Here is a 72,089-nt window from a genome sequence, read left to right on the forward strand (position 1 = left end):
AAAGCTTACTTGTTTCCCTTGATACAATAAAGGCTGGAAAAGATTATATTGCTCTCTGTGTTTTCATTGTCCTTGTTTATTCATCAGGACAGAAATAAATCAGGGACAGAAGAGAGCTTTTTAAGCTAAACAATGAACACTTAGCTCATGAATAAATTGCCCTAAGAAAATGCAGGTTGAAATTGTAAGAAAGACCATCAAGACTAAGAGATTCTAGGTCAGTCTTTCTAATCATACAAGAAAATGACCCCCAACCCCACCTTGGAATCTTCTTAACCTGACATTTGAAAGTTGATATAAATGCTTAACATGAATCTCTCATCTTATATTAAAGACTGTTTCTCACCTGAAGATCCATTCCAATCCTGTATTCCCAGAAGTAAGTTCCACAAGTGCTGCCTTGCAAACAGGAAGTATCAGAAGATTACTTACAATTAATGCAATGTTTTAAATGTACAGTAGGGGTTTCTGCCTTCCTAATTTTTGTTGCAGAGCTATTTAGTGTCTCCTTGTAAAGGACATGATGCTTGGTTGAATGGTATTGTATGCAAAAGATATTTCATTGTCCATTATCAACTTATTTTTTTCTTAATATGCTTTTTTTTTAATTTAACAGCAATCTGAAGCCTTTAGGTGATTAACAGGGCAGTTAACGACCAGATGGACAGACTGAGTCCTTGAAGTAAAAGTAGTAGCCCTTAATTTTTCAGACAGTCAAAGATGTTAAACTGTACATATTAATGAACCATTTGTTAAACAAAGGTCCCTCATGCACAGTAACATTCCCAATTATTTTTTATTTGCAATATTATTTAGAAATTTCATAATACAGTCAAAGACCAAGTATATCAACCAACTGTGGGAGTGGTATCTGCCATATCAGTCCATCTTCTGAGCATATGAAATGTTCTGTTGCAGGTAGTTCGTATAGACTTTCATTTTTGTCATCTTCTTATATTTTTTTATTTTTGGCATCTTCTTATATTTTGAGTCTGTTATTATGACTGCTATAATTTCTAACGGCTAGGTTCTACATGGCTTGGCTTGGAATTGGATGACAGCAATGACTAAAATGCAGTCCACATTCACCTCCATGATTTTGAATGATAAAGTTTCAGTACAAGAAACAAAATCTCAGATTCACTTCACCAGTCAGTCAGTCTGTCTTCAGATGTGAAAACTATGAATTATTCTATACTATTGTGAAAAAGAAAGTATAAAAGTGGGAAAATTATAGGGAAAATATTCATTGAACAGTTTATTAAAATAATGAACATTTTTGTAGAGTAATATGTTGGATGGATAGTATTATACCCATAATAAACCTAGTAAAATACTCAGAATAAAAGTAATTGAATAATTTATTCAATGAAAAATGACAAAATTAACTGAATAATATATTCACTGAACAATACATAGCTCTAAGATTTTTTTAAAAAATATGTAGAGAAATATTTCAATATGTTAAGGCTTTTTTTTTTAATCCCACTTTACCCTGAAAGTCAACACAATTCTGAGTTTAATCAAACTCAAGTGTTAATGATAAGAAATCTTTTAAAGCAAGTGTTTCAAAATTTGGTTTTTCTTTTTCATAAATTGTCCAGAATTTTTAACAAAGTTTAGTCACCAAAAAAATCTGTAATCCCCCAGAATCCATCCTAAACTTTATGAAATGTTACATAATAATTTACCTATTAAAAACATAGTCCTGATATGTATTTTTAAAAAAAAAAAAACAACAAAACAATGTCTTTTCAGATGCTTATTTAACACAAATCTTGACATCCTGTTCATGCTGACAGTGCAAAAACAATCCTTGTTTTCCAAACGCAAAGGCAAATTTGAGTACAAAATTCAGGATGTACAAAGAATCCCATTGAGTACTAAATGTTAACCTCCCCCACTACGTCCAACTATTCTTGTTTCCAGCAAGAGAAAATGCAATGTCAGACAAACATTTACAGCTTAAGAAAGGAGAGATAGACAGGACATGCCATGGGTCAATAACAGATGGTGTTATCAGACAAATAGGTCACAAACATTCGCTTGAAGATATTAAAGTAATTCTGTATAAGAAGTGACTAGTTCACTGATAATTAGCCACATTTTTATGATGCATATAATTTCTGTGATGCCACAACATCTGTGCTAACACTATCAAAAAGATGATAAAGATGAAAGTAGCTAACCTTCAGGTTAACTCTAATTGGAATACCCTTAAATTAGGGGAAGTGACATCTAACTTTAATGTGCAATAACACCCTTATAATTTCGGTCAGCTCCTGCTAATTTGTTTGTGTACTCTGAGTATCAGCCATTTTTTTAATTCTGCTATGTGTTGCATGCTGTACCCTTTAACATTTGAATGAAATTCCATATCCAAACTTTATATTCTTAATGAGAAAATTGTAGTTTCATTGTTCATTGTTTTATCTATGTCTGACTTTTTTTCATTGGCATCTCCAGCAAGTAACCCCATGTTTCACCATGCATATTTTATCTATTTTAATAGTTGCAGCTATACAGGTTTTACTGAACTTCAGTTCAACAAAGAAACGTGAAATAAGTTGACCAGTTTCTAGAGGAAAAGATAGATTCTGAAATAAGCTTCATTATCCAGTGCTGAAGCTACCAGCAATGTTGTCTGCTCCCACTTCACAGATGAAATCACTGGTGAGTCATATTAGGACCAATTCATACAACAAACAAATACACTCAGGAGTGGGATCCATCTCAGCTAACTTTAATTGTCCATAGATTAGAAGTCTATTTTGTGTAGTTTGGTCTAAATTTTCATTATCACCAATTAAAAGACATAGAAAAGGTGCCCAGACAACTAGGGTAGACTTAGTGTTCAACTCTGTGTTCCTTGTTCTAAAATTATAGGAACTTGGTCTAAAAGTTCTGATTGTTGAACATCCATTTATTGCATAAGACTCTACTATACTCCACAGCTGGCACTGCTCAGTAACTTTCCTGTTACAACAGGGATCTGAGGAAGATAAGCCAAATTAGTTATCCTTTAAGCCATAAAGCTGGGTGTTCTACCACACAAACTAAATAAATTTTAAGCAAGGATGAAGAAAGGGACAAGGTACTTAATGCCATCTTTGCCTCAATCTTAACAGAAAGACCAGTTATCCTCAGGGAAACCAGCTCCCTCAGCTGGTGTACAGAGAGCAGAATAGATGCCCTGCAATTCAGTTCTGGGCCCCTCACATCATAAAGACATTGAGGTGCTGGAGTGTGTCCAGAGAAGGGCAACAAAGCTGGTGCAGAGTGCAGAGAGTAAGTCATAAGAGAAGCACCTGAGTGAGCCGGGGTTGTTTAGTCTAGACAAGAGAAGGCTCAGAGGAGACCTTATTGCGCTCTACAACCACCTGAAAGGAGGTTGTAGTAAGGTGGTATTCAGTCTTTTCTCCCAGGCAACTAATGATAGGACAAGAGGAAATGGCCTCTATGCTGGGGGAGGTTCAGGTTGGACATCAGGAAGAATTTTTTCACTGAAAGCTTGGTTAAATGTTGGAACAGGCTGACCAGGAAAGTGGTGGAGTTATCATCTCAGGAAGTGATCAAGAAACAACTGAATATGGCTCTAAGTGCTATGGTTTAGTGGGTATGGTGGTGTTTAGTCAAAGGTTGAAAATCTTGGTGGCCTTTTCCAAGCTTAATATTTCTGTGATTCTATGAAATAGGGAATAATGTGTTCTATGCTGTCTCCTATGACAAAATATTTATTTTACAATCATGATCTACCACCTTTTACTAGAGTGACTTAGCTTCCCGAAATGTTGAAATTTCTCATATTACTCTACTGCAAAGCGATTTACATTTTCACTTCATGATATGTTGCTGAAGATAAATATTTTCCATGTAAATATATAAAAATCTCTCCCATTTCCTTTATGAAAGTCCCAGAAAAATTAGCAAGTAGCTAGTTTAGGTCATCAGGAAGACTCAGTTGGAATGGGAGTCTACATTATTCAGGTGAAGTCTGACAGGCAAGTGATGCTGTCTGTTAGGAAAAATAGTCATGCCATGACACAACACCACTGAGATATCAGAGTTGTCATTTCAATTCGCACTTCTTGAATATGTAAAGTGTGACTGTTAAGTAATGTAATATTATTCTGTTGTTTTGTCCTCCTGGGACAAAAGAAAGAAATCATTAACTTAGAGCTTTTTATGTGTGGCTTTCCCTGTAAGGAGCATTATTGTTTTGTGAAGATTTATGTGAATACACTCATATCTATATCTCTCCATATCTATATCTATGATTACATAAAATTGGTTTTGAATATATATACACATATATGTACTTATAAATGTATGTGTGTGTATACATACATAAATCTGAATTAAAAATATACAGAAAACTGCTCTTTAGAAAGTTAAAAACAATGGTTTCACATGTTGAGTCATTGAATGTTATTTCTGTAAGTACAGGCACAAATTGTATTTTGTTAGGGCAAAATCCCCATACAAATACTTAAGTTGAACCTTGTATTGCTAAGCCCAGATTTGGGGAAAAATGGGGTTTATATTTTTAATTCTAACTATAGCTAAGACTATGTAACATTTTTTGCTGTGGTTTCGGAAATTCTATCATAGTATCTGCCAATCACTTGTCAAATTCCATGTTGTCATTCTTGGAAATAAACATTCGAATAGCAGTCCTGCTGAAATGATAAGTGCTTATGAATGTGTTTGAACATGTGGTGTAAACTGTGATCCTCTGTGTTCAAAGCTCCACAATATTTGTCTAATCTGATGCTATTCTTCCCAAAAGGAGTGTATTGTAACATCTCACAGATACAGAAGAGATAAGATTCAAAAGACACAAGAGATTATAGTTGCACCTATACCATAGTTTACTGACTCCTTGGATTACAAACAAGTAATATGGGAACAAACCCATATTATGTCATATTACAAGAAAAGGTCATCAGAACTTGGCATGCATTATAATGTTGGGAAACATTGCTGACTTTATTTAACATCTAAAAATGTGTTGCAAAAAGAACCACTTAATATTGAGCAATGAAAGAAAAATCACTGCTAGTATATATGTTCAATTTATATAAGCTGATAAATGCATATTGGGATCTGTTTTCAACTTCAGAAATGAATATATTAAAAAGGCAAAGATGTATTAGATGTGTGCATTTCGTTGAGTTTATCAGTGTATATCATCATATAAATGTTCAAACTTTTCTATGCAATAGAAACAATTTTCCAGCACATCTACCTGCAACATTACTTTTGAAATAAAGTACACTGGAAACTAAGTATTATGAATAAATGTTATCACTTGCTGAATTGTCAATGCTTGCTCTTCATAAATCAGGATGTTACTAAATCTGTCATAAAGTATTGAATACAAAAGGCTGTACTGTATCACTAGCTAAATTACAACGTACTTATTAACGATAGACTACTGTTTTCCTAGCATGAGATTTTGCAACTTCAACAGGATTTGGTTGTTTAACCATTAACTAAGTACATTTGAAAATAAACTGTTGAAATCATTGGGGACCTTTGCTATGTAGCATGACTGGTTTATGATCTGCATTAGACCTGCCTTCTTTTGTTCTGATGAAAGTATTTCATTTATAGAAATGATTGTTACGTAAGTTCTGAGATGATTTACTGTAGTGAATGCAAATGAAATGCATTGAAATTTTACCAGAGATTTTTGACTGTCATTGATAAGTACATAAAGTTGATAAATGTTGAACTGCATCTACCAAAATAGTAACTGTTATGAGCTATAGGTCTTGCTAATTTTTTCTGAAAATTAAACATTCTTGTAATACTATCAAGTTTTTTAAGTAAAACACAGCCACAATATGCATTTTTTATGTGAACCATAACTCTAGTCAATAATTTAAAGGCTATTTGCAAAGAGTAGTACTTATATTCAAAGAATCATTCATACTGTATATATACCTTTATACCACATTTTAACAGCAGTTTTTGCTTTTGTAGCATCCTGATGTGCCTTGTATCTTCCATGCATGTATTTGCAAAGGTTCTGCTGAAAAACAAAGAATTCAATTGTAAAACAGAGTATATTACATATTTTAGGCTTCTTTTGAACCTTCTTAATCATCAGATAACATGAACATAAATGATGTCAGTACAAATCATGCCTACCTTGCTATCAATCTACACCTAAATCAGTTTCATCGTCTTTAATAAAATCATAACTGATTAACTTTATTCATCAAAGATTTTTTTCCTTCCTTAATTGTACCTCTGTTTGATCATACAATCCCTTTAAAGTTTGTATAGTTCCTTAAAAAATGTAGCTTTACTAAAGAATTAAGCTTCTTTAAAGTGCAAAAAGTTTGTTGTATTTAATCTTATAACTGGAGGTTCAGTGAAAAGACTAGAATTGTAGATATTCTCACTCTGTATGAAAAAATTGTCTTAAGACAGACATGCTTTTTGATTCTGAGCTTTCCTCACTGTCCCTTAGTGTCTCTTGCAAAGCCAGAAGCTTGATTAGCTTGAGGTGACACTGGGAATACTGATGATATATTGTGCTTGCCTAGGGTATCACTTTTTGTATTCCCTAACATATCTGGAGTTGTCTTGTTTGTCAGATGAGTTCTTAAAACATTCTTTGCTGATTCTTCAGCGTGTGCGTCTGAGTTAAGTTGATGATAGTAATGTTAAAGGTCCAGAAAAAAACCTCAATTTCTTCTGAACCAAGATGCAATCAGAATTGAAAAATATGTCTGATAGGAAAAAGAAAACCTCGCTATCACATCTAATTAATAAACCAACAATATTGCCTTGTTGGTTCAATTATTCTTCTGCTTTGTTTTTTTATTTTCTTTGTAGGATTGGCTTTGGGGAGTCATACGATAAACTAATAGAAGAATAAAGAAGTATAAGAAAAATATTCAATACTTTATTTACATGTTGTGTAAAAGTTAAGAGATGGAAATATTCAAAGTCTTATATCTATCAGTACTAAAAAAGCATAATATATTAACAATTGTCACATCAGTGAAGAAACTGAAAGGTTATCGGTTTTGCCTACAGTTAATACATCTGGTATTTATGACATACATTGCAACTGCTTGAGTCTGAATCTCCAAAGTACTTTCGTGTAGATATTAGTAATTTTATGTACATTCACCACCATATAAAAGAGTACTTTCTTGGTGTTTTGGAATAGGATCAAAACTTCATGTGCAAACCATTATTATTACTCTTTTTTTACGTTGTCTTATACTACTCCAGGTCACAACTTTAAGAGTATAATTTTCCTTCAGACATTTCATGTTTTAGATATGTGGCTATTCTGAAAAAAGTTTAGAACCTTAACTGGCAATTCAAGACATTTCAGGGTGTACATTGAATTATTCATGTTTAACTTTTGATTAAATCTCTGTGATAGATTTTAGCCAGTGTGTTGAATGACATTCAGTTGAATTTTATCATTGTCTCTTGCTTTATACAGTATATTTCATAGCTATAAATGCCATCACATTTATTTTGGCTTCCAAGGATTACCTAAAATATTTTTAGTCTATAGTTTGGGCAGACTGGGCTATATCAGATGGCAATAAATGTATTCAGAATTTCAGGAATCAACACAAACAAGTATTATCATACATGAAATATAATAATAGCAATAATAATAATAAAAAATGAATCCAAATGTAATTTCCTTCAGACCTCCTTTTCATGATTAAATGACCATTAAATGTAGGGTCAGTCATACAAATCATAATTCTAGTAGTCCAATAAATAAGTTAGTATCCTTCACTTCCTACTTTGTGATCATCCTAAAAAGCCGCTAGCAGAAAAATGTCATAATTTCTTCTCATTTTGTCATACATATCCTAATTTCTTACTTATTCTAATGATGCCATACTTTTAGAAGATGATCCCTAGCATTTAGTTACTCTTTTTGGACCTGGTCTATTTTTTATTTAGCTCATAAAACCAAAAAAATATTATGAAGTCCAGCTATCAACCATTTAGGAAGGAATATGATTTCATGCTGGGATTCATTCAACATAATAACAGGCCTTTTATTAAAGGAACATCCTGGAACACTAAGTAAACAGCAATGTACAAAAATGCCAGAAGGTAAAGAATTCTCTGAAGGTTCCTCTGCAAGCAATTGAGTTGTGGAACTGGCTATCTTTATCCTTGAGACAACATTTATTGCTTTCTGAAACCCTCCAGGAATTGTCACTGGATGTTCACTAGGTATTCCTAACTTGTAAACATGGTCACTGTCCTCTGAAAGATTTTGCTTCCATGCAAAAGCAAAAATTGGTTGAATATACCCAGGCTTGATCAAGTGTCTGTGTGAAAATATAGTTGCTGTTGTTCTGTGTAGAAAGTAATATATGAAGGTATCCTAATTAGCATAGTGGGGGAAAAAAACCTGAAAAGTAAAAGTCAAAAGAATTCTTAATTTACATACAGCTAGCTGTGTTAGTCCCTAAAATAGAACTTTTCTGAGTAAAAGATTACAAATTTTTTTTAAAGTTAGTCTTAACTTGCATAAAGCACTACAGCCATTCAATTTCAGCATCCATTTGTACCTATTCTCTTGGTAAGGATTTACAAGATGATTTTTTTTACTTTTCTCTGTTTGTGAGGTGGTTTTTTTATAACCATGTAATCTGCATGTAAACCTCAATTGTTAAAGGAATGTAAGACTATCGAATGAATAAGAATCTTAATCACAGAATCATAGAAGGCTTCGGTTGGAAGAGACCTTAAAGATCATTTAGTTCTAACACCTCTGCTATAGGCAAGGACACCTTTCACTAGACCAGGTTGCTCAAAGCCCCAACCAACCTGGCCTTGAACACTTCCAGGGATGGGACGTCTGCAACTTCTCTGGGCAACCTGTTCCTGTGCCTCACCATCCTCACAAAAAGGATTTCTTCCTAATATCTAATCTAAACCTACTCTGTTTAAGTTTGAAGCTATTGCCCCGTGTTCTGTCACCACATACCTTTGTCAAAAGTCTCTCTCCATCTTTCTTATTGGCTCCCTTCAGATACTGGAAGGCTACAATTAGGTCACTCCAAAGACTTATCTTTTCCAGCCTGAAAAATCCCAATTCTCTCAGCCTTGCCTCTTAGGAGATGTGCTCCATCCCTCTAATCATCTTGGTGGCCCTCGTCTGGACTCAATTCAACAGGCTGATGTCCTTCCAGTGCTGGGGACCCCAGAGTTGGACCCAGTATTCCAAGTGTGGTCTCACCAGAGCAGAGTAGAGAGGCAGAATTGCCTCCCTCAACCTGCTGGCCACGCTTTTTATGTAGCCCAGGACACAACTGGCTTTCTGGGCTGCAAGTGCACATTGCTGGGTCATGTCCAGCCTCCCATCCACCAGCACCTCTCTGGATCCCTTTCCCCACCCACGACGTAGGGCGGCCCAGTTCTAGTTCCGTTTCCATCTGAAGAACCATTGCGACGCTTTGAGGGATGGGGAAAGGGAACTCCAGGGGTTTCTCAGGGGTTTTTTCAGGCCCTGAGCCTGGAGGGGAGAGGTGCTCCCCCCTCCCCCCCCCGCACGTGGCCCCATGGCCGGCAGGGAGACAGGACACGGGACACCGGGCGTGGAGAGGAGGCAAGAGAGTGTTTATTGTGGGGGATGTTACATTTATAGGGATTAGGAGGATTCACAGAGTAACCAATTAGAAGTCTCAAGGGGTTTACAGGAACACCCAATCACAGGAAGGGCTCAGGACACCTTCCCAGGACATTCCTGCATGGATAACATGGGGGGTGCTGGGAGGAAGAAGCATGTGTTTGCAAAGAGGACCACCAAAAGCCATTTTAAAACCTGTTTAAACCACAGTTTTCCCATATAATGCAGGTTTAATGCTACACACCTCCTTCTTGGCAGGGCTGCTCTCAACCTCTTCATCCCCCAGCCCATATTGATGCTGGTGGTTACCCCAACAGAGGTGCAGCACCTTGCACTTGGTCTTGTCAAACCTCATGAGATTCTCATGTGGCCACCCCTTGAACTTGTTCAGGTCCCACTGGATGCCATCCTATCCTTCAGATGTGTCGACCCTACCACTGAGCTTGGTGTCATCTGCAAATTTGCTGAGCTTGCACTGGATCCCTTCATATATGTCATTAATGAAGATATTAAATAACAACTGCCCCAATATGGACCCCTGAGGGACATCACTTCTCGTCAATGTCCATAATTAACCACTACCCTCTGGATGTGATCGCTCAACCAACTCCTTATCCATCTAACAGTCCACCCACGGAATCCATCTCTCTCCAGTTTAGAGAGAAGGATGCTGTGGGGGACCATGTCAAAGGCTTTACAGAAGTCCAGATAAATGACATCTGTAGCCCTTCCCTTGTCCACTGATGTAGTCACTCCATTATAGAAGGCCATTAGGTTTGTCAGATAGGACTTGCCCTTGGTGAAGCCATTCCGGTTGTCTCGAATCACCTCCCTGTCCACTATGTGCCTTAGCATAGCTTCTAGGAGGATCTGTTCCATAATCTTCCCAGGCACAGAGGTGAGGCTGACAGGTTGGTAGTTCTCAGGGTCCTGCTTTCTACCCTTTTTAAAGATGGGTACCATCTTTCCTTTTTTCCAGTCGCCTGGGTCTTTGCCTGACTGAGATGACTTTTCAAGTTGCAACTTATTACATATGAAGGATATCAGATCCTATTTCAGAATGGAAGTCATCACTAAACAATTTCATGAAAGGTAAGGATTTAGTTAAACCATGTTTGATCATCACCGTAACTGCTCTTTTCGTGCCTTATCTAAGATGACATGCAAACAATAAAACTGCAGCATTGTCTTTGTTTTGTTTATGAGTGTTCTTAATTTGTTTAAAAGAACCAAAGTTGCTGGTGAAGCTATTGTCTATGATCAATGCTCTAGGTCTTACCTTGCTTCACTAAAATCCACAAAGAGGTCCCTAAAACAAAACATACACTTGCCTTTGTTGAAGGGTTGTGGCATTGAAAGATGATGAGACAAGAATAAAGGAAAGAAAGAATTAAAGAACTTTTAGACTCATAAATTTCAGTCTTCTCTGCTGGAAATAATAAACTCAGGTATTAAACTCCAAACATTTTGAATTCCACTTTGGAAAGCTATTAATTTTTTAATTCATCATCCTCTATTGGAAGATTGTTTCAGAAACTGATTTCTTTTACGACTATAAATCTAATTTCAGACAAAAATTTATGAGTCTTCATCTAAGGTCCAGTTTATCTCAACACTGTCTTATAATTTAAGTCATTTTCTTCCCTTTTGGTTCTTTGTATGTTCCTAGGTAACACTCGTGCCAGCTAAGACTTTCAGTAGCTTAAAAAACTTAGGAGAGTAAGTTTTACTTTCCTCCAAAAGATTTCCAATCATCCTACTAGACTTCTGCAGCAATTGCTGTTTAAGCTTCTATATGATGGGCAGGACTATTAACCTTGTTAGACTTCAAAAAATTGTGTGTAAACTCTTCCCAAATACAGTCTTATCGGCTTTATTACAGTACTTTTAGATTCAGTTAGTCAATGTGTTTCTTGCACTGGTAGTTTAGGATTTTCTGTTTTTCTGACTCATCTACAGGCGATTTGATCACAATTTTCCAGTGAAAAGAATAATCTTTTCACCGATTTTGTGAAATTTATGTGTTCTTATGGATATTGTCGCTTTATTTTTTTCTTTTTCTCTATCCCTTGTTCCCCACATTTATGTTACTTCTCTTAGGTAGCATCGTCTAAGCCCAGGAGAGGCTGTTTGATTAGCTCCCATTTCTCATTCTATTTCTTTTTTCAATTATTCTTATGAGTCACAACAAGCCTGTCACCAGGAAAAACGCGTATGTATCCATGGATGTTCTGAGTTAACCTTTCCGTGTCTTCCTCACACCAATAGTCCTTGATTAATCTCTTGTTTGTCATCACCTCCAACCTTCTTGTTTAGAAACTAGAAGCATGTCCTAGTTTCAGGTAGGATAGGGTTAATTTTTGCAGTAGCTGGGGAGGGGGGATGTAGCTGAGGGGGTTTGTGGTACCTTTTCCCCTAGGCTGCACCATTATCTGAGAAATGGTCATTAGGCCTCGACCTTGACAAACAGCACCCGGGTGGAGCTCCTCTTGAGTTTGCTGGAAACAGTCTGCTCCCAGGAACTAGTGCTGTCTAACAAGCTCTTGGTTTTTAACAAATGACCTTGAAAATTTTTTTTTTCCTGAATAACAGCTCCAGTGGAATAATATTTTTGTTATCAAACTTTCAGACAAAGTTGCCAACACAAATTGCAGTGAGCATGGAAAATTACTATGACTAAAGCCCACTCTCTTGCAACTCTATAAACAGCAGCCCAAAGTGAGATCCTTTGAGCTCTCCTGGGCTGCAGAGGGTTGTGACCAGCAATCTCCCTCTGAGAGGGATGCCTGTCAGAGCCAGCAAACTCTCAAGTTTGCTATACTTGGAGGATCACCGAACAATGATGACAGGTTATGGGTTGACATCCCCACTCCTCAAGGATCAACTCTTTGCCCATTGAGAATATGCAAAAGCAACCCAAAGGAGCATTTCACTGAATTTGAGCAGAATTATTCACAGGTACCTTGTGAATTATTCACAGGTACCTGTGTGTGAGTGTGAATATGCTATATCAAAGGTACTAGGAATGCTCTTCTCCTAGATACTTAAGTACTTTAGATGTGAAAGGAAGTTACTGTTGTGGTATAGTAAATTCTATATGAATCTTTTGCTAAATTGTTTGCCTTCAGTTATTGGTTAAGATAAGCTCAAATGCTGTTAAGCTTAAGTGCTGTTAAGTTTAAATGCTGTTAAGTTTAAGTTAAGTTAAACTAAGTCCTACTGGGCCTTTAGACTGTATTCCTTTTTATCCTTACCCGTTCCTATCCTTTTGTCTCCCCATGCACCCCATAGCTTCCACATAGATAGTTTTGAGTTAATTTCAGTTTGGATTGAGTGACTCCAGACTTTCTTTGTTTGCTTTTTCTTGGTGTGCTTTAACCATCTGGTAAGTGGTAGAGTGAACCTTGCCAATGAACTTTGTCATGCTGTTCTTTTATATTAAGCCTACTTTTTTACTGAAACCTTTGCTGATGATTCTTTAAGTGAGTTTAAAACATTCATTTGTGACAGAACGTATGGCCAGGACCCAGATATTTTTCCATATCACCTCATATCATTGCCAGGAGTGGGGGAAAGGGTCTCTCTCTGATTTCTGATGGTTCCTTCTTTCCACCAGTTCCTTCTGCTGGGAGAAAACATGGTGGACGGAATGGTCTGATATTGTTTAATTTTATGTGTAAATTGTTTCTTTGTCTTATACTTTTTGGCACCACTAAAACACTTTCTCTATCTTGCTGTAGTATTCTTGCTGCACTGCACGGGAAGTTTTACAGTGACACAACCAAAGCATGATCAGCAGCTTCTTTCCCACTGACTGTCGAATGCTTTTCAGCTTCAAGTGCAGAGCCTTTGCAATTTTTTGGTGTGAGGGTGTTTTTGTTACATATCTGTCAGTTCTTTTAAATGAGAAGTTCCATATTTATGTGGTCCTCCCTATTCTTCATGTTGGTCCACAACCTCAATTCTCTCCCTCATGTACTGCTACCCATCTGTAGTTCAATTTTGCTTCCCTTGTCCCTGTGACTACTCTGTGTACAAACCCTTTTCCAGTACCGGCCCTGGCTAATTCTAGCTTTTCTCTTCAGTGCTTAAGAAGAGAGCAACTCTTTTTCAGTGCTGTTTTATCTTTCACCTTCAGTCTCTTTTTCTCCTCTTAATGCAGCATACTTCCTCTTTTACTCTATATTTGCTTTTCTACCATGCTTCTTCATAAAATCATAGAAGCACTGGTTAGAAGGGAGCTGTGGAGATCATTTAGTCCCAGTCAAGGGCTTACTACTGCCAACACTAGATCAAGTCACCGAGTTTCCGGCCAAGTTTTGAGGACTTTCAAGGATGGAGATTCTACTATACCTTTGGGTACCATTCTGATGATCATTCTGTTTTAGCGTTACTCTACTGTTTTAGTGGAGAATTTTTTTTCTAATATCCAGTCTGAATATCCCACAAACCGTGACAGGTGGTCATTTCTCCCTGAGATATCATTTGCCACTGATGAGAAGCACCTGGCTCCATTATCCTCCTAACTGTCCTTCAACCAGTTGTAGGTTGCTCACAGATTCCCACTCTCAGATTCCTTTATTCGAGATTAAGCTTTACTCAGTATCTCCTTGCAGGCTGTATCATAGGCTTACAAATACTCCAGGCTCCTAACTGTCTTGATACCCTGCCGCTGGGCTGTCGTCAGTTTTTCAACACCTCTTTTGCACTAGGCTAGGCAAAACTAAACACCTATGTGGCACGTATAATTTGTGAAGAGGGTGTGCAGTTAACTCCAATTTTAGTTTGATATCCATTGTAATATTTTGGCTTTTCAGCTGAACTGAGTATCAGTTTGTTGGTTCTGAAATGGTATTGATGCCTACTTGATACAGGTGCATAATTTTGCTTACCTTCTTGTTGAATTTCAGGAGGTTTCTGTTGACCTAAACTTTGAGTATCTCGGAATCACTTTGAACTAAAACTCTACAGCTCTACAGTTAATTCTTGTTATTGTCTCCATTTTAGTATCATCTGCAAGTTTATCTTTGGTTTTATCATGCTGAGTTTTAGTCAAGCAACTGAAAAAGGTTAGCTCAGTATTGCTTATATGCTTACTGCTTACTAGTTATGTATTCAGACACTGATTACTGTCCTTTGAGCCCTGAAGTGTGGCCATTTTTTGATTAGTCTCTTTTCAGACTTCTTTTACCTTGGTATTGTGATCATATGCTCCCAAAAAGCATGATCTTTAAAAGTAAAGATCAGAACCCATATGAAGTTTCTTATGAGTTCATATAACAATGTTTTGTTGAGTAATGCACAGCAAAATGAAATCTCATGTCAGCACTTTGAGGTAGCCCTCTTTCCCAGGAAAAAAAACAAACAGAGAGAAAGAAAAGACTATGCCAGTGATCATGCAGCTCTTACTTTCTCTGCCAAGAAGATCACAACCATACAAAAGCAAATGTTTTGCTCTAACAAAAAGTGATGGGAGGCTGCTGAATATTTGCATGTTCCATTGGGTATCAATGTGACCTGGAAGATGGAAAATAAAAACCTCCCCTCAAACTATTGCTTCTGATGAATTCCTACAGTTAGAAAAGCCCAACATGTTCGTATGTCAAAACCAAATTACATACCAGACAAGTGAAATAATTTCTAAACATTTGTCTTTTCAATATTGTTTTCTCCCTCCCTCTCTGGCTTAACCACACACTCCAGTGCACAGACACTCACAGATGTCTGAGCCAACCTGCCAGCTGTAGCTTGGGAAAGAGTTCTGCATCAGGACGCTTTCATCTACCCCACCCTACCCACAAGGACAGCTGCATTAAAATAATTAAAATATCTGGCAAGCAAGTTGGGATTTCAGCAAACTAACTTCTGAAGTTAGACGCATCATGAGGAGAGTTTGTGCCTTCTGCTTACAGATGCAAATCCTCACATTTTCATCAGCCAAGCAATCAAAAACTCAGAAGACAAAGCACCAGTAAGCAGTAAAGTTGGAACTAACAATAATGCTTTTAATTCCATTTCAGAATGTCTTTTAGCTCTTGGCAGCTATCTTGCTGTAGTTGTCAAAGTACAACCCCTACTGGACTGCTCTCTCCACAGAGAGCTTTTCTCAGAACTGGGTTTAGAGGTACAACATAACCCTTATAGATTTTAAATATTTATGCATGTGTTTATTTAAAACACATTTAAGTTTCCATTGAAATGACAATTATAACTTCACAAAGGTTAATTTAAAAACTCTGGGTGTTAGGTAATTAACTGACTTTAAAATAGAACTGCTGTGTTTTGAAATTACTGTGATGACATGAAGTCTCTCTGAATCACAATAAGACACTACTGAGCACTGTTGTCCACCCTAATTGCTCTGCTATTGGAATTCAAAAAAAAATAAAAGCAAGATGTTTCCATACACTCAGAACATATTCATGATGGTTTAAGAGCAGCTATTTGACATTTAAATCTCATTTCGATCTGGCTTGATTTTGCATTTACTATATCTTGGTCCAATTGCCTTCTGTATAAATGTGATGGAAGCCAGACTGTTTGGTGAGGGCATTTTCTGAAAGTCTAGATTGTGCTGAGAGCATGGGATTCTCCTCCTTTCAGCTTTTCATGGTCTGCATTCAGCGAATTCACATTTTTTTGTTGCCTGTGTTTTGATTTAATTTTGAAAGATGTCTTTCTCCTCTTGCACCCCTACCTTCCACACTCTTATTTATGTGCTATACACCCATTTGTTTGCATGTATTGCAATAAATTTCTTTCAGCTTGCCAAATTGATATTGTTATTAAAAGAGTTTTGGTTTTTTTTAGTTGCTCATACATTTCTTATCTCTTGTGTCTGAATTTTTTTTTTGTACATTGTTTGTCAATCTTGAGAAAGTGTTAGAAAAGTCTGTTCAAGTATTTATAAGTGAGGGCAGGTGAAAGCACATTTTTTTATTACAAAATATTTTTTACATTCTTTCATAAACCCTCAACTAATATATAATTTTTAATGTTTTAATTTGCTTGTCCGTATTTTAGATAGTGCCTTTGTGCACAAGAGAAAGATGAGCTATAATAAAATTTTAAATGTTTACAGCTTAAATCCACAAAGTAGCACTTTTATTGGAATTTTTGATGTTGTATAAATGTAATAAGTTAGCATTGAAACTTAAGTATTTCTAATATATAATGATCATATCTATCTGGATTTTATGGTTGGAATAATATTTTTTTCTTTCTGAAGTCTTTATGATCATAAGGAGAGGATTCGGTTCTCCTATGAGATTGCTGCACTTTGTAATAGTGAGATCACAGTGAGAAAATGGAGAAGTTGTCAGCTACCCAAGCCCATAAGCTCTGAATTTTCTGTTTTATTTCATATAGAAAATCAGGACACAAAGACTTACATTATTGTAATGTAAAGCCTATACATTTAAAGTCTTGAAAGATAAGAAGCATGAAAGTTAAAATTGAAAATGAATCTTGATTCCTTCCCTGAAGTAAATGCTTAATTGTGTTTATTACTGCATAATTCTGTTGTAACAATTAGCCCACAAATTTTTTCACTCTTCAACAAAGGCCTCAATTCTGTAACTACTTATCAGCTACTGGATGTTTCCTGGGACCACACACAGAATGTAAACTGAACTACATACATAAATCTTTACATGGTTAGATAAGAACTAACTTCAAATAGAAAAATTTGGAAACCTAAAAAAAAAGAAAAAAAATTGTCATCAGTTATGATTATATGATTACAAAATCAGTTTGTGTTAATACTAGTGCATAATTCCAGAAGTAATTTGATAAATCTTTCCATGATGATGAATTTCTGTGATCTAACTTTTACTTCAGTGGATTAGTTCTAGTGGCACATCCCTCAGAATGAGGCAACACCAGAATTGAAGGAAAATGGTACAGTGTGTGTAGTAAACACAGTGATTGTTTAATTCTAGGGTAGTGATGTTTTTTCAAGTGACACTTTGCAGCAGTGAACCAAGTCAAAATAGTTAGGTGACTGATTTATGTAAGCAGATATATGGAACAATACATTCATATTAAGATATATTTTTAAACAGGGAAAACATCTGTAATTCCCAAAACTCTAGTCTTTGAACTTTATATATGTAACTTTATTCCATTTAGTTTTTTTATTTTTACCATACACTGCAATCATGTTTACTTTGAATATATTAGAAGTCCTTCAAATTCCTGGTAGAATAGCAGGCATCTACAATACCTCAGCCCTGCTATTAGTTGCTAACAAAGAAATTAAGGCATTTAACATTTGCCCTGGGAAGTGGGCTGGAGTTAACATATCCTGATTTATTCATTTCAGCCATTAGTGGCAGAAACAAAATAATGTGGAAATGCTTTTGGTATCCTGTGGTTCCTCAATTTGTCTAGTTTCTGTCTTATAATTTATTTTTCCTAGATTCCATTGTCACCAGTCTCAGCGGCACCCTCCCAAATTCTGCAGTGACACTGGAGATAGGGAGGGCAGGCATAGCTTCCTCTTGGAGGCAGGAGGTCAGGCAGAGTGCTAGAAGGGCAGCTTGGGGTCACAATAATACAGTAAGAGTACACAGAGTACAGTTAGGTTAGCATATTGTTCCGGGGCTGAGAGCCTTTTTCAAACTCTGATCCATCTTCATCCTTGTAATTAGGTGATCCGCACTTTCAAAGAAAGTGTTGCTATGAAACACGTTGGCAAATGAAGGCAAATTTGAGGCCTGCTCATTTGAGTGTTGGGCTCATTGTTCCTGGTGGTGTAATTGGTGATCAAGAAGGCAGTAAAACGGCATGACCATTAAACAGCCCGAGCTGAAATTGAAAGGAGAGCATTTATATGATGCAAGCTGCCGTGCAGAGGCTGTAACTTTCACCCTTACATGAACCAGAGTTTACGGAAAGGCCTGATGACATGGCTCTTGTTTCACCTCCGGGAGGTGGGGAGAAAAAAGGGAGGAAAAAAAATTAAAACTAAATAGAATTAATGAGCCTTCACACATTGTCCTGTTTCTTTTGTTGTGAAAAAACTGGGCGAAAATTAAGTTGGATAAGAGAGGGTGGCAAGGAAACACCATTAATATCAGGTTGTAAATTCTACAAAACATTAACTTCATTACATGGCAATTACTGTCTGTAATTGGCAGAACGAAAGATTCTACTTTCTCATCAGTTACTAGTTGTATAGGACTCAGCATTTTTTTTTCTTGGCAAAGGTCACACCACTGATATAAAGAATACCTTAACATGAACTAAAAGTATAACAGGTTCTTTTGCAAATAAGCAAGGATGTAACTACTACTTGCTGCTAAAAATCTCTCTCTGTTATTTTGTACACAAAATATGACTCACAACTTAGAAAGATAGCAACATCAATGATGTAAACAGGAAAACTTTTATTATTTCATGACTACTTCGTCTTACTTCTTGAACAGAAGAAAAACATGATTTAGAAAGAGATAAGGTTACGGAGAAACAGTAGTTGCTTTTGAAAATAGTTATCTCAAGAATTTCTTCAAAGTAATTGTTGAGGGTGTGGGTGGCAAGAAATTATATGCTATATGAAGAATTCTATTTTCTTTCAGTTTCTGTTAATATTACACCTTTGCATTGACCTTGTTTTTCATTTATCACTTACCTAGTGCATTTATGAAAATATTCCACATATGCTGTGAATTGAACTGTATCCTGCTTCAGATTTATGTATATAACTTCAGCTGAAGTTCACAGCCTTAAGAAACATGTTCAATGTCTAGTCGATTTTGTTAGTCAGCTGTAGAGAAAGACATTTAATCTAAATCAGTCTTGAAGTTTTCCAGACGAATTTTTTATTTCAAGAATTACATAACAAAGGAATATTATGAGGGAAGAGATTCCTATTTCACATAGGCATAAAAAAATAAAGTTGCTTTTTTTTTCAAAAATTGAAGCAAACAAGAGTCAAAAATCAGAATTTCTGTCACTGAGTTTCAACATTCATCATAAAACACCAAGAAACATAGAGCGAGCAACTCTGTCTAATTTTTTTAAAGAAATATTGAACTATATAATGTTTATTTTTTATTAACAGAAAGCATTGAAATACTATAGAGTCAAAACATTTTCATTTCAGTTTTTTGGATAAAAAATGTTCCATCCCTCCTGCATTTCATGGTGAGGTAAAGCACTCTCTGGGCTGTAGTTTAGAGCTTCCAGGTTCCCACTGCTTTCTGCTCATCAGGCTTTCTCTTTACACACCACATGCCATTTCCATCATGGCAGAAGGATCCCACCAAGAAGCTTTGCCTCTGAGGGAAAGGAGTTTAAGGAAGTTGAGTGGTCAACATAACTTCTGTGAGATGCAGATATTCTATCACAGGCAGATACAATGCTAATATGAGAACAAAACCAATTTGGTTTGCTCAATACATTGAAATGATAAAAAATTCATATTATACTAATTCATAATAAATTCTTTTGTATCAGCAGAATTATATTCCCTGATTAAATATTCAATATTTGTAAGCAAAAGTTTTATTTTGAAAGTCAATTTACTTTCCAAGTAAATTCTTATTTTGATTGTTCTTACTTAGTTTTGCTCATTATTTTTAATTTGATGAAAGATTTTTCTAATATTCTTCATCACATTGTTGTTGGACCATGTCGAAACTGGTTCAAGGAAAGAAAGGCATAAGATCTTCCTGAGGCTAACAGTTTGCAGTTTGGAATAGGTGTAAAAAGCACAGATCTTTTTTTTTCCCCTGAGAAATATAAACCCCAGTGGTGAAGTGGAAAAGTGGATGAGAAATGTCTCAGAAAACTGTCAAGCAAAAAACTGAGGAAAGTAAAATTATTCACTGCTTCAAACTAATACTGCCAACGAGCCTTTGGTTGTCATGTATACATAGGCCAGAATCTTGCCTGTGTTGAATTGCTTTTTAAATTGTGATTGATCAATCAAAAAAGGAGAATAGATTGATTCAGATATATTGAGACATCATAAGACTTTGTTGACTGATAAATGTAAGAATAAGCTAAATTGTAATTGGATCACAATGTTTGTTGCTACTACAGCTACACAATGCTTATAGAATTGTACAAGTAACTTTTCTTCACAGAAAACTTGCAAGAACAATATATCAGCCTGGTTTTGTCAATGGTAGTTTCCACATTGTATGCGAAGAAATCTCTCTGACAGTAGGTCATCAGCTAATTTGATTTTACATCCAGTATCTGCCAAGTCCAGCTCAAGTCCTCAAGTCTTATGCCGCCATTTGAAAGAAACATGATTCAGTGCAATGTGATGCTTTGACTGAGTTGTTGCACTGTTGCACTCCTCGTGGACTAATTAGGACTGCCTAAGAAAGACACAAATGGATATTCTTCCATAGTGCTGCACTGTTCAGCAAAAATGTAACAGCTCTGCCCAGTGGAGTGATGACATTGCCAGGCTCTCTTAAGTCTGCCCCATCAGACAGCGCTACACCATAGGACCTTCGTGACAGAAGCCAGATTCACTCTCCTTAAAAGAGAATTACTGGAGCAAACAGACAAGTACAAACAAGACTGAGAGTGCTTTCCTCAATATCAAAATAGGAACAAATTGATGTACTATAACTGAGAAATAAGTCCTTTCCTAGTTACTTTTGGTGGCCATTTAGATGCAAGGGTTATATTTGAAAGACGGAGTTAGAATACTTCTTGTAGTTGGGCTATATTTTGTGCAGAGGAGAGGAAGTAAGATAAGGATAGAGATAATACATTTATAAGTATTTTCCTCTCTTCTTTACAGTATTATTTCAGTGTAGAAATACATTTAATATGATCTTTTTATCTTGAATATACTCCATAAATGGTATTTCTGTTTTCAAGAAGAGGTAGGGAACAAAATTCAGGTTTTAGCAACTTTTAAAATTACAGTAATGGAACAGGAAAAATTCTACACAACACTAATAGTCTCTTTTGTTACTGTTTGAAAAGTAGAACTGAAAGCAAATCCACTAGAAATTCTTTAAATAATTTCTGTCATAACAGGAGGTAAAGAGTTTTAAAAGAAGAGGAAGTTCTAAAATTATCTAAAATCTAGATGTTCACAACCTAAAAGATGTAAAGAAAGACAGGTTTATTAATATCTTGGTCTTCTGTGTCACAGACTTTTCTTCCCAGCTGAATCAAGAGATCCATCCAGAAGTGCATGCCTGTATTTGGCGCAATTGCTCTTCACAACACATATAGTTCCAGTGGAACTGTCAAAGGTGTTTGGCATACCTCAAGAATTAAGTGACTCTTTCATTTTTTGAGCATGATGATGCTGATTATCATCAGCAGTCTTAAACTACTTCAGTAGCCTGCACCCTGTCTACTTACAGGGAAGAAAGAATCTGTCTGTTTTCAATCTTGTTCAGTCTTTGGCTTCTTTTCACCAGCCAGGTTCTGACAATCCCTAAGTGCCAAAGAGTAAACTCAAGTTACAACCTCAGTGTTATCCTGTGAATTTCATCTCTATGCATTTTGAGTGATGGTGATTTTAATTTGAATTCTGTGGCTGTACAGAAGCATACTTGAAACTAGTATAGCTTTTCAGCTGTGAAGTGCAAAGGTTTTCTGTCTCTTAAGCATGTGAGATATTGTTTTTCGCAAGGAACCCATACTTTGAATCAGAATTTCTTCAGTAACTATGCAATGCATCTTTGTCATAATGACAAAGCTTTGTTGATAATTTGTCAAATACTATTTGTGAAGTATGGTGTAAATACAGAAAATCCAGACTTAAAAAATGCAGCACTACCTCACATTGAGAAAAAAAATCACAGAATTATAAGCATGTTTAAGGCTATCCAGTCAATTTAAGGGACACCACAGAGATGTGGGACATGTAGTTTCAGGGGAGAGCTCAACTCAAAAGTAATATCTCAGCTACATTTTTTTTTAATGTGGGTACCAATAGTATTTACTGATGAGGCTAGAATTGAGTGACACTTAAAAGAAATCAGTGATTGAAAAGGTTTGGGTCTCTCTTTAGAGTTCTGAAGAGTAATAAGATTCACGCCAGTCCTGCAAGTCGCATTTTTCTTTCTCTAGCTGGATGTGGGATTTATTCCAGGCAGAGGCCCAGGGAGTGATATGGCAATCCATCTTAGTATAATTATGTGAGCACTGCCACATGAGATCTGATGCCCTCAGGACAGAGCATGCCTTCCAACTGCTTTGTAAAATTATCTTAAATACTTCATCAGGGCAGTTCACATACCAGTTCCATAAGTGCTCCTTTCTAAAGCTTCATGGGGATGTAGGTGGGGGAATTAGTCCCCACTAAGCTCATTTTTGGCACATTGAAATAGTTGTGTTCGTATGATACATCTCATACGATATATTACATGATGAGACACGAGTGTAAAGTATAGAGTTTTTGGAAGTGTCATAACTTTGCATCAGGTTAACCATTTCCTACTGTTCACATGGAAACATGTTTCCTTACTGAGTCCTACTGTATCCAGCATAGGCCTCCAATTTCCATCCCTTTCTGCTTTTCATCTCTTAAGCCTATTTACATTTTTCCTCTGAAGTCATATTAGCTGTATGTCACATTCATTCTTAAATAGCTGAATTGATTCTGCATTTGCACTCATGTTTTAAGCTCAGTCTGAGTTTGAGTACTGCTGTACCTGGAGTGTGCCTTTTTTCAAGGATTTTTTTCTTTCAAGACACCCAAATAGAATATGTACTTATCATAAACACCAAAGAACTCTAGAGGAATTGACTTGTTTGAGACCACTTCAGACTTTTTTACAAATTTCATTTCAGTCAGTTGAGTGGGCACCAACGAAAAACTCATGGCTACTCAGTGAATGAGTGAAACTTGCATGGTTTGTACCAATAAATATTATACATGTTAGACTTTCAGGGTCTTCATAATACATTTTTATAGATTTTTTTGCTAAAATTCATTACAACTTTGAATGAAAATGTAATATTAAGTATGTTTCCATGAAAATTTTAAAAAATCATTCTGAAACATGGAATATTTTTCTGTTACATGATGTAGTGATTCCTGGAAGGAAAGATAATGGCAAGTCTGCCAATTAAAGGAGTGATATACCAGACTGATGATGCTCAGAGTGCTTCATCTGCACTGACATAAGTTTCGTCCCTCTCTGCGCTTATTATGATCAGAGTGTATATTCCTATTGATTATTTTTTCATTCACAAACCATCTTGACCATTATCTAGACCTTTGCAATTACATCAACAGTGGTTCCAAAGCAAACACTTGCTAATTTCTTCACTAGGTGGGAACCTAAAATCTGCTCAGTATTTCATAGCTTTCCTACTGGACTTGCACAGGATTTATGAGAGCATGGGATAATTCTCAGCTGGAATATGGAACTGGAGACAGAGAGAACCATAATTGTCAGAGCCACTGTAATTAATTCACCTGCCGAGAGAACAAGGAACAAAACCATTCATGAGAGCTTTGAGAAAGACCAGGTTGCACCTCATCCACCAGGTCAAACCTTTATTTAACAGAACATTCGTGACATGTAGCCAAATGTTACCACAATTACCTGAACAATTACTTTCTGATAACCTGCCTGTCCCTGCATGTCTCAGTGTTGCAAATTCTCTTCTATTCATTGCAGGGTCCTCACTGAAGTTTGGTAGATCTTGTACTGAGCTTCTTTCATTATAGTCCTTATCATTCAGCTGTTTCCATGCAGTCATCTCCTTTAACCACCTCCTTGCTTGACTACCAAGCTCGTTTGGTAGGATTCCAAACTTTGGTCACACATAAGCTGTGCCATTCTCACTGCAAAACCCAAAATATAACAAAGAAAATGTTATTATTTATTAACTTGTCTCCAGTCATAAGCAACACCTTTGCTGGTGCCCTGTTTTACAGTTGTGCAACCGTTTTGCAACCTCTTCCAGCAGAAGAGATCCAGCAACTGAGACAGCTTTCCCTGCCGTTAAGGCTGAGGTTTAGGACTACGAGAGGGCCGGATGTGCTGAGCTATTGTTTTATGCAAAATATATAACTGTTGAAAGCTGTTGGATTACTTCATTGACTTGAAAGCAACAAAGCTTCATTGTATATTTCTCAGTCTTTGCCTGCAAGTTTTCCCTTCTGCCTCGACACTAATGCTTCTTCTAGTCCCTCCAGCCTCTTCCTTAGTTCACAAGCCACAAACGTTCGTAACCCTGCACTCCTTTCCCTCTTTTTCTCAAGGGCCTTTGTTCAAAAGTGAAACGTGATGAAAAAACAATACTAGCAAAGAGTTCCTCTCTTTGCATTTTAAAACATTTTTTCTTCTGTCTTATATTTATTTTTTTAAATAAGAATTTAAGGAAGAGAGAGGACGCATTTGTTTTGAGTCTTCTGAAATGGTAATACTTCTGAATTTTGTGTTGTTTGGTAAATCTATGCTTCAATTCCTTGACTGGCTACAAAAGTAAGAAAAAGGTGAGAATTTAAGATATAAAGACACTCAAATACTGTCAAGAAGGTCACCATTATCCTGAAATAGGATTTTACAGTAAATAAGAAAACAAAATAGCCCCCCCACTTTATTTCTCCCTCTTTCCTTATAAGTCAGTTTTCTAAATATTACTGTTACTTTTGTTAAAGCCAGAATTTTCATACTAATCTCAAATACGTGTTTTAGAATATAATACTTTATGGTAACTGTTTATGATTTCCCTTGCAAAAATGAAAGCAGATACTGATAAAAGGTTTGATTTTGATGAGTAAATAACAATGAAAATGAGGTATTTGCCTTGATAATAAAAAAATTGTTTGAGAAATCATTTACTTTAATCATAAATTTATGAGAATGATCACTTTATTGTTTCTTCTATTTGAAATCAATAAACCCCTTATCACTTGTTTTGTACCATCATTGGATAAACCTTCTAATTATGCCATAGACGGGGAAAAATAAATCTCTGACTCTCTTACGGTTAAGCAAACAAGCATGAAGTAGTGTAGTCTATTTAACAAACTTGTTTTGAACCAGAGGGTCGTCTATGTGTCTTTGTAATACATATCCAACCTAGCATAATTTCTTTTCTAGACTAAGTGGCCTAGATAGTAATGCATGTGATTAAAGTTCTTGTCATTTTAATAAGGAAAACATACTTTGTTTACTGTATAAGTCATAGGCCAGAAAGTTGCATGTTCATATTCCCACACTGTGAGTTCATATTACACAATATACTGACTGTCAGGAATGAAGACATGATAATTATGGTTTTAAGGAAGCATAAATCCACCCTTTCTGCAGCACAAACAAATAATTAAAAAACTTGTAATTGGTTGTAGTATGAACAGATTTTACTATTATGACATTTACCAACCATTTCATGTGCCTCTTTCAAAATCCAGATGTACTTTTTTGAGTTCACTCAGTCACTTGAAACCACATCAGTGAAATTTTCTGCTTTTGCCACTCCACATCCTTACATATCTCCAAAGTTTTCAATTTTTTTTTAAGAAAAAATGGGTTTTTTTCCGTTCTTATAAAGCATTACACATGCTAAAGCTGACATCCCCAGAAAGTGAGGTTTGAAAAACATATTTAAAATTAGTTTACCTCAAAAGGAAAAATATTAAAATACTTAATATAGGCATTTTTATAAAACACAGAGCTGAAGTATGGTACTGCTATATTAAAAATTAAAGTGAGGAAACCCTATGAAATTTAAAAATACTCCATTGTCAGTGGGTGGGGAGGAAAAATTGGTATAGGGTCTATCTCCCATGCACACAAAGTCTATCAAATGAGTATGCTCAGGCTTTTTGATAACAAGACTCTGCATGTAAAAAGAGGAAAAATTTCATCACATATCAAACATCAAATAACATTTCCTACTGAAACATCAAGTCAAGAAGAGAGTAGTAGTATCAAGTATTTTCTTCCTGTCAATAATATATTTTGATTAAAATAACAGCAAATATTTGGAGATACTTTGGTACATTTGATATACCATAGTTTAATCTAATCTGATCAAAATATCACATAAAAAAATTATATTTTACAATTTCTTTTGAAATATCTAGAAATATGATAGAAACTAGTAAATCTAAGAAGAACAAAACCATACATACCTGTATAAACTATGTATACCTATAGAAGTACACCATTTAAAACTATATAATAGAATGGTTGTCTTAGCTTTACCTGTGTCACTATTTTTTTTGCGTATACACATTTCCTGCAGAATATAGATTATCATCCTGTATTACTAAACAGTTTTAATAATTTTCATAAAACAAAGCAAGGTGGACAACGAAAAAACAAGCAAACAACCCTCCTGCCCCCAAACAAAAGTAACCAGAATTTTTATTCCTGCCACAAAGTGGAGTTTACTCCCCAAAATTATCATGTCACACAAATAATCAAAGAGCCTTGTCCACAGACAAAAACTTCCTTCCTTAGCTCATTGCTCCCTGCCTGTGTTTCTTCGTAGTGTATTAGCAGGGACGAGATGGCCTTTGCTTTGACTACAGTACCACGTTAGTAGAGGAGCTGGTGTTTATCATCATATACTTTGAAGAAATTTATTCTGTTTCCATAAAAGATTTCCTTTACTGTATGAAAGCAGCATATCTGCTTGGCGACTGCTTAGACAGTAGTCCCATGGTACTTAAAGATGTCCAATGAACTGCAAAGTCTGCTGGATCTGCTGTGTTTTTAGGATAAAATCTATCTGATTGGCTGCAATTTCATATTTTTTTCAGTAAAAAAAAGACATTAAGATTAAATATAGGAAATTTTAAAATGCTGCAGTCCAACAGACTATGTAGTCCATTCTTGCTTTATAGCACAATTGAGATTATGAAAAGATTATGAGTTGCCTAGGAAATGAAAACCTAATGAAGTACTCCAGGAGACCCAGGAGGTGTCTGGATGCAATATTTGTAAAAATTCATTGTACTTAAAATTTACTGGGAGGTATTTATGTTTTCTAAGGAAACTGTCCCAACAGGTTTAGGGATCCAGTGTTGTACATAGATTTTCGAACAATAAAAGCTGTGAGAAGAAATGAAGGTGTTCTTTCATTTGCCAAATTACTTCAAGGTCAGAATGTAAAACAGAAATTAAAAGAACCCTCTACAACTAAGGCATGTGTACAGAGGAAACAGGACATTGGTAACACTAAGTATTGCTAATGGAAGAAGGGAATGGAATCTGTGAATACATTACTCTATTCATACTAAGATGCTTTTATATGTTATTAACAGAAAAGTGATGAACCCACAAGTTCTTCAACAATACTTTGACACCCTGAGCTTGCACGCCAAAATCTTCTTACTGTCTGCAAGACAAAATTGCAAGACATATCTAGAAGACATTAGAAATAAGAATCTCACAGTCAGGACATGGTAGTGTTTCTTCACACAGTCTTTCCCCCTGAGCTTGGGTCCAGGCCAGGCATTTTTCTGGGTTGCAAGATGACCAAGATAGTGCAGCACTTACTGACCACTTTTGGCTTGAACACCTTATAATTGGTAGTTGAGTCCCTGAACCAGTGTGTGATATATTTCCAGCACAACAGCTGCATTGGAATTGCTCAGATGATGCAAGTTGGCCAGTGCTGGCGTGCAGTAAGTGGGGTAACCCAGAAAACACACTGTGAAGACTAGCTCAAATACTATGTCTGTGTTGCTGCATTCCCTGCAGACAGTCACTTGTCTGGCAAAGAAACAAGGTTACAGATATAGAGAAGCCTCTCTAAGTGCTTAAGCTCCAGTTTATGTTATGAACAGCAGCGCCACGTAATTCAGAACTGTCCCTGACTGTGTCAAAATGTCACCAGTTTCCTAGCATATGAGGCCACAGTGCTGGCATTAGAAATAACATGTTTTTCTTTTGGCCTGAGGGGGAATTGAAATGCCTCTCTAAATAGACCTCACTTCTTGCCATAAACGCTATAGGACATGAGGATTAAAGGTTTTGACTGAAGGCAGCATTCTTTGTAGAATTAAAAAAGAGGAATAAAAAAAAAGGAAAAAGAACAGCATTGATTTATAAGACCAGAGTTGTGTTCTGTGTTATCCATTGCAGAATGTTTAGCAGTTATGCAGGTTCAGCAGCACAGCAAATACCAATGAAGAAAAGAAAATTGTATATGTATTTAAAAATGTATATATAAAATGTATATATATATCTATAATATGTATATACACATACGTGCATATATATATGCGCGTATATACTTCCATGTCATTGACAAAAATACAGTGTGTATATATATATACGTGTACACACGCATTTAGCCATCATTCTGCACCTTTTCTCTTGCTCATGAGTAACTTTATTATATAATTTAGATATAGAAACAAAAGATTAATTAGAAAGTATCTCTTTTTTAAAATATTTTTATGAATTCCCTGATTTTATCCAAAGACAGGATGAAATTGAGAACAAAAACACTTTTAAAAAAATCAAGAGTTTTTTTGTTATTACATACAGGGTGCCACAAAATGCTGTTGTTCAGAGAATTAGTGAGCCAAGATTGAAATACTTATCCAGTTTGCATAAGCCAACAAGCCAACTTAATTTTTGAAGTATATTGTGCTTTTGCAGTTGTAAGTACAAAACATTGAGCTACATGATACATTTATGAAACGTTTATTCAGACATAATAGAGATATACCTTCCATGTAATGATCTGTTAACCTCCTTGGAGAACCACTCTCCCCAGTTCCACATTAACAGCCTAGCGATTTGCTTAGAGATGTCCTTACTCTGGTGAAGTACAAAAGCTTGACCAGTTACCTTTTCTGTTCTCAGCCTATGAAAAGACTAATAGTTTCAAGCAGAAGCAATATTTCATATCCCTGCTTCCCTGTTGCTCTTATTTAAGAAAAAGTCTGTGAACATTTGAAGTGATCCATCCTAGTACAGTGAACAGCATGTCCTAAATACTTAGTGTTCCTTTAGAAACACCAGTAAGGATGATTGGTGGGCTGCAGGTTCCCTGCAGGCCAGGAGCCAGGACTTCTGGGGGCTTTCCCAGGTCCATCAGGCCAGAGCTCATCTCTCCTGCTCAGATAGGAGCAGGGCAGCAGTGGGAGCATTGAAGCAGCCCCTGCCCCAGCCTTCAGCCACTTCCCTGTGAAAAATGGTTCCATTACTGCCTAGAGTTGCAGAGTTTGAAACATGCAACAAAACCTTGCAGTTTTCTGATATTCTTTTTTTCTAGCCAGGCTGAAGCCACAAATACATTAACATACTTATAAAATTAATGATACTTTTTTGACTTAGTTTGACTGAGGGTTAAACCATAGTTTAGATTGACTCCAGTAATTTCTGATTTGATGTCTTTATTTTTCATTAATGAAAGCAATATCAAACCTGTTCCTTTTAATTTACATCTACTAATTTGTTAGGCAACATGACAACAGGAGTTTTGTAAACATGGACTTTATGTCAGTATCTCATTTAAAGGTGGTTTCACCTTTAAAATAGAAAGAGAAATTCTTCAGCTGTAGATAAATACTGTTCATTGGCCCCCAAAACCCATGACAACAATTCAAATGAATACAGTAAAAAAAAAAATGCCATGGCACTTGGACATGAGCATCAAGCATTTGTGAAGCTGATACTGGAAGTAAGGAGCATGAAGAAAGTAAGTCATGGGCTTTAAATCACTGATTTATCTCTTCCTGAGGCAAGACATTCAGAAAGAAAAAAAAAAGTAAAAACAACTGCTGAAAGTTAGACATCCAAATCTATCACTTACCTGTATGAATGTTGTGATTTCCAAAGTTCTGGTAATTCTCAGGTCCCGCTGACTTCACTGTCAATATGGACAAGTCAGAACCTTCGTAAAAAGGCAGATCTCATATTTAAGAACTAAAGAGTGATTGAAACATATAATTGCAGACATTCAAGATTAAAAACACTTTCTTTAAGCATTGTTCTTCAGATTCGATATTTCTATAATAGAGATGATAACACAAAGAGACAGTTGTGAGGGCTTGTTAAACTATGCAAAAGTAAAGCATTAGGCATAAGAATGCTACTCTTATTATCAGGGGAAAAGAAATTTAGAAAAAGAGAAGGGTTTGGGATTTGGAGTTTGGAAACTCTAATAACAGTCAATCTGCTATGCCTAATACTACTTAACCACAAACTTGATAAAAATAGAAATATACAGTTGCTTTTAGAAAGCTAACAAATATTTCCTGATGTGCACACACTATGAGTCTTGTTAATCACATCCTGATCCATTGCATGCTGTTACATACAATAACTGGATTATGCAAGAAAAAAAAGACAAAGTAAAAAATCCCATCCCACCCAGTCTATCTTTCTACCTTTTTTTTTCTTTTTTTCTTTTTCCTTTTTTTTTTTTCCTCCCTGAGTGTTGCATTGAAACAAACAATAAACAGCAGTGGGACATCTAACTGACACAAACTTTTATAACATTATTCTGGTTTATATGTTTATGTTTACTGTTATTAAAATCGAAGCAGCTTCTTTATAATTGTTTGTTTTGCTTGTGCAATCAGTAAAAGGGGCCAGAAACGTAACTTCTTTCACATGTACTTTCCTGATGCTTTTTCTGAAATCACGTGTGGTATGATCAGGCTAAATCAAAGTGAATAGAAAACCTGCTTTAATTACTGTCTCTGAAATATAATCAATACCCTTATCAATGCCAAAGAAAGTCTCTTCTGTTTGTGGTCTTTCAGTTCCCCACTCTAGTTAGAGAACAGCTAAACAGCATAGCTTCTTTTGCATTGCCATTATTTGCTGCCCATGGTTTGCACATGAGAAGCTTCTAACGAGCACCCCAGTTCACTTACAGGTAATTAGCTTATGTGAGGTAGCAGTAACTAATTAATAGAAATAGCCAAGAATTCTTCAAAATCAATAACAGATTCCCTAAATTTATGTAGGAAGTAAAGTATAACATAATTAGCAGTTTATTAGCACCCGCCTTATACCTAAATCCAACTCTTATTTTCATGTTTACATTCAAAAATAAATATAATTTCTTGGAAGCAAATCAATCCATAGTACAACAGATTTCCCATAAGCAGATATTTTGTAATGCATATCTCAGTGTAAGTCATCGATGCCACTCACAGCTTGAAGGCCACAGAGTAGCACCATTCATAATGTGTGTCAACCCTCTCACTTCACAGCTGTTCTGATTCCTGCTGCTGCCAGCACAGCTGGCTGGAATAAGGATTGGATTGTGGAAGTTGCTTTAAGTTCTCTGCGCTGAACAGAAGCAGGAACAGGTGAGACTTTACTTTGGGTATTTTAAAATGTAGTCTTCCTTGATCTGGACAAGTTAGCAAGGAATGTCCCTTGTGGCACCTGAAATATTCCCCCCAAGCAGCAGCTCTTTGCTTGTGCTATAGTGAGGGCAGCTTAAAAGTTTTGATTTCCTAGGACCAAATTAGCAGTTTTTCAGCACTTTTTATAAGACAAATGCAAGTTTTCCAGATTTTATTTAGCAAACACAATCATATAATAGTTAGGAAGAAAAAAGCACAGTCACTCTCAACAGAAGGGGTTCCGGTGCATCTCAATTCACAGCTGTGCTTCTATTGATTTGCCATAGAAAAAGTGGAACTGTGTCCTGGAAAGCAACAATCCTGAGCTAGAGGTAGGAGTTGCAGTGTAGATTTCACTCACTAGAAGTTGCAGTGTAGGTGTCACTCAATGTGGACTCTGATGTACTGCTGGGAAAAACAGGGTTAATGTTGTTATAGGCCATGTGAAGGGGTTAAGAGCAAGTAGAATAAGAAATTGTTTGCATCTGACACTGCTTAAACTGCCTATTAAAATCCTACACATATACTGAAGTGGCTATTTTTAAAAAAGTGTTGAAATTAGAGAAGACTTAGAAAATACTTTTAAAGATAATTTTATTGCTAATGAAAGAGAAGGTTGAGAGGTTACTTGATTACAATGTATCATTCATGAAGAGGAACAAGGAACAGGTACAAATGAGCTCTTTAATCTGGTGGTGAAAAGCATAACAAAAATCAATGGCTTGCATGGAAACAAGGCAAACTCTTTATCTTTGCAGGTCTTTGGGTCACTATGGAATGTCCTTTTATGAAGCAACATGAACTGTTGGTCTTGGCAGGGATTAGAGGCTGTGCTCAAATGGTTGTTACAGGACTAAACTAATCACTTCCCTCTTCTGAGAACTTAAGTGTAGCAAAACCTCTTACCATTTCGTTTGTAGTCTCCCTGGCTGTCAGATATGGGACAAGCAAGTGGGTTATTTGTGAGATGTTTTGTGTGTAGTTAGTTCATAAAATCAAGCCATCTGCCAGCACAAGGGGATTTGTGTGTGTGACTATTCCTGTCAGAACCTCTGCTTCTTGAACAAAAGGATGTTAACAGAGAATAGCTTCATACAGGTACCACGATCATTACATTCTTGTGGTAACAGAACTGTATTTTATTACTCTTCTTTGATAAGTTCGTAACAAATATAAGCCTTCATTGACTTTTTGCAAGATAGAGATTTCTTCACCTTGAAAGTACATTTTTTCTACTTCTAATTTTTCCTTTCCTTCTTCTCTTTTCTTCACCTGATTTCCTTCACTCACACATAGGTAGAGCAACCCTCCAGCTGTCACGGCCAATAAAATATTTCAGGAAACCAAATGAGGTTAGTGTTCTCTCTATGGAACAATCAGACATGATCCTCAGTTTCTAAGCAGCTTCCTTCAGATTAACCACAAATGGGATAATTCTCTAGGTAACATGGAGAGACTGAATGTCTGAAACTGTTGGTTTCTCTAATCTCTTCTCTGAAAAATATTTATAGGGAATTTTTCATCTGTTTGAAACTCATGGCTCCTGGATATTTTTTCTCCTTTTGGCCATGGATTCTTCTCAGCTGTCTTATTGAATTAATTTCCTTCTTGCAGGTGGAGAAACATGGACAACATGGAAGTTGTGGAGATTTGCTTTAGAATTTCTGTGCAGCTCCAGGAATAAGGTTGTCTGAGAAACACAAGGGACTAAAGTGAGTGATTGGTGGAGAAAAACTCTTTGCGGAATCCGGTGTTAGTCAAGGCATCAGGTTGCAGGATGCTTGGAGTACAGACTTCTTGATTGTGAGTACAGAATCACAGAATTGAGAAATTAAGTAGGAAGGGACCTCTGGAGATCATCTGGTTCAACATTCTGCTCCAAGGCAGAGATGACATAGATCATGTTGCTCAGATGTTCACAGGAAAGGTCTAAGTGCGTATGTAAACCTTCTTTTTAGAATGAGAATAAGAGCTAAAGACTTTTTCCCTTCTGACTCTTTCATTACTCTATGGACCACATAGTTCTTCAACCGTTAACTGGAAAGATTAGATTTGTCTTTAAGCCACTGGAGCTCAGAAGTTTACTGGATAGTTGTTATTGGAGCTACAGTCTGTACCAGAGACCTCCTGATCTATAACAACTCCTCATTCTTTGCACCCAGGCTGGAAATTCCCAGTAAATTGTCTCCTGCTATATCTTAGATTTAAATAACCAAAAAAGACTAGAAGATACTGATGGATCTCAGAACATGGGCTTCCTTCACCCAGGTGAGAGTGGTTTCGGCTTATCCCTAGGTACAAATTAACTGCCAGTAGGTGAATGGGCTTTTAAGAGCATACGAACATGAGATTGGCAGCACCATGGGTACAGATAGAACAGTATTCTTTCTGCAAATGGTGGAGTGGGGGAAAGGAACAGGACATGTCTAGAGAGATCCTTCTCTTGGTATCCTCCATCTGACCTTATAATAAGATGGGCAAAGACTTTTTGAATCAGAGGTTTCATGCAGACTCTCAATTGCCACAGAGAGTGTATCATCTGTGAATTCGTGTCTTTGAACTTATTTTCACTTCAAGATGATTTGAGGTGAGGTGTTTCACAGTTTAACTCTGATGAGCGTGCAAAATCAATTCTTACATTTGTCACTAGCTGTGGGATAATTTTTTTCACATGTTCTGTGCATTCTACATTGAAAGATAGTCCTTCTTATCCATTTTTCAGTCTTATATAGGTGTACATATATCTTTCCAAACTGAAGAATCATCATGTATTCAGTCTGTCAGGCTTTAGAAGCTGCTTCATATCCTAGTCATTCTTGCTTCCCTGCTCTTTTACAAGCAGTCCCATCCTATGCTATTTCACCAGTTTGGATGTGGCCCATCATGGCAGAATTTTGCCTAGAATGATGGAAAATTTTTTGCAAATAAATCTTTGGTATAATGATGGTATTAGCTATGGAACTGATCTACTTACCTGATCTCGTTTCCCGTCCTCCCGTGAAGGAATCATGAGCGTGCTTAAAGCAATCAGAGAGAGACAGGTAGGAACTCCCTTTCTTATGCTAAGTATGTGTTCTGTGTTCTCAGCTGCTAGCCTGGGTTGCTCTTACTTGTCAGTAAGTGCTTCCTTTCATGTCTTCATTTAATATTTTGGTGTCATTAACTTCAACTAGCAGGATGTCCCTGACAGACAGCTTCCTAGTCTGTCTTAATAGGGAGAGAGGATTGCCGATTGCTAGCAAGGAGGCAGCAAGACAAACATGAAGAAAAGGGTATTTTCTCTTATGTTGATAGGTAGGGGAACAATAGAGCTATAGGAGATTTATGAGACCAGAAAACAGATCAATTCAAAGGAATCAGAAACAAATAATTGTGCTGGTGAACTAGTTCAAGCGAGGATGGAATGGTCCCCCAAATGCTAGAGGGGACCAAGTATCATGGGTCCCCCGAGAAAATGTTCCAGACTGAGTAGGGAAAAACCCTACTGGCTGTCAGGAAGACTGCCTAGACACTACAGGGGAAGCACCTTGAGTCTCATCTACTCATCTGAGCCCTTTCACTGAGTGAAAGTGCTACCAGAAGAGTCATAACCTGTTTCTAGCTAATCCTTCCTCATTCCTTGATTTTGATGTGCTGACTCAGCCCATAGTATCCTCCTACTCCATTCTTTTGAATATCGAGGTTGATAATAAATAGTTGCTGACAAGGATCATACCGGCTATTCCTCTCTCAAGGAGCTCATTGTTATGGGATCCTGGGAATGCCAAAAAGCATTACTAGGTTCAAAAAAGACAAATTCAGTGAAAAAAAAAAAAGACCAATCAATCAGCCACAGACATGCCCCCTCCCAAAAAAAACCTCCACCAAAATCCAAAAACCATCAGAAGAATGAGAGAGAAAAATATTAATTCTTATGATTTATTTCTAATACTTTTTTGACCCCTAAGAATGAGTTACAGTCTGGAATCAAGCTCAGAATGACTTGAGAAGAAACAGTCACTATAACCTATTATAGATTTTATTTTATGAAATATATTTATTATAATGAGCAGACAACAGTGAATAAGATCTTAAAATACAAAGATGACCCCAGGAGAAAAAAAGGAGAGCTCATTTTTAAATACTTGGAATAGATAAAATAACTTTAATTTTGTAATGATGATGCTTTACAAACTTAATATTTCTTATTAGTAACACAACAGTAATACTACTGAAAAAAATAAAAGGCTAATCTAATTTTAACAGGTATCTTTTCTATTACCTTTTTTGAAAGAAATCATTCAGGGAGAGTTTATTTAAATTCCTGGAATTCTCCAGAGTAATGCTTTTGCTCAGAATGATCTGTAGAAATCGAACAGTTAAAACCTGCTCTGAGAATACCTGCTCTGAGAAGAATACCTGCTCTGAGAAGTAAATTACTTTAAAATTATGTGAAAAGAAGGGGGAAATGGAAGAAAATTTTTTATAATCAGAAAGAAGGAGAATGGACTCCTACTAGGAAAAAATAGTATGTAAGCATGGAACTATACATTATGTCACAATGTATAAAAATAATAAGTGGATTTTTTTTCTTTTTCCTTGGAAACCTATTTCAGTACTTTCTTTTATGTCTAAAATTCTTTGACTGGTGTGTCTACTTTTTTTTTTCTATTTTTTTTCCCAATGCATCTGCTCAACAGTCTCTAGGAGACACCAGTCAAATACTAGCTAGCCTTTTGCATGGTAGTTAGTCTATTAACTTGACAGCAGATTCCAAAGCACCAAAGAAACAGACTTAAAACCTAGATATTTCAAGCCATTCTAAGAGTGGATTTTAAGATTTTGTTTCCACATGAAATTTGTTCATGAGTACTGCATACTGTATTTACTAGCTTTCACGGGCATTACTGAAAATTATTAATTTCACATCAGCTGTTTCAGCCTTGATTTTCACAGATATTTTGCCACTTAACTACTGCCTTATAATCCTCCCCTTTCCAGACAGAAATAAAGTAATTGCAGGCTAAGTTTCCCTCAGTGGGCTGCAGACATGAAACTCCCAATACATGTTCTGTGCTAACAAGAAAATTGCCCCCTTAGTGCTGTGAATAATTTTAACTTTAATTTTGACATTGCTTATTTATCATAATATTTGCACATATTTTTAAAGTAAGCTTGAACATTTGATTCCATCTTTTCTTTTCTGGATAACAAGAGAGCCTTTAGAAAAGTAACACTATATTGTAAGAAAAAGGATCAGTAAGAGCTCACAAGGGTTCCATTATCAGGAGACACTTGCAAAAGCCATTTTTGTGAGGTGGAAATCTGAATGCATTTTGCCACCTGAGAATTGTGGGTAACTGTGCATACACTTAAGAGTATTTTCATTATTTTTATGAAAATAGCTGGTTTTAAGATTTTGAATGGGAATAACAAAAAAAAAAAGAGCATTCTTGCTTAGGAGAAAATTTTATTTAACATGAAAACCACTGAAAATTAAATTAACTTGGTATGGTTAACCACTGGCTTGTCAGTGAATCTGTCATGAAGGCAAGTATCCCACACCTGAATCATGATACATAGGGAGTTCAGATTAGGTTTCCCAGCTCCAGTGCTACCTCTAGCTACTGGTTTGTCACAAAAGTTCCTCTGACAAACTAAGTCAGACCAAGGTATGAAGTTGAGCACTGGCATGCCACCATCTGCGATGTTTACCTTTGAGCTTGCCCTGGCATGAGTTTGACCAGGTCAGTTGATACTCTTCCAGATAGTCCCCAAGGCAGGGAGCAGCTTATGCTGAGGAGAGTTTTTATTAAGAAGCTGAGATGCAATCACCCTGTTTGTGGGACAGAAATGGTGTGTACAGCTCAGTGGAGGAAAGCTGGCCATGACACCTGGTTCCAAGATCTGAGGAGGCAGCCACAGACTCCAGAGCTGGGCTGTCTCCTGACAGCCAGTGCCAACATCTCCTTCAAAGAGTCACCCACTAATTTTTTTTTAAAAAAAGTCTCTCTGAGATGGCAGTTATCATTTGTAAACCATTGTGTTGTTTTGCTCATTGGTACTTATCCAGAATGTGGGAGATTTGGGTTCAATAACCTCAACAGCTCAGCCTCAGGGTATCCAAAACCAATAACTCTTTAATATAAAAATACAGAGGGTGTTCTTGAAGCAAGGAGTGGAATCTAGGCCTGCCCACTCCCAGATGAGTGCTGTAGGCACTAGGCCACAGTGTCATGTTCCCTCTTGCACTACCTCTTGCATCTTCCTTGGATATATTGCATTCTTTCCTCTGCAGGCATAAGGTTTCAACAACAGCAGCCTCCTCCTTTCTAAACTGTGTGGCTTGTGATTAATTCAGTCTTGAGAGAGCTGTGACTTTTGATCTTTTCAGATGGAGAATATTGACTGAGTCGCAAATACTCCAGCATCTAGGGAATTTGTAAGAAAGGAGGTAACGATAGAGCCATTACCCTTCTTTAAGAAGAGGACATGTGCTATCACACTTTGTTTGGGACCCAGCAAAGTCACTGCATGCTTCCCTGCTGGCACAGAGCAACTGCTACTTTCTGAGTGTCTGTCAGATCATGGCTGCACGCACATGCCTCTTTCTCAGATGGGGCACTTTCTGGATGCTGCTCCCAGGGAACTTTCCAGTCAGACAGAGAGACAGCCAGTTAACATCACTGACGGCTGAAAGGTGGATATGAATTTCTGAGGTTAAGGTTTGGATCTGTGCCACATCTGCCCAGACTTTACCAGGAGACTTATGACCTTCTGGGGGATTACAGCCCTTCCTCTTTAGGACGTGGAGAAACACCTTCACATCCTGGCAAGTCATTCCTGTTGCGGTTGCTGACCGTTTTATAAATTTGCCTTTTTCTGCTTTTGGTGTTTTTCCTGTCTCTAGGTTGTGTTCTCATTAAGTCTTTCTCTGTTTAACCAAAGAACCTTCTAATATCACATATCCTCTCCTCATACAGATGCTTGCAGATAAGGATTAATTCTATTCTGAAGCCTGTTCTATTTAAGCAGATTCTGATCTGTAAGTATCTCACTGTAAGACATATTTCAAGGCCTGTGAATCCGCCTCACAGTGATTTCAACACAGTCAGCTGAGATTAAGTGGTTTAGATTGTGATTTCTTCTCAGATTTCTAGATTTGTTTTATACAGTCAGGAGACGGGGATGTCATAGTAGGAAATATCAGGCAAGCATGGGGTTTCTTTGTATTTATTCTGTGAAACAAACCCTTTGAGATTTCAGATAAAAATTAACAGAATTCTGCTATCTGATGGGTTTTCAGGGCTTAACATGAAATTAGTAAGTAACAATTCAGTAGTTGGAAGGGGACTAGAGAGAAAATGTTTTTCTCACAGAAAATGTCATTTAATTGGTCACAGTTAGCTAAGTGCACTGGCATTGAATGGGAACTGAAAGTGGATTGACCTCTTGCCCAACCAATTTTCCCTCTGGAGAACGACTTAAAGACAATGTTGATGAGGTGCAGAAAGATTACGCTTATGTTATCTGTGACAACAAAGTCTTTCAGTGCAGCTTGTCACAATACATTTGCAGTAGAAACCTATGTATTCTCAATAAAACCTAAAATTTTGAGACTTCCTTGTATGTGCTGAAGTATGTAATTTAATACCTAACGTGAATTTTTAAATGCATATTCTGTATATATAATACCTACTGAATGTATATTTAAATAGGTTTTCCCACTTCAGTTAATATACTTGGAAATTATAAATACTTTACATTAGTTTCTGTGTTTTATTTAGGAATCATTCATACACGGAAAAATATATTTCTGTCTTGAATTTCTGTATACTTTCTATGATGACATCAACCATCAGCTTGGTAATGATGATTTTGAGCATGCTTATTGGAACACCAAGCCCCCCATTCCAGTAAGAGACAGGAATATGACTCTGCTTTGGAAAAGCTTACCCTGAACATAGTGTCCCATCAAAAAGTTTTTTGTTGTAAACCTTCCTATTACCACCAAAAAAGACAATAGTAACAAGAGTGGTGTCAGAACTAAATGGCTGTGTATTTATTTATGATGTCATCAACCTTCTTGGTTAGGCATCTTAGGTAATTTAACTCATCAACTTTCTTTTATTCATTATGTGTTTAACATATCTGGGGAGTTTGGGGGTTTTTTTGTGAAAATTAGTAAAGAAGAATTTGATACAGTTTTCTGAGAAATGGTTTCCTCACATTAAAGTTGATTACGTTATTGGATTTTTTTTTTCTCTCTTTGTTTGCTCTGGCTAAATATTTTGTATTGTGCAGTCAAGAGAACTTCAGGAGTAGCAATATAATTTGTTCAAAATGTCACACATAAGATAAAATTCCTTACTAAAGAAATTTGGTTTTCAGTCCTTACTGTATACTTTTGAGAATCCCACCATGGAAATAACTGGAATACGTGATATAGTTGCCATACTTCATCTTCCCCAGGAAATTCAGCTTTATTAAATGTATCACACTCAGGATGAGGTTTTAAAGACACCTCAATCCAAACTTGAATCTTCATCTGTGCTCTTAGGTAAATTGCAAAAACTCATTTGTGAACACAATCCATGTAACCAGCATATGCAAACCTGATAGGTAGATGCTTCACTTCTTAGTTGGTTGCATAAACCTGTTTGTCTTGATAGGTCTAAATTCACATGTACACTCACTAAAGAGGAGTGTTTAAAAGCTTATTTTAAGAGCATATGCCTAAAAGTGATAGCATATTTGTTTTACAACTACTGAGGTGCTAAAACACGATTATTTTTCTGCAGTTGAAATTACTAAATATATACCAATAGTAGAAACATTTATTTCAACTGTAAAAATTGACTTAACTATTGGTCAAGGCCTGTCAATCAAATTGACTTATTATGCACTTGAAACTCATTAGCAGTAGAATACTGTAGTTGTACATTTCAAATGACTGATGACTAGAACTGTGTGAAATTGCTGCTGAATTTGTCAATCACTGTATGAAATGTTCACTGCAAAGATAGATTTTTCACTCAAAAATCATCTCTTTAAAATAGTCTCTAACAGTCCAAGGTTACCTCTTGTGATCATGGTATGTCCCTCTTTTGCCCTTTCTTTTTCTTTCTGCTCCTTCTCTGAAGTCCCAATGGGACTTCTTTGTGTGGCAAGATGAAGGAATAAATTGATTTTCTGGGGACATTGTGGGACAGCAGAAATCAACTGCTTTTATATTTGGGGTTCTTGAAGGGCTGACTGGACCAGTGGATCAATCCTACTGAACATTTTACTGATAAATGACCTCATATAGTAGAAGTCAAAACTCTGAATACCACTAATGCAGAAAAAGCAGCTGCAGAAGAGCTTCTACCTTTGTTCTGCAACAGCCTTCTGGTCCTTTTTGGTCAGGGTGAGTGGAGCAGGATTTGAACTTTTTACTGAGCTAATGATTAATACAAATTCCAGTGTTTGCCATATTGCCTACTTCACAATTAATTAAATTCCCTTGGAGACAAATTAGAGAAACATTGTACATCTTGGCCACAGACGGTTTTGTGTGGCCAAAACAGTAACAGTTCCTGTAATTCGTCTATGATATAATGAAATTAAGTGATTTAAATAAATTAACAGTGGATTGGATTCAGCTTTCAGTAATTACTAATCACTGCAGGACTGATACAGCAGAAAACAGACTAGCTGTGGCTACTAGCCCAAGCAAGCTCGATGGGACTTAGATTTGTCAAGCAGGGATGAGCACTGGAAGCTGAGGAAGTTGTATTTCCTCTAGTGGGTATAACACTGTGGAAATTGGGGACACAGTAGTTTTCTTCTGAGGAAATTAAATGTATTAAATGTAACACATAAAGGAGGTACAGGCATATTGGGAAATTTTCTCAATAGATTCCCTTCCTTACATATAGCCAGTTACTTATTTAGTCACATCAAGATTCACGAGTTGGGAAACCACTGTAAAGTCATTGCTTGAAGACATCTGTTTCCAGACAGTAGCTAAAAGAAGAATGGCCTTACTCTTTACAAATTATCTTCAGGCTTGAAGAAGAGGTGGAAGCGGAGCGTACCAGAAATGTTTCAACATGCAGAATCCTCCTCCCCTACACACCCATCTGGTAGTCAAACAGTTCTAGTTTTCAAATACAGTGTTAGCATCCTACAGTATAAAATACTGTGCCATAAAACTATAGCTTGCTCTCAGATATTTTAGAGTGAGAACTAGTAATTTTCTGGCAGTGATTTTGTACTCTTATTCTGACTGTGAATTTTTTGCCACAATACTGATTCTAAGGAAGCCAAAAGTATTAGTAGATTTAAAAACAAGGATAAATTTATTTCAGATAAGCACACTGAAGGAGTTGTAAACATGCTGTTCATACACAGGTGTAACTCAGACAGTCCACTGGTTTGTAGAGAATGAGTGGTACCACAGATAGAAGTTATCTTGGATTTGCCTCGTTTCTTTTGCTGAGCATCCCCAAGCCATTGTCAGAGACAAGATGATGCCAGAGTGACCACTCTATCAGACACAACATGTCAGTTCTGCTGACACCACGCTCATTGTTGTTGTCTTGTTAGTAGTTAAAAAGGTGAACTATTTTACTACTATAACAATTATAATGATGTCAGCTGTAGTATGAGATAGTCATTACTTATTCTGTAGGATCATTCCAACATGAGTTTCTGTTTATACTAGTTGTCTAAGAACATTTTGTCTTCTGAAAAAAAAACCCAAATCAACAGAAAACTACCCACAAAAATGAAATAAGTAGTTTGGTTTAGAATTGTTTCCAAGTAGGTCTCAAATCAGCATTACATTTAATGTAGTGTAGCCAAAGAATAATATTGAAATAGAGGAAGTGAAATTGTCATTATCTGCTAAATTATACTGATATTTCCCACTTTTTAATTGAGTCTAATTTAATTAATGTGTTTTAGTATAAAAATTCATCAGTGAATTCTCTGAGTTTCCTATTTCATCATACGGTTTGTTTTTATCACATTTGTGGAAAGGGACAGAGAGATTCAGAAAGCTTGGTTGAGTTTTAGTTGGATACTGATGTCACGCCAATTTTTAAGTGGTGCACGTGATGAAACCAAGCAAAATGTTGGCATGTACAACTCTGTTTACCTCAGCTATAGCAACGCTACTCTGCAGTGGAAAGAGAAATTGTAGTGTTTCACAAGAGTCTCTATTAAACTCTGCAGTACAGCTATATTTTTTATGTATTTCAACTGTATAAACCGGTGGTACGCCCAAAGACTTAGCTGGTTGAAAATGTAAGCATTCAGGCTAATTTATTTTGGGATTATGGGCTTGACTTAAACCCATGCACTCCTGTATTGATGAATCACAATGATATCCACTTCACTGACAGTAAACAGAACTGCTCAGGGTTTTATGGTAAGGAACAGAAGAAACTGAGCAAGTGGAAGCCAGCTCCAGCCCCAGGCACTGCAAAGATCTGGGGGTTTTGGGTGCTGTTGCTCTGTTGCCCTCTTTTGCTGTGCCCTCAGTGATGGCACGCTAGGTGAATTGCCTCTGCACGAGCTATGCTTGTTCTAGGGCAGGGTAACTCAGCATGCAGAAGGATTCTTCCTTCAGAAGGCAAGAGAAACACAGCAGCCATGCCAGGACACCTGCCTAGAGTTGACCTGGTGTCAGGGACCATCCTACTATATCTGTGTTGCATTTGGAGGGGAGTCAGTGGTCCAGACCTTCCATCCTCGACATGTCTGATAGCTCAACGCTGTTCCAGATATGCGCAAACAGGCTGCTCATGGGCTGCCTGCAGGCAGGCCCTAGGCAACCTGACAGGCAATAGTGTGCATGGGAGAGTACATGCTAGTCAGCTGCTCGCCTGCACTCCTGAGACTGCTTTTTAGCAGCAGTGTAGAAACGGCTAATGTAGGCAATTATAACAGGAGTGAATCTTCACCTTTCTGGAATGAAAAAAAAAAGACTTAACCAAATCTCAGATCTGAAGACTGACCTCTCATTTCAAACTCTAGTAGCATACCTTCCTACCCGCAAAGTAGAATCACAACTAGCCAGAGAGAATAGGTCTCCCTGTGACGTTTAATGCTCCACAGGGTCTGGTAGACTCTATACAGGTAGAAAGAGTAAAAAATAATTTTTTTTTTCTTTTAAATGAAAACCTCTAGCCCAGACCCGAAAAGCCAGAACAAATAATTTATACTGAAATATTCTCATGAGGTGAGAGCAAGTTATTTAAAACAAACAAACAAACAAACAAACAACAACAAAAAACCAAACTCAACCAAACACTCCAACATATATGCATATATATATATACACACGCGTATTTACAAATGTTTAAAATTTAGTGTGATTTTTAGTGTAGCTCTGCTTAACTTGTTCTCAATGCTTTAAAGTAGTAAATCAAAAGTATTTCATGTCACTGTGAGAGTTATTAACAAAAGAAATAGGGACATTAAAAAGTGTAACTCTAGGAAAAACACAACATTATTTGTTACCTGTGCAAAAACTACAAGAGCCTACAAACAAGTACAAATGGCAGCTTTTTGAATATGAAACATAATAAGCAATAATCAGTATCTTATAGCAGGATAGCCAAAGGCAGTGACATTTGAACAGCATGTCTTCTCTAAGCTTAGATAGCTTGGTAGCGCATATCTGCAAGTGCTTAGCCATGTTAACATAAACCCTCATTAGACAGGATTAGGCAAGAAACAGTGACAAACAGGGTGGACACTAACCCTCTGAGGAACCAATTCAGGCACTACACACTAATTATCCTTTTAAATTACTTTAAGATTCAGTGAATGAATATCAGTGTATGTGCATATGACTACATGGGGAATTGTGTTTTACATACTACAACCTGTTTGTATTTTGCAACAGTTTTAAAGTTATTTTTCTTCCTTAATCAGTTGTCAAGACCTAAAAGTGTTTATTCTTAAGGATCCCTGGGTAATGATCAAATTAATGATGATATTTAGATGTTTTACCTTGTTTGGGAGAATATGTCTAGGAACTATCTCTTATAAGTGACTATTAGCAATCTGTTTTGGAAAAGCAGTTTAAGAATAGTAATAGCTCCAAGTTCAAACAATGTGAAGCTCAATAACTTTTACTGTAGGCTCCATGACCAGAAATCCTGAGTAAGGATGACTTAAAGAAAAGACAGAAGCAAATACTGACCCCGTGAATTGTGTTTTGACTTTTGTTTGTTGATTCCTTACTTGCTCTTCAGGTCCTCTGTTATTGTTGAATTTGCCTCTAATCTTTTTCTGTATGTTCCTTAATTAATCCTCCTATTGTTCTCAAACTGTATTGCTGTCATGAAGATAATCTGCCAGAATAAGCCACAGTCATATTTTGAGTCTGTAGTGTTGATTAGCTGATATTTCTCTTTAAACAAAATAAATAGAAAGACTTCAGTTATACCGATGTTAAATGTCTCTTACACAAATTGTATTAAAGGAATGTGATTAAAATATATAATCATCTATATAAACACATTAAGGAAGGAAAGGTGATAAAAATAGTAAGTTCTTCCTTTATTTACTTTCCAAAATCTGCTTTTTACATTTATTGGCTTTTTATCTTTCCCTTTTACAATCAAAATTTTTTAAAAAACAATCTAAGTGCATTAGGTTATTTTGAGTGAATTTCCTATCATCACTAGTGTTAACAGAACAGATTTTAAATGTAAACCTTGGCAGAAAAAGTAACTGATGATTTTCATGAGTCAAATTTTCAAAGAAAGCTTATTTTGTTTAATAAACACAAGTGACAATATTTTTGTATGCTATTTTGACTAATTTTATAAATGTAATTTTAATGTGGGTCTGCATTTTCTGACAAAGAATTAATCAGAATTGCGTACAAAAATCTTGTGCATTCACTTCTGACTCCATTAACACAGAATAAAATCCTAATCTGCTGACTTCTAACATCAATGTTATTTCAGATTCATCTTTTACAAAAGTCATGACATAAGTTGAAAGAAAAAGAATTAAGAGAAGGGTCCTTCCTTCAAAACCTGTTATGTCAGCCAGCAAATGAACTGTAGAAATTTGTCCTTCCTGTTCTTTCTGTATTAAGTAATGAATTTGACTGCATGGATCACCTGAGCAGAAATAAGATAGCAGCAACATGTACAGAGAACCCAGAGAGAAACTGAGAGAAACTGAGAACCTCTTTTAATTCAGTCCAGTAGCTAAGAGGTAAAAAGCATTTATTAGTACTGATTGTAGTAGGCATGGCCCTTAGTCTAGTATCTGCAGGAATATTATGCATGACCATATCTATGGAAGAGAGGAGAATCAGGATTAAAACATGGATGGAGAGGTGGTTGGAAATTAAAGGATAGAAAAAAAATGCAAGAATGCCCTTTGGTAGAATCCATTATCCTAAACCCCAGTCTTGGGAACATGAGAACACCCTTGGCATAAACATTTGTGTTGAGGTCAAGTGGGATTAGTTGAATATATGTTTGGATACCTGGGGCTATGTCACAGAAAGAAAATAATAATTAAAAAAACAAGCTTGAGATTTTACTTGCCCTCAAACTACTTTTTCTTTAATACATTCTTTAGCTTTTTACAGTCAGTGGACTTGATTTTGATCTCACTTGTATTGTTTTTAATCAGAATAAGTCAGCATAAGCCAGCACATTGTTCTCACATCAAATCAGCCTAAACAAGGGGAGAATCCTACAGCTTGTTGCTTCAGTGAAGCTTCCTAAAACAAGGCTGCACTTGCAGTTAGTGTAAGTTAGAATTTAACAGCACTAAACTGCAATGTGAAAAAGAGACTGCTCATATGGATGAGTATCATGAAGTGGTTTGGTTTGGATTCAGGGTTGAAGCCACTGAATCTCTGGGAATGCTTGTAGCATAGAGGTCACCTCCAGGGCTTACATGAGGCACCAGGATGCATTAGCCATAGCAGGTGGGCATGTGCTAAACCTCAAGAATTTGCTTTCTGGAGAACTTCTTCCCAATTTGAAGCTCAGTATATACAAAGATTTTGGTGAATCAAGCCTGAAATGTTCAGTTAGAAACTCTGCTGAAGACCATGGCAACCTTTGATTTCATTGCGGTCTCTCTAAATTGGGAAAAGATGTTGTTTATCTGACCTGACCTTTTCCTAATCTACATACAATAACTGTTACACATTTTCTTTCAGTTGAGTTGGTCAAGATCAATTAACCACCTGGCCTCAGCTCTGTTGCCACATGGCTCGTTATTTTCAATTTCTCAGCCTTCAATTCCAAGATATGCCCCTGTGTGTCTGTGCTGGCTACTTAGGAAAGGCTTTAAAGAGCTACAATAGTTAAAACAACAGATCCTCAGGACTTGTAGGCTCCAGAGTGAACAGAAACAAATTAAGCTGCTGTGGGAGTCAAACTGTAATAGTCAAGAAACCAACATGTCGCTTGCTGAAGAGGGAGAAGAAGAGATGAGAACACGAATGCCTTGATCAGAGACTTGCATGCATGCTTTTGAGGGGCAGATTTTGTTATGTGAACTCACATTCTTCAGGAACTTGGCTGAGACCTTTAACTATGTTTAGACTGTGACCTGAACCATATTTGTAACAAGATCTTGCAACTCTGGAGAGTGACTGCATTAAATTGTTGTCATTTGACTCTTGGTGAAGTAATCTCTCCCCCTGCCATTATATGAAATGTGCTCAAATGCGCGCAAGATGCCCTAATCCCTTTATGAATTAAATGCATTTGTTTGTTTATAAAAGCTGGAAAAAGTATTTTTCTGTGGAAACGTAAAAAATATTTCAATCTTTTTATGGCATGATATCAAAACATAAGGAGTGTTTTATTACTACACACTAAACATAACTTTAGCCCATACTCTGCAAAAATGTGTGTCCACTTTGTAAACCATTGAAGCAACAGCATCCAATCTTTCCACTTGTTTAAGAATTTGCCTTGTGTTTCATATGGATTATTGGAAATAATAGAAAATCATATTTTTTTGACATTTTGTAGATTGTGACGACTTATGTTAATGGTAAAGTATAATGATGCGTCATTAGCTGATGAAGGAACTGCCTCGGGAGGGACAAATAAAGAAAAGAAAACATTGGAGTGCATTTTTATACTACTTCCATTATTCAGGTTTGAACTAAATTCAACTTGAGTATGATTAGTTGAAAAAAGCTCATATTTTCATAAAGAAAGTAAGTATGCTGCAGTAAATAGATTAGTTAATCATTATTTATAAACCAAATTGCTCACTAAACACTTTATTTTCCTAACAGAACTGATATTCAACTTGGCAATTTGTATAAACAATATGTATGTTCTTAATGTATATGTTTATTTACAATAGTAAACATAAGCAACCTTTTGCCTATCATATAATGCCCCTAAAGGCATTGTGGGTTAACAGTGATTTAATCCCCTTATGCATGCATAATATGACAAGCTTTGCATAAATGATAATAAATAATTGGTATATATAAATAATTCATCATTTATTTTTGCAGTAGGAATAGAATTCTTAGACATATTTTAAACAAAGGGAATAGCAAACATGATCTCAATCAGAAAAGGGGTTAAATCACATTACACAAAACAGTGTTTCAAATCATCAAGACTCATGCATGCAACATATATTTTTATTTCTTTCATGTTAGCATATTATATTGCCAACTTGTTCTCAAGCATGGAACAATACATATTTAACACTATCATAAAATAATGGAAAAATTAAATTCTATATTGGGCATTTAATCCAAAACAAGAGCAAATAATATGTCAGAAAAATAAACCCATGTACTGTGTTCTCTAGAAAACTGGTAATTTTTGGTGGATTTTATTTTTTTTTCTGGAATTAGTTCTGGTGTTTTGGGGAGATTCCTGTAACCCTCTCAGTGCAGCTAACAGCTGATAAAATTCTAAATCATAATTTTTTGTAGTAATTTCTTATTTAACAGTGGTTCTGTGGTTGCATTATAAATTGCTAATTAGTTTTTTTTTAATCAGATGAAATAGTATCCTAAAAAAGGAAACAAAAAATACGGTGTTACTCTAAATAGTTTTAATAGTTAAGATTCATTAGGATTTCAAGATTCAATGACTACAGCAGTGAATTAACTTTACGAATGTAATGTCATCCTTATTCAGCAAGGCAGTCAAATACGCACTTATGTTAAGCACATGCATCAATCTCATTGACTTTACATTATTCTCTCCAGAGTATATTTCTTTTCATTAGTAAGACACTGGCTCTTAACTACCATCAAACTGCCGACTCAACTTGCTTCAATAAGTCCCTCTGAAGCTTCTCAAAGTCTTCTCTAATTTTGACCAATATAAATAGCACTGGCATTTGCAAATGTTGGCATATAATCTCTTAACCCTTTCTGCTGAAAATTGTGCATATATATATATATATATATATATGTCAAGTAGGAGTGATCACAGTTCATAAGGAGATTAAAAATGCTGGGACAAAGGAAAAACCCCCAGTTATTGTGCTTGCCTTTCCACTAATACTAGATACTGTTGGTTAAGGAACTCTAAGATACCTAGCTATTAATGTACTACACTCTACCAAAAAACACTGCTATACCCAGATTCTGACTTTTAGCTATTTTCCAACTAAAAGCAGAGTCTGAACTCTCACCTCATGGTTGCTTAAATACCATATATAAGCAATGTTAGCTATTTTGAAAGTGCAAGTTAATATGTTTCTATTATCTCCTTGTAAAGCAGAGAATTGTGATGTGCACAAATTTGCCTTTGTTACTATCATATCATGGCCATTCAGTTGTTTCATTATACATTATTCATTACTTTTCATTAGTTTCAATCAATTTCCTGATATTAATTCATAAATCCCAGAAATTTCCCTGTTTCCCATTTAAAATTAGATAATAACTCTTGGTATTGTCTGATATAGTAGCAAATTTAAATAAAATATTGCTTTTTTGGTTTTTGTTTTGCTAGCATCTCACCTAGAATTTAAATGTTTTGATTTATTATTTTTCTTGAACCTCTCTCCTGACATTGCAGCATCTGACTATGCCTTAATAGGCAAAAGACTTAAAGCTTCTTGCTTAAATCCAACATATGAAGTCTCAGCACTCCTTCTGAGTTACCATCTGACCCCAGAGCTATCCAAAATCCATAGGTTTGTTTTTTCTTATGAGTTCAGCTGCCTTCACATCAAACTGCCTGTCCCTGAGCTCTGCAAGAACTGCCTCTTCTCTGGGAAATCCCCAGCAGTGTAGGCACTCAGGTAATATTGGAGAGCTTTCAGGCTCATGTTTCCTCTGCTTACCTCACCCAGAATGGTAGATATTTTTCTGGAACATGTAATGATTTGGCCCACTGCAGAAAGGCACAAATGCCACTAATAGCAATCAGTGCCTGTTCTCCAACAGCTCTGTGATCAGAGCATCCACACAGGATGTAGAACACCTGTGTTTCATTTCTTCCTTCTCTTGCGGATCATCTACACTAAAACCTATGATTTATGTGCAGAAACCATGGGTTCAATTCTTTGTGCTGCATTCCACATTGTGGTGTGGAATAACAGATTATTTAGGGATCAGAAATAGCAAAATCACAGTTCTGAGGCAAAATAATTTTAGACTTAGCTTCCAGGCTCTGATGCAGTGTACGTTTCATAGTTTATACAAAATGGTTATTGGATCGGGGGTGTGACCTCCCCACGATGTCATGCTTTGCAGTCCAAGCATTGAAAAATAGTAGGTCATATCCCTTTGGGTATGGGAAAGAACTGGGATCATACCCAGTACCTCCTGTTCTGTGGGAGAAATCCTCTTTTTCTGCAATTTTATCAGCTTTCTAAGACAGGACACCACCTGACCAAACCAGGGACAGTGCTAGTGCAAGGAATGTTCCAGGAATGGTCAGTCAGGGACTGTAGGAGGTAGAACCAAAGCAATGCACATTTATATGGGTGTATCTTCACAGCATTTTGAAGCTTAAAACATATGCTTACTCCTCCTTCCATCTTTAAGGCCTTTCGTTCTGGTGAGCTGCAGGTTCAGCTCGGTAATGTAATAGAAAATATATTTTTTTCCTTTCCTCAGGGAGTTTTCAGTCAGGCAGTGAGATCAATGAGCTCAGTAGTTGCTCAAACATCATAGTGCAAAGGATAGGGCAGCAGGGAGTGAGTAGAGGAGAAAAATGGTGCGAGCTGTTAGATCAAGCCAGCAAGGATTCCTTAACTGCACCCTGTGGTCAAGGCACAACCTGCTCTCAGTGTCTCCTGTTGATCAAGGAAAGGAGCTACTTGCTGCTAGGCTGACTTTTGGGACTCTCATGGCAGGCATTTCCGCTGAGCTGAGGCATCTCTGTTCCAGTGAGCAGCACGGTAACTAGGTTAGGAACTTTACAACACCAATAGTGTTAGAAAGTTCAGAGCGCTGTAGAATCTGCCTTGTAATATGAGAAACTGTTTTGTAAGGCAGTATGATGACTCCCCAGAGTGAAGAAATAATTTGGTTTTCCTGTAATTTCTATAATGCTCTTTTTTTTTTTTTTTTTACTTTTTCCATAGAAGTCCAATTCTTAAGCATCTTAAAAAGAGAGTGTTGCTTCAGTTAAAAAAAAGGAAAATTTGAAGTATAGCAGAAATTTTCCTTGGAAGGTTTTTCTTCTGATACACCTCAACTTTGCAAGAACAACATCTTACTTTTTAAAAAAGAAAATGAAAACTTGCAATCTGTGTAATATTATTCGATGCAGTTATCTATGTCATAAGTTTTCTACCTAGACAACATTCTATTAATTGCCTCTATATGTTAACTTTCAATATAGTTGAAAGTAGCTGCTAATATCTTTGTTTTCCCTGGATATCTTTGCTCTAAGAAGAAGAAAATAAGTAAGGAACATTTTAAATAAGGTCGTTAAAATTATATGCAAAGAAAAAACTTGAGTAAACATCTAATTTAAATTGTTATGTTCTCTTAAATTGATCGTTTCTTGATTGCTTTTTTCTTTGGGGCATGCTGAATAATAAATACTGAAACTTTGCAATAGGTAGAAAGAGCACATGTAGGTTAGTGTTTAGCCTCTGCAGTGCCTTTCCCTCCCAAATATTATTTCTGTCTTAGCCATTTAAAAGAACCAATGCAATCATGGATGCCACTTACAATCTACACAGTGGAAATTAGAGCCTTTTAGGGAAAAGATATTTGGCTGATAAAAACCTAGCTCCTTAAACTTCGGTGCGACATAATATTTCTTTTGGCAAGGGGTCACTGGTGCTCAGCATACATCATCACTAACTTATTAGATCTTGAGGCAATTAGCTGAAAACAAACAGAAGAGACAAGCCCTGTATTGAGCTATAGAAACCAGAAGAAAATAGCCCATGGCACTCCATTATTCCAGAGCTTCATCAAAGGCTAGGCACTGGCTGCAGTTTAAAGAAAGGAGAGTATTGTTTTCAAGTAACATCTATACAGTATTGGGACTTTACCGTGTTATTTTTCTACTGCTTCAAGTTACATCCAAACTTGTCTTGTTATAATGGGGCAGTGGAAAGAACTTCTCAGTTTCTACCTAAACCAGTATATGCAATGTGCTGCTTGATTAGCTAAGGATTAAAAATCCAATTAGATCCTCCCTTTTCATGGGAAATCACATGAGGAATTTTGAGAATTATTACTGAAAACCATTGCTTAAAATGATTGTCTATAAAAACATGCAGCAAAGGAAGAAATTATATCTAAGAAACCCATGGAATCATCTAAGCAAACTGACCTTTACTATTTCCAATGAAAATATGTGTTTCTGAATATGAGAAATTAGCCAAGAAATGTATTTTACTATTTTCAATTAGAAATAACACTTTTCTCCCTATGGAAAAATATAGCCACTTGAGAAAAATATATATTACTGTAATCATGACACAAATAAATTTTATCATTAGGCTACAAGTAATTTTGTGAGTTTTTTTCAGTAATGTGCTTCACAACATGTTAAATATGGTGTTAAATAATTCAATGTGGCTTCACTTGTGTATAGTAAATATTAAGAATTATGACACAAGAAAATTGTGATTCTTATTTAAAAAAAACTTTCTTACTAAATGAAATCTCGGTTCTCTGTTTTCAGAAAAGGAAAGTGATTGTTATAGGTACCTGGCTGTGTTTCCACTTTTTTTTGTTTTAAGTTAGTTTTATAATACTTTATGGAAAATTCAGGGAAATCTTTTATCTAGAGTAGTGAAGGTATTTTAAATATGCAGAATGCCATAATTACCTTCCTGACATCTTGTTTATTTCCTCTCTTCTCCACCCAAAATAAAATCACACCAAGCCTCTCCAAGTGCATAAACTGAAATCCTTGAAGACATAAAGTCCTCCTTTTTATCAGTGGTGTATTCTGAACCTAGAGCCAACAAAATCTAATTCTAAATGATGATGGTGTAGGGTTTAGGATGAATAACAATGCCATCATTTTAACCCCTTTCCCACTTTCCTATGATCAAATGATTTGTAGACTACCTTGCTTCTGGTGTAGAGTGCACCTCAAACCTGTTCTGCACTCTTGGCTGCTGGATCAGACCTGTGAGACAATTAATAGCTACTGTTCTTAATTATACTGAAAAGCTATGAAGAGCTTAAAAGTAGGCAGACCAGTGAAGACCATCACAGTAGTATTTATTTCAGGCAGCCTCATCTGATATTTCAGTTCTGAGACAAGACTGAGGCTGCAAATAATTTTCAAAGATCTATTTAAAAAAAAAAAAAAAGCAATTCCTTTCTCATAAGGGAATGGAGAGCTCTAATTGGAAAAAAAATTACATGTTGCTGGACAAATAGTATGACTTTTACCCTTTGTAATTAATGTTTATAAAAACTGCAGTGCTTAAAATCAAGTTAAAGAAGAAATGGCTGTGAGAACTATTAGCTTATATTAATTTTAAAGCCAATTTTATTATTTGCAATCTTCCCTGGACAATACAAACATTAATTTAGCTTTTTTCCATAGTAATATCTCCTTTCCTATTGCCTATTTACCATTGCAGGTCTGTATCTTTCATCTCTTCAAAGTCACTGGAGTGATTTACAATAGTCTTATCAATTTCGTGTGAATGGTCTTTGGAATGTTAGGATTTGGTCGAATTCTTTCCCACAAGAGGTTTCAATTTGTTCATCATTCCCTCCTGGTATCTGGTTTCAAGACATGATGTGCAGAATTACCTTTAATATCAGTTCTGCAGATACAATGCATTAGCAGAGAAAATTAGACACGATTCCTTTTAGATCTGATGTGCTGCCGTTGTCTTTAAGTTGTCAGGGTGTCAAATTAATGGCAACTGGAGAAGGTTGCCATGACTTAAGGGATCGCTGTAAAAGGAAAAACAATCCTTTATATATTTTCTGAGAGAAAGAAAGGCAGCTGTTACATATCTGCTATGAAGTCTCCCCCCACACCTTTTTACTTTGTTATATTAGCAGAGACGTATAAATGTATGTATATATATTGTATATATATACATTTATATATATAATTCCTTCTGTAAAATTAAAACAAAAAAGCATGGATGTGATAACTTTAACTTACAAAGCAGAAAAATATATAATTTTAAGCTTGACAAAATAAAGTTTTTTATGATGTTTAACTTTTCAAAAAGCCTTTTTTCCCCCAAACAACCTGAAAATATGGCATATCAGTTTCTATTAAAACCATGCATACAATCATTATAAAATCTCATAAATAAAAACATGAAAGGGGTGGCAATTGACTATTATGAAAAAAAATCCCATCAAATCACACATGCTATATCTTTTTTGCTCTGTTAAGAACATGATTATGTTTATCTATTTATTTATTTACACTTTGGGAAGTTATTTTTTTTCCTTGGAATTTAGAATTCTTAATAGGCATGATTTTTTTAATTTCTGCAGGAGAATTGTATTCTCAGAAAAGCACTTTGAAAATTACATCTATATAGACACAAAAAGTTCACAAATGATTCTTGAGAGGCTGGACAAGTGGTCAAAGGCTTCCTGTGGGCTCAACAAGAAGTCTTTGCATAGACCCTTATTAAGCTGGATAAGAAGTTCGTAGGTCAAAAGTCCTGGATGTATGCTTGTACGAATTGAGTGGTTGAAAACTCTTCAGTGGGTAGAAAGACAGCAAATGCTATTAAAGTCCTTAGGTGGAGAAGGTTAATATGTGCAAGTCATCTCTCAGATTGAACTTAAATACACTGGTCCCAGTCTATGTGGCCACCAGTTCATTTGAGTAACATTGCACGTCATCTTTTACAAATGTGTTTAACAATGTAAATTTGGTGAAAGAGTCTACTTACATGTTCACTTTATAGTGCGTATCTATTGTGAAGTATGGATGCAATTAAAATAAATTAATATGTACTTACAAATAAAAATCTACAGTGACACTATGTAAACAATAGTATTTTTACACTCCTCTCATAACATTTCACATACTTTACCTCTGAGAAAGCCTCAGTAAATACCCAGGGTTTTTAATATGTCTGGAAGACCTGAGTCCTTAGTTTCTGTACTACTAAATATCCATCAGAAGTTAAAGGCTCTAAAAATCTTCTACCTTGAACCCCGAAGTAAGGGTTGTTAGGAGCTCCCTGATTAAGCACCCAGGCTGAGCTCATCTACTGAGACAGAGTATAAGGAAACTATTGGTTTCTTAGGTAACAAGTAACTTATTAAATAGGATTTTATAACTCAAAACTCTCAAATTTCAACTGAAATGTAAAGTATGTTTTAGAAGTTCAGATATAATGTGTTCCACGTGTGATGTATAGCTGATTAAATACCCTACCATAGTCTGATTTAACAGAGGTTTCAAGGGAGTGTCTGACGGTACCCGTGGTATTTTGGAGTGAAACTGCCATGTTTGCATGAATGACTGAGATAAGCTATCACCAAACCCAATATTGGCAATGTTCTGATCTCATGCAACTGGACTAGAAGGATTCAAAGCCTCTACTGTTAAGTTCATATCAGAAACGTGATTCTCAGAATTCCTGCCTTTTACAATGAAGACCTCTAAACTGTCTTTCATGAAAAAGAAATTAGTTCTCATTGTTCCTCAAACTGTTTCCTCATATCAAAATACCAGATTTAGAGGTACTGAGCTCCCAAATCCTATTTATGGGTTAGATGTTGTGAGAACCAGCTGGTAATCACAGGGACTTGTAAAAAATCTAGCACTCTTACCAGTATCAAAAAGCATGTGCTGTAGGAAACACCTTGTTTCTCATACCTCATGCCAGCTCCCAAAATAAAGACTTTGAGTGTCAAAATACAAAAATTACAGCCCAAAAATCCTGCATGTGGTAGGTGATTGCCTAGTTCAATAAGAAACTCTATTAATTAATTACTTTTTATTCCAGACCAAAAGCTTCCCTGACCCTCCAATTCTGTGTTGTGTAATAGGGCTATATTTACCCTGAGAAACTTACTTCTAGAAATTAAACAGACAACACCTTAATCATCTCAAGCATAATTGAAACTAGAGAGGATAATCTGGAAATTAAAAATAAATTAACATAAGGGTATTCACAAAAAAGCCCCAGTTTCAAAACCTGTCTTACTTTTATACACCACTGAACCCTGATCAGCTGTACCTCACACACACACACAAACACACATGGCTAGGCTTCGCGAACGAAGATTTGGGAAGGGCTCTACCCACATTTGCTACAAGTGCGCTGGTGGCTAAAAAGGCCAATACGAGATGGGCATGACTGGTTGCAAAAGGCACAGCAGAAAGACTCCTTGGATAGTATCGGCAAGACACGATTCCTTCTGTGTCATCTTTTCTCCTCGAGAGTGATCCTGTGCGCGTTCTCAAAAGAAGTAGTGGCGTTATAGATAGTGTGTCTCCAGACCTCCCGACTGGAGGCCAGAGTAGACCAGTGATAAAGATCTATATGGCCAAGGCTGAGATGTTGTTTCAGGGAGTCCTTGTATCTTCTCTTCGGGGCTCCTCTCTTGCGGCAGCCAGTGGCAAGTTCACCGTAAAGCACGATCTTAGGAAGGGGGTAGTCCTCCATCCTGGAGACATGCCCTGCCCAACGCAGCTGTGTTCTCAGCAACATGGCCTCAGTACTCGAAACTGCTGTTTGTTCTAGAACAGACGTATTAGTCACATAATCTGACCAGTGGATGTTTAGGATTGTACGGAGACAGCGTTGATGGAAGCGTTGTAGGAGACGCAGGTGGTGGCAGTAAATGACCCATGATTCAGATCCATATAAAAGAGTAGACAGCACAATGGCTCTGTAAACACTGATCTTTGTGCTTTTCTTCAAGTGTTTATTTTGCCAGAATCTTTTATGGAGTTTTCCTAAGGCACTTCCGAAGGCCTTTGCTAACCTGTTGTCTATCTCTCCGTCGATCTTACCGTCCGAGGAGATGATGCTACCTAGGTAATTAAACTGCTGGACTGATTTGAGCTCTGATTCGCCAGTGGTGATATGGGGATGATGGGGGACTTCCTGAGGTGTCTTCTTTAAGCTGACTTCCAGCCCAAAAAGCTCAGCAGTGTCTGCAAAGCAGGATGATAACGCTGCAGAGCTACTTCTGTGTGGGCGAAAAAGGCGGCATCATCAGCATAAAGCAGCTCCCGGACAAGGTGATTTAAGGTCTTAGTGTGGGCCTTCAGTCACCTTAGGTTAAATAGGCTTCCATCAGTATGGTATCGAATGTAGATACCGTCCTGATCCTCGAGGTCTGCCGTGGCCCTTTGGAGCATCATGCTGAAAAAGATTGTGAATAGGGTTGGTGCAAGAATACAAGCTTGTTTCAAAACATTGGTTATTAGAAAGGGCTCAGAAAGTGCATTACCATGTCTGACTTGGCCGCGCTGATCCTCATGAAATAAGATGATCATTTTGAGGAACTTTGGGGGGACAACCTAAGTGTTCCAAAATCTGCCATAGACTTTTTCTGCTCACAATATCGAAAGCCTTGGTGAGATCAACAAAGGTTACATAGACTCCTTTTTTCTGTTCCCTACACTTCTCTTGCAGTTGTCTGAGAACAAATACCATGTCTGTGGCACTCCTGTTGGCTCTGAAACCACATTGGCTTTCAGGTAGAATTCTTTCTGCTATAGTGGGTATTAATCTGTTCAGAAGTATTCTTACCAGGATTTAGCCAGCAATGGAGAGCAGAGTGATACCATGGTAATTTGAACAGTCTGATTTATCTCCTTTCTTCCTATACAAAGTGATGATGACTGCGTCAAGTAGGTCTGATGGTAGTTCGCCTAGTTCCCAATAGCGCACCACAAACTCGTGAAATTTAGCATGGAGTGCTTGGCCCCCATGCTTCCTGGCTTCAGGTGGAATTCCATCAACCCCACCTGCCTTGCCATTTTTAACCTGCTGTATGGCCTTAAGGGTTTCTCCCAAAGTGGGGGAAATGTCCAATTCATTCTTCACTGGTTGCTGTATGATGGACTGAATTGCTGAGTCTTGCACTACACAGCTAGTACTGAAAAGAGTCTGAAAGTGTTCAGACCAATGATTCAGAATGGAGATTTTATCTGTGAGAAGCATTTGACCATCTGTGCTGAGTAGAGGGCTTTGGGCCTGGTATGTATGCTGTTTTCAAGGCCTCATAAAATCCTCTGTAATCACCCGTATCTACACATAACTGAATTTTTCCTGCTAGACTGATCTACCACTTGTTCTGGATGTCACGATGTTTCTGTTGGAGCTCGCTGCATGCAAGAAAAAAGGCTACTTTTCTTACATGGCAAGATGGCTGAGCAAGGTGTGCTTGGTGAGCAGTTCTCTTCTTCCTCAACAATTCCTGGATCTCTCCATTGTTTTCATCAAACCAGTCCTTGTTCTTCTTGTAGGAGAACCCTAAGGACTCTTCAGAGGACTGCAGGATGCTGTTTTTAATATGTTGTGAAAGTGTTTCAGGAGAGGCATCTATAGAATGATCTTCGAGCCTAGTTTGAAGGTTTGCCTGAAAGATGTCTCTCACTGTGGCTGATTGGAGATTGTTAACTTGGAGTGTCCTCCTTGGAATACCACCCCTTTTAGGTTTGAACTTAAGACTGAAGTTAAGTTGGCAGCGCACAAGCTCATGGTCTGTTTGGCATTCTGCACTAGGCATCACGTGGGTATGACAAACATCACAAACATCTCTCTGTCACATCAAGACATAATCAATGAGGTGCCATCGCTTGGATCTAGGATGCATCCAGGTTGTCTTCAGACTATTTTTCTGCTGAAAGATAGTGTACCAATCAGCAAAGAAATATGAGACTTTATTGTGTTTTACATGATTTAGAAAGAGCTTCACTCTTGCACTTTCTGATGAAACCCTCTAAAGCATTGATTATAGGGTAGTCCAAACAGGTGTATTCAACTTTCCTATAGAAAAAATGGGTTAGGGTTAGGGCGGAATTGGAAACCTGCAAGTAAGCAGAGGAGTCGCTCCAACAGTATGACCAGAGCATGGACAGTGATAACTTCATGTTTTGATCTTTGCTCCTGAAATTATATCCATGTTGTATATTAGTTCTATTCTGCGAACTGTTTGATGTAAGACAACATAATTAAAAATTATATGTAAAACTGAGATTACGGTGCTGACTGAGACACTTAAGCTTAAAGCCACCTAGACTGATTTTTACCTTTTCTCTGAGCAAGATCTCTTGGTGATAAGATGTAATGTAAAAAGTTATTGCAAATGGTGGTCATCTTTTGGGGGAAAAAAAAGAGGAAAGGTTACTCACTTCAATCAGATTTAAACTCATAAGATTCATTATCATTTAGCTTCAGCTAGCTTTCTACTTAACATGAGCTTCTGTCTTTGTCAAGCCCTAGCCCTCCACAGACACAATAGTGGAAAAATGCAACCCTAATTCTGGGTTCAAAATCTGCTGTGGATATTAGGGTCCAAAAATTTAGACTTTCCTAATCAATTCTTCAAAATGTTATTGAATTGGAATCTTAGACAAATGATCACATTTTTAAAGCTGAAAATAGTTAGGAATGACATCTTTTGAAAGGACTGAATCACAAAAACTAAATAATCATATGGAACTTCCTGATAACAATTTACTAGGCTCTGAAATGCCAGTGTTAGAACTGAGGAAAGAAGGAACCAGAGGTTATTAAAACAGCAGTAAAGCAAAGATGAAAGTACCTAGAAAAATAATAAAAACATGTATAACATTTGAAAGAAAGGAGAATTTAATTGCAACAAGTACAAGGAAAAAACAAGGAAAAACAGAAGCAAAGAAAAACAGAAGGCTGGTGAAGGAATTGAAAGGACACGGAGAGAAAAGAATACTTAGCTGTGAAGACAGTCCCTTTCAGATCAAATACAGAAAGAATCTTTTAATAATTATTTGAACAATATGGAACTCCTAGGAGACTATAAGAAAATGAACAAGGGCAGGAAAGAGTAAACAAGAAAAATGGGGCAAATACAGTCATGTTAACCTGACATCAGTCCTGAGGAAAACAATGGGATGACTGGTATGAGACTTGATTAATAATGAAAGGAGGGAAATATAATTAATGCCAATCAATGTGGTTTTATGGAAAATAGATCTTGTCAAACTAATTTGATATTTTTGCGAGATTACAAGTTGGGCTGATAAGGTAATAATGTTGATACAATGTACTTAGACTACTACAGAACGTTTGTTTTCATGCTACAGAATGCATTGGTGTCATGGTTTAATCCCAGCCAGCAAATAAGCATCACACAGCTGCTCACTCGCTCCCCCCACAGTGTGATGAGGGAAGAATTGGAAGACTAAAAGTGAGAAAATTCATGGGTTGAGGTAAAGACAGTTCAACAGGTAAAGTGAAAGCCATGCACACAAGCAAAGCAAAACAAGGAATTAGTTTATCACTTCCCATGGGCAGGCAGGTGTTCAGCCATCTCCAGGAAAGCAGGCCTTGTCACGTGTCATGGTGACTTGGGAAGGCAAAAGTCATCATGCACTCTTCCTTCTTCTTTCCCCAGCTTTACATGATGAGTATGATGCCATATGGTATAGGATGTCCCTTTGGACAGTTGGGGTCAGCTGTCCCAGCTGTGTCCCCTCTCAGTTTGTTATGCACCCCAGCCTCCTCACAGGTGGTGTGGTATGAGAAGCAGAAGAGACCTTGACTCTGTGTAAGCACTGCTCAGCAGTAACTAAAACATGTCCTTATTATCAAGCTATTTTCAGCACAAATCCAAAACATAGTCCCGGACTAGCTACTGTGAAGAAAATTATCTTTATCCTAGCCAAACCCAGGACAATTGGTTAAGAGGGATAGAAAATCAACATGGCACACATTAAGTGGATTAAAAACTCTCTGTCCAACACATCTCAAGATGTAATAATAAATGTGACATGATCATCAAGTAGCTATGTTTCTAATAGGATCCTGTAGGTCACAGTATTGAGCTGTTATTTCTGCAAATATTAATTGATAATGTTGGGATATTATAAATTCTTTGAAGCTTATCAGAGACAGGAGAAAAAAAAGGGAAGTTAGTATATGAAAATACAGGCAACCAAATCATTGAAGCTATATTAAATAGAAAGCTCTATGTATGTTCTTAACACGTTGCTCATACTTTCAGCGCCCTTGTACCACACCTGTGTCTCAGCCACTTAACATAAACACCAACCACAGCAGATTGAGATCAGACATGGGATAACTCTTACATTGCTTTGAGCAATGTGGTAGCTCATCTGGACAGTTTAGGGGAGGTAGCTTTCATAAAACATAATGGTTACTAAGTGGTGCTTCTGGCACTCTGTGTCTAGCACCAAGTAGCCGAACATCTTGCAAATCTAAGACCACCTGAGTGTGTATGAAAAATTTTCCTTTCTTTTTTGAGGTATCAGAGTTACCTGTGGAATCTCCATCCACAAAAATTGGCATCAGACTCTGGAATAAACCTTATGACTCCAATGGATTTCTCTCAGGAATAAATCAATTTGAAATGCACAAATCAAAAATTAAGATCATGCTGACAGAAATACACAGGATGGACATCCTCAAAATTTCTTTAATATTACATTTGCTTCAAAAAGCAGAATCTCTAGGCATCTGAAGGAAAGTGAGACCCTAATATCAAGAAGCAGATGTCTGCCTGATTACACTAACTTCTCTGTTTGAACATTTCTTTAATGTTTGGAAATTTCCTTAGTGTCCTAGTTTTTCAAAGGCTTTATCATAAGAAGCTAGACTTGGACCAGAGCAGTCCATGCTCAGTATCTTATCTCTCACTACTTTAGTGCAATGAATTCACTCAGTGTTTGGGGATTTCGTCCTGGAGGAAAGTTCAAAGCCAAGAAGGCTGCATAAAAAAATATTTTAAATATAACTCAATGTGTTGTTGTAGGTTTGAAACACTGTCACAGATTTTAAAACAACACACACACATAATTAAGGAATTATTCCTACCCCAGATATTCACAAAAAAAATAGTGATCATTACCTCAAAAGCTGATTGTTTGTGTTAGGCACCACAAGCTCCATTTTCAAATGTAATTTTCATCATTGCTTCTTTATGTCCTCACCTCTGCCTTCCAAAAGCTTCTTCCTTCTCATCATTCTTCCTCATCCCATGAAAAAAACAAGCATTGAGGTCTTTGGCAGGTGGTGATGAAAAATACTGTGCTATCTGCTGCACCTGCTGTGTGTGACTCTGGCCATAACAGCATGAGGTCCCTCAGCAGGCCCTTAGTGAAGGGAACCTTGCGGGGGGTTCTGATCATCACTTTGGGGACCTAAATGGAAAACAAACCTGAAAAAACTTGTGCTACTTTTTTATTCCAGATACTTCTTTCCTAAAGGTACCCTTCTTTCCTGCAGTCTCCTTTGCCACATTGACCTATTCACATGACAGAAACTTTGCAAGCTCCATTGGTTGGTCAAATTCGTAGTTCTTTAACTGGCATTTCTCCACCTGGAAGCAGAGGCATGGCAGTCTGGATCATCTGCTGATCAAATTTTCTAAGTATGCTGTTGCATAACATTATCAGTGCCTTTACTGGGTGGAGCAAAGAGATATTGGTGGGATTTCATCAGTCTTTGAGGCTTTCTGACATGACAAAGAGCAATTTTGACTCCCCTAGCAGAGGAGGTTGCTCTGCTAGACTCCTCAGACTCATATTCCTTGCAAGACCATGGTTGTGAGCTTTTATGTATTTTACCATGCTGACTGGAATCTCTAGTTGATCCTGAGACTGGTAGTTACAGGAGACTCTCTTCAGACTGTTTCCCCAGGCATAGCACAATTGTGGTACAGAGCAGGGAAAGGGCAGGGAGCATTTAAGGTAAGCTTTTGGCATTAGCAGTATGTCACTTCAATTGCTGGAGTCAGACAGTGAGAAAGAAAAGGCTTTAGAGGAGAACAGATGAATTAATCTGCCTGCAACCTTTACTGAACAGCAAAAAAATGTGTCTATTTTACCTTATCCCTGTGTGCCATAGTGTTTCTAATGAAGACACTGCATTTTTGGAACTGCTACCGTTGAAGAGTGATGTGCCTGTTCTCTACTTGAAATGCCCCACAATCATTCACATTTGAGATTTCTGGAATCCTGGTCACAGTCTTGTTGTTCTCAGAAATCTCAGGATTGTCAGTTATAGAGATTGTTTCATTAATGAGTACTTCTCCAGAAAAGTCAAATCTAGAATTTTTGTTTATTTTAAGATTTAACTGCATTATCTTTGAGAAATTACCTGTGGGGACAGGCTGATGTGTTGATACAACAAGGCTTGGGGCTGTAGAAGGTGACCAGGATAAGACATTTTCTATTCTATGTAATACTCTACCCTATAGCTTGAAATATTGATCAGTTTGTCAAGATTTTTTGCTTGGAGGAGCTGTCAAGATCTATTTCTCTGTCTCTGTTTACATTTTGGAGGGTTTCTGAGGGTGTTTTTTGATTCTGGAGTCTCTGCTTCAAAGAGACACTGCAAGTCCCTATTTGCAAATCTTCATTTGATCCTACACTAAATCTCTCTGGCACTTTCTCTCATTGCATGGCGAAAACTTGAACAAGAAAAGACAATCGGAATTCCTGATATCATGTTGTCGTCAGAAAAATGTAAGTGAAATCTTTGAAAGTGTAAAATTGGGGAACTGGACTTTTAGTGAACAGCTTAGTGATTATATGGCCTCCATAGGTACACCTGCTTACCTACGCTATGCAATGCAGAAGTCTACAGTTGGTAGGGAGAAAATAAGGGAAATGACAATTGAGTGTTTTGAACACAGAATTAGCAAGGAGGCACAGGGAATTAAAAATAGGTGTCATATGATAACTGAGAGGGTTGAAGCACCCTAAGTTACTGTCTTGACATTGTGTCTGAAGAGCTGATAGTTTTAATGATACCTGTATCTTACCTACATGCCCTTGCTGGCTATCTAAAAGATCCTTGCCTTGTGTAAAATATAAATATGGGTCCTTTTGGCAGTTGAACAGTCAGAAGTTATGGTAAGCTCAGATGTAATAATAGTATGGGTGTGGGTGTCTATGTTATCTGAAAAATAATATATGGCCACTGATGGAAAGCAGTGCAATATATCTGATAAAGAAGGCAAAGCTCAAGTTGTGTAATACGAGTGTTATAAACGAACATATTATGAATATATCAGATGTTATCAGAACGACAGAATATTCTGAGTTGAAAGAGACCCACAAGGATCATTGAGTCTGACTCTTAAGTGAATGGCCCATACTGGGATTGAACCCACGAGCTTGGCGTTATTAGCACCATGCTCTAACCAACATGCATGAGCAGACAACAAGAACATTTACAATTGCCAGGCTGGATTTTAGATCAATGTAAATTATGCCCTTAATGTGTCCTTATTTCTACATTTCCTGAATCTTTTCAGTGCTTATATGTTAAATGTTACTTTCTGTGGAACTGGATGCTACAAGAGTCAAGCGATTTTTTATTTGGCCAAAACCCACCTCCAAAACAGTACATTTTTTCTGCCGGCATCCGATATCCACATGCTAACTGCTTCTGGGTGTGAAACTTCTGTTGCTGACCTTAGACAAACACCAGTGCTAAGATATGCTTGTGTTAAATTGTGCTTTTCCTCTTAGTGTTGTAAAACCTGTATGACTGAGGTGGCAAAAACAAAGGAAAAAAGAGTATTTTGTAACAACAGGGAAAGAGATAATATCAAAAAAGATTGAGAAGTTAGCACAGATAAAACCACCAACAGACAGTCCTTGAACTAAAACTTTTAATAATTGTTCAGCTGCTTGCCTATTCAGAAATACGTTTCAGTTTCATGAGGAAAGTGTCTTTGAATAATTTTTGGAAAGCAACTTTTTGAGTTCTGTATCACTATTTTTTTTTTTTTTTTTTTTTTTACAGTGGACAAAGTGCTCCTTGAGCTAACAGGTAAAGAAATTGATGCAAGAGAGGATTATTGCTGTTAAGGTTAGTGACAGAGAAGCAGGGTGGTGACAAACAGCAGCAGCGCCTTTAGAAACACACTGGGTAAAGAGAGTCAACAGAACTGATTCAAGGACGGCCTACATGTGATTTTAATACGTGTTTTTTTCTTAAGCAATTAAGAGATCTGAGGAAAAGACACTGGAGTACTTTGGTACCAGTCCCATGAACCAACAGATGTTAAGCCATGCAGCTGCCTACCTTTGTGTGAGGTGAAGAATGCAGAGAAGAAACAATCACTTCTGGAGAAAGATGCTTAACCAGCTGCACTGGTCAGGAATCAACTGAGGAAGGTCCCTGCTGGAGAAATACAATTTTTCTAGCTTTGTAAGTCTGGATGAAGGCCCTTCTCCCACATGTCAAATCCAAGGGTCTCAACAATTCTTTTTCGGCATATGCATATGTAGCACAATTATTTCTTATCAGAGTTAAGCATCTACTGAAGCTTCTCTTCTTTGAACCAAAAATATACATCTGTAATATATATTCCTTTTAATAATGTTTGTATTGGATATCCTCTAAGTGGCTTGTACATAATGATTAATAACTACCCTTTACGGCAAACATTATAAGTCTTTGAAAAGGATCTGAAAACACAGCATCTAAGAAGTTGTAAAAAAAAGAATCTAACACATGAAAAAAATTGTACTTTAGAATAATTTTCAAAAATAGTTTATTTTCTGCTTTGAAGTGTTGTATGTTGAAACAGACACCATTTTAGAATAAATACAGTGATACATTCAATAAATACTAGATAGTAATTTGTGATGTAGTTACCAATCATAGAAAAATTATAGCAGTCCTATCTTAGATATTCTAATTGCTTGCTAAGATGTTTGCAGGTTGTTAGCTTAAGATACATGCTGCTAACTGGTATTGGAAGTTTGCTCTTTTACCAGTTGAAGAAGACAGCAATTCTTCAGTGTCCTCTACAAGAATGAATTTTCTCAAAGGTCACCCATAACTGAGTGAAGCTTCAACACAGACAAACCTGTGACTAGTTTTGTTGTTCTTGCACTGTGACATCTAAAACATGTCTTCAAATGGTTCAGTTTATTTGATGATAGTAATACTAGTTGTCACAAAAACTTTGTCCTGAATAGACAAGAACTTCTTTGGTCAAACATTGTTAGGTTCTTAGCCTTTCATATCCTAAAGGCAGCAACATTATTTTATACTGTCATACTTCACTTCCAGTGCTAGTTTGGTATAACCCTATATTTTTGTATCATAATTAAATAGTTGTCATTAATTTTTCATGGTTAACATTTCTGAAATTCTTTGTGGGGTTGTTTTGTTGGATTTTTTTTTAAATGCCTTAGCTGCAAATCCTATGAAATGTAAGTTTTGACTGGATTTTTTTTTTACTTTCTTTTTGCCTTCTCTGGTAGTACGTTTTCTTATAATAAAACAATTATTTTCTGGTCAGAAACTCTTACCTCCTTCACATTCTATTTAACTTGAAATCCAGCTGGGACTTCAGGCTTGTTCTTAAGTTCAGCATCTTGTCATATACTTGAGTATACTTTGATTGATACAGATACAAGGTTCATGTAACCATACAAGAAAAACATTACAGACTCGTGGAGAAGCAATTGTCATCAGCAAGCCTATGTACCTGGTCTGAGATGAATTTCCAGATCAAAATGCGTATTTCCTTTTTGCTTTTTGACAGAGAGGAGTACTTGACAGGTTTCTGGTTCTTCAGAAGTCTCTTGATGCCTGGAAGAAGTGACAGCCCTCAGATCGGAATGGCGTGCAACAGGCTACTGTGTTCTTGTACAAATCAAAGCACTCTTTCAAACTTGAACCCTCTTTTCTGAGTTAGAAAAAGTATATGGGAAAAATGATTGTTAAACTTTAAATATCACAGATGAATGTTAAATATTCAGGTTAAGATGCATTGTGCAAAAGTCTTAGGCTGCCAGAGTTGGCCTGAATATCTTTAAGGAGACAGCAAGAAGGAAAACATTTTTGTGTGTTCGGTAATACATCTTTAGTAGTACATGCAGTTTCTCAGATATTTCTTTGAAAATTTTGTAAGAACTAAAAACTGTAAAAACTTTCTCTTTCTTCTGACACACCATTTAGTCAAAAGGCAGGCAAAATTTTTTAAATCATGAATAATTTTAAGATCAAAATTATTACCTTTTCCCAGGGCACAGAATGGACATGCTTTTTGATTTTTTTTTTTAATTAAATGTTTTTGTAATTTTTTTTTACATTGGTAAAAATAACTTATTATTTCCTGTTGTTCATAAAAGAATTTTTCAATAGCTGCTGAATTATTTTTAACTAACATATTTCATCAGTTACAAACACTGATAAAAGTACTATATAGATTCTCTCTTTTCATACAATTACCTAAATAATAAGAAGCATTGTATGTTATAGAATAAGAATCTTATTCTTTGCAATTGTGTTATTTTGATCAAGAGTGCATGACATATCATACAGATATATAGTGTGGTTTGTGAAAGTGGTGTCACACAATACACTGATGACACTTGGATTCAGCTGTTGGTACTTCCTATTGAATGGCTCCCAAAAGGAGCCTTGCAATCTGCAGGTCAGGAATTGCCAGGGATCTAACTCAGCCTTATGAAGCACCACCAAAGGACATTTGCCCTGCTTTATGCCAGATGAATGTTGTTGTGAAAGAGCACATTAGCTAAATCTATACAAGACAAGAAAAGTCAAACCAGGCAGAAGCAACATTGTTGACAGAGAAAAAAAGAGGAGTGCTGGGAGCTGGTCACTCGTTAAGACTAATGATTTATGGGTTTCAAGGCTGATAATTCCCCACTTGACTAATAACTTCCATACTCACAGAAGTGGTGAACATACTGATGTTTTGCATAATAGCTCATTAATCCATGAGTATGCCATCTATGTTGGGTATTAGGCAATATATGTTTAAAATGAGTTTAAAATTAAAATTGAAAAGTTGCATACTCATAAACCACACACAACCCTGCTTGCAGAGACACCCAAGTAAAAGTAATTCAATGGATGCATGAACATTTTAATCATCCTGGTATGAATCTGGGATGACAGATAACTTAATACCTAAACATTTTTCTTTAGGGCTTTTGCAGTCCCTTTTTTTTTTTTTTTAATACAGGAGTTTCTTTCTACTTATTTGGACTCTAGTTATGGCACCCCCAGCTTTGGATGTTCGTTGGTAAGAAATTGAAACAAACTGGAGTGTATTGATGGTGGTTTGAATTAAGACATCAAAATATTTGAATGAAGCTTTGGAATCGGCTCAGAAATAAACTTGTTGACAGAGATGAAATATTCACTTAGTTGTTGTCTTTTGTTTATTTGTTTACAAAAGGAAGAATTTAGTGGGATATGGGGATAAATTTACCCATCTGAATTAAGTAAACACCTTCCTGTTTTGGTACAGGGGCAACAGGTCAGCTATTTCTTCCTAATTCTGACAATGAGCATGGAACAAAGAGGGCGAAACAGCTGAATGAAGGACTCTAGCAGATAACCAGATTATATCAAAGGTTGTTTTTTGGAGTTGCTTAAAAGATTGACTGAACAAATCTTGTGTAGTGAGTTAGGTTTGTATGGCAGTATGCAGTATCTTTTTGAATATTTTTTTTATATTTTCTTTATTGATACTTTAAAAAGGTTTCATTAACCTGATATAACTGGCAGGAAACAATCATTTTGATTATTTGTGTTCCTTAGAAGGAAAGTTGCAATTCAGGTCTTTTTTTTTTTTTTTTTCCAGTTTGTACCAATTTGGTCTGAGGCATGCAAAGAAACTGGAAGATAATCATTGGTATGTGCAGGCATAAGCAGCACAATGCTCAAAACTGTTTTTCCAAGATTATGATTAGGGAGTTGTCACCTCCAGTTTACAGAGCCCAGGTAAAATGTTTTAAGATTTTCTGAATTTTGTTTTTGGAACTGCAAAGATAATTAGCAACCAAGCAACCTGGCAGTTTGAAGTAAGAACTATGATTTATGATGTCTGCACTATTTTTCTCTCAGAGATACCTTACCTCTTTAGGATATACTAATGGGGACCAAGACTACCCCACAAAAATGTCTGGACTTCATTTCTCAGTGATAACTTGTACCTGTTGCATTACTTGTAACACAGTCTCCTTGTATATGTTTTCCATCTTTAGTAATTACATTTGACCAAAGTAGTTGGTCAGAAGTTCTCTTCAAACCTAGGATTTAAGTGGCAAATACTGTCATTATTGAAGAGCAGAAACTAACCATTATTTCTCTAACTGAAATTATAAATGTAAGTTAGTATGAAAGTATTGATTTTTTTTAATGTGAGACAAAAGAGGGTGGAACATCACCATTTTTTATCACTAGCATTTAACAATTTTCTCTAGGGACCTGGGGCACTGGGTGGGAAGCCGAAAAAAGAAATGTCAGTTTTTACATACAGAATTTCCCAAGTCTAAACTGATTCAGATGTCTCATACTCATCTCCCCAGGTGAGATGAGATTTTCTCCACCAAAGTATGGAGTAGATGAAAAGAAAGCACTGAAAAGAGCTAATTTTACTAGGTTTGCTTTTTGTGTGAAATAAAATGTTCCACATCACCATGTTTAACAGTACTGCCCATCTGTTCTAGCAATGGGGATCTCTCTGATGGAATGTCTCCCCTCTATTCAACATACCTAAACATTCATGTGAAGTTTGCATTCTTATTGTAACTGGTAAACATTAAAAATTCAAAAGGTCTGAGGATAAGAGTAAAATGTTGTTATAGTAGTAAAGTTTGATTTAAATAATTCTGATTTCTTGAGAGGGTTATCTATATAATATCTGTTTCACATGTGATACAAACACTGACTGAGACTGTAGAAAAAAAGTTATCTCTTAAATACTACTTTCTAATTAGCCAACAAGAACAATTAGGAAATGCTTCAGGTAACTTTAATCTCTCTGCCTGATTACACATTGTTCATTCTTTATGTCAACAAGTACATGCTGATATTTTAAAACAGATCTCTGTATGCTAATTTTCCTGTTTCCTCATCTGAAAGACTATAGCTTCCTGACTGTTAATTCCAGTTGACAGGGAATTGTTTTGTTTCTTATTCACCTCAAAATAATGTATTGTTATGAAGTGATTTATAATAAACAGTATCTAGGAAAAAACTATGATGCTGATCAGTTCTGACAACTAAAAATGCATTATTAATGGAATAATAACATTGGAAGCATCTTGAAAAGAAGGTGATTGTGAGAAGTTTATTTTTCTGTTCAGACTGAGATTCATTCTTCTAGTTTAGAGATACTTCTGGGTGGACAGGTCATTACAGAGAAGAATGCCAAAATTATTGCATGTTAGAAAGGCTTGTGATGCTGCCTGTCAAATATAGAATGATAGGTACACTTAAAATAAAGTCTGATACATTATTCCCATTAAAATCCACTTTTACAATATCTGGTTTGACATATAGAATAGATATTTTAAGTGGGTATATATGTCAGAAAGTGAATTGCCTTAACTGCTTGATTTTACGTAATGGCTGTTGATGAAAGATATTATTTCTTTTTCCTCTATGCACAGTCACATGTGAATATAAATACTGCAACAAATATTTGAATAACAATGCAGTTCAGTGCATCTCCCTTGCATTTTTTACTATTGAAGTAAATGTAAAGCTAAACCTTGAAGAGAAACTACATGTGAATTCATCCTCTGCAGTTGTAGCAGAGGACAAGTAGTAATATAAATTTGCAGTAAGTTTACTCATACATTTAAGGTATAGTAACCTTGATATGATTTGCATACACAACACAATATTTAAACCTCATATTTTAAGTCAGGATCAATTCTAAGCTAGTGTGGGCATGTAATTCACTAAAACTATTTATGCCAATACCCAAATTATGATGTCTTAGTGGCCGTTCTCTAGGAAGACCAGTTTACCACGGTTATTGGATTTTATATTAATTATAGTATGTACTTTATTGAATTTGCTGAAGTGCTTTGCTGGATATTCTCCAAACTCTAACAGCCAAATGAAATTAAATAAAAAGGGTCAGCTATATTTAAGGCTATGTGAAAGTGCTTTAGAGACTGTTTATAATTAAAGACGTTGTAAATGAACACAGAGAGTGCAAATGTCACTGCAAACCTATGCTTTCCTTAACTTACATAATTGGAAAGAACTTAACAAGAATGACTCAGTGAAATATGAGAGCATGATAAAGGATACGCCTAAAATCTTTAATAAACATCTTTACAATTTTGAGTAATAGAAAGTGATAACTATCATATTCATCACAAAACATACATAAAAGCTTCTCTAAATGCGCTTAACATTGTGCATTGAGTGAGAATAAAAAACTTCAATAGATTAAAAGTGATGTAGTTGAGAAAGATAAGAAAGCATCCTTTCCCCTCTTTCTTTAGGGCTCTTGGGCCTAACTTTTTTATATACTCTAACGAGTAAGAATGTATTTAAAAGGAAAAGGAATGACAGCTGTACCAGCATCATCGTTGTTTTATCTGGCATCTTGTACTGCTGAGGTATGAATGTGTTCCTAACCAGAGGTGGGATAGCCAGTGGAGAAAGCAGATTGCCAGGAGGGACCAATTTAAGGATGAGGGGATCTAGCAAAAAATTAGGTATAATCTTAGATTTAGGAGCTAATTTGCACAAATTTCAGAGGAAAGGCTTCTTGAACTAATCCTGTCTGGATCTCTATCACTGGGTTATTCCAAAGACAAATTCCTGTTTTTCCCATTT

Source organism: Corapipo altera, unplaced genomic scaffold (genome assembly GCF_003945725.1).
Source record: "Corapipo altera isolate COAL_440 unplaced genomic scaffold, ASM394572v1 24b, whole genome shotgun sequence".
NCBI lineage: Eukaryota > Metazoa > Chordata > Aves > Passeriformes > Pipridae > Corapipo > Corapipo altera.